This window comes from Hemitrygon akajei, chromosome 2 (assembly GCF_048418815.1).
Source record: "Hemitrygon akajei chromosome 2, sHemAka1.3, whole genome shotgun sequence".
In the NCBI taxonomy this organism is placed as follows: Eukaryota; Metazoa; Chordata; class Chondrichthyes; order Myliobatiformes; family Dasyatidae; genus Hemitrygon; species Hemitrygon akajei.
The window spans coordinates 73,771,414-73,843,502 of NC_133125.1; the positions used below are offsets into that span (position 1 = coordinate 73,771,414).

The following is a 72,089-nucleotide window of genomic DNA, read 5'->3' on the forward strand; positions in this document are numbered from 1 at the left end:
GACAACTATGTTTCATTGACTATACAAAAGCTTCTGATACTGTCAGAATCCAAGATCTCCTGGAAATGCTTCAAGATCTTGACATAGATGGGAAAGATATACGTTTCTTAAGAAACGTATACTGGGACCAGACAGCATCCATCAGAATAGAAGGAGAAGACAGTGTGTATGTGAATACCATGAGAGGCAAGGTTGTGACTTTTCAACTGACATTCAACCTGTATAGTGAAAATATCTTGAGAAGAATCAAAGACATCAAAGGACTCACAACTGGAGGTCATAATATAAATAACATCAGAAATGCTGATGACATTGTACTAATAGCTGACTCAGAAACAAAACTTCAAGAGCTACTCACTATAGTGGCAGCAGAAAGTAATCACAGAGGCCTCTCAATCAACACCAAGAAGACGGAAAGCATGGTCATCTCCAGAAAGACAAAAATCCCACAATGTGTGATCAAGATGGGAAATACAAATATCAAACAAATCAACAAATTCAGATGTCTTGGCAGCCAAATAACAAGTGATGGCAGGTATCAAGTACAGAGTAGCAATGGTGAAAGAAGTTTTTCTGAAAATAGTGACCATATTAACAGACAGAAAGATGAGCATGTACACTAAAAACAGAATTCTGCAGTGCTACATTTATTCTATCCTGACTTATGGAAGTGAATGCTGGACCATTTCCCTAGCAATGGAAGAGACTACAGGCAGCTGAATTATGGTTCTACAGGAGAGCCCAAGCAGTTAGATCACTCATACAAACAATAAGAGAAAGACAACTCATTTCTGAGGACACATTATGCAGAAAGATAAACTAGTAAAACTCATACTCTCTGGAAAGATCGAGGGGTGAAAACCGAGAGGAAGACCTCAGCTTATGTATATGAAAAATCTAGCCAGGTGGTACCTACACAGATAACTCACCTCTGTATATTCCATCTTTTCCTTAATTATTTTAGTTGCACCCTGTTGGTTTTTAAAAGCTTCCCAATCCTCTTACTTCCTAGTAATTTTTGCTCTATGCCCTCTCTTTGGTTTTTAAGCTGTCTTTGGTTTCTCTTATCAGCCACGGTTTTGTCACCTTACCGTTAGAATACTACTTCCTCTTCATATATATCTCGTGCCTTCCGAATTGCTTCCAGAAATTCCAGCCATTGCTGCTCTGTTTTCATCCCTGCCCGTGTTCCTTTCAAATCAATTTTGACCAATTTTTCTCTCATACCTCTCCAATTCTCTTTATTCCCCATCTGACTATAGCTTCTCCTTCTCAGGGTGAATTTGATCATATTAAAATCACTTGTCTCTAAGATTTCTTTGAACTTAAATGACCTAATTAATTCCAGTTCATTACAACACCCAATCCAGAATAGCTGATCCACAAGTGGGCTCAACCATGGGCTGCTCTGAAAAAGCATCTTGTTGGCATTCTAGAAATTCCTCCTCTTGAGACAAACAACATCCTAATGTTCCTAATCACCTGCATGACAATCCCCCATGACTATTATAACATTGCCCTTCTGGCACGCATTTTTATCTCCCATTGCAATTTTTGACATATACTTACTGTTTGGAGGTCTTTATACAATTCTCATTAGGGATTTTTTTTAAACATTTGCTATTCCTTAATTCTACCCACAGATTCTACACCTTCCAACCCTATGTCACCTCTTTCTAATGATTTTATTTAATATATTACCAACAGAGCCACACAACCCCACTACCAGCTTGTTCATTGAAGAAATGTAGAAGTATCTGAGAAACAAGAGGACCTGCAGATGCTAGAAATCTACAGAACTACACACAAAGTGCTGGAGGAGCTCAGTATGTCAGGCAGTGTCTGTGGATGTGAATCAACATTTTGGGCCCTTCATCGGGACTCCTGATACCCACGTATCTGGAATATCAACAAGCAAAGCAAATAGAAAGTAGTGCGAAATCGGGAAAACCTTTGACAAAATATAGTTCAATGCTTAAAAAACCTGCCAAACAGAGCTCAACAGTTAACAAAAACACAGGCAATAAATAAATAGTTAACAATAATACATAGGCAATAAACACTTTATCAATACCAACATTTACTTTTTTTTATAAAAATTTGTTGCTCCCATTTCAATCAGTAAAATTTACAAAGATAAATAAGAACTGAAATGACAACTTTAGAAAAGACTATTTACACTCAAACCCACTTAGATTAACACTACCTTGAATAGAAGGAGAAAGAGAATTAACACACATGAAAAAAAATCACACAACAGTCAGATAAAACTTATAAGTATATATTTTCATGAAAAATAAACAGGATTCAGCACTGCATGTGTGTATATGCAATCGTGATAAGAAATACAGACTGGAAAACAAATGAACGGCCAACTCTGAAAAATGAATCATCAATATGGAAGAAAACATTAATCAGTGGAATGAGTATGACCCTCCATGGGAGACATCCCAATGATCTGAGCAGATGAGATGGTGACAACGGAGCATCGAGCACCTGATTAAGAGTTGGAGGCCTCTTCACAGAAACAGAGGGGTTCCTTGCAGAAATACAGGACAAGGTGGTTAACAAAAGGAAAAACAAATCAAAAATACATGAAATACAAACAAACAAGGCAATAAATGCAGAAAATGCCAAGAGAAACCAGACACAATCCAACACATATCAGGATCCTGCAGCAGTTTAACTCAATGTGATTATTTACCAAGGTACAATCAAGTGGCAAATATCATTCACCAAAATCTTGCTTTAAAATACAAATGCAGGAATGCCCTCCATCACTTCATAAAGGCACCATAAATTCAAGCATGATCCAGTTTTAGAGTCAAAATCTTACAAATTATATGAGAATCAATACATTATTTCAGATAGGACAATCCATAATAACCATCTGGATACAATATTACAGGATTAACAAGCAGGAACAACTCCCTCAATAGATAAAAGCATTCCCGACACACACGTTCCTCAACCAGTGGAGCACCTCACCACAGGTATTGTTTGTGTCATCAGTCAGACAATCAAAATATTTTCTCTGTCAATCAGCTTCCAAGTGTTGCTACTCTGTCATTCATTGCCATGCCCCACTGCTGATTCCCTTCTCCTCATCATATGTTCTTACCCCGACCATCGTCCAGAGCCGCAGACTCTGCCCTGTGCGGACCCGCCTCTGTTTTCTGAACCTGCTTCGTTAAACATCCAACGATGGTTTCCCATTCTGCTTTCAGTCTTTAGAGGACAGTGGTGTTTCAACAACCCTTTAGAATCCGGGAAAATGGCCCATAATGTGGAAATGAGTCGTGATTAAGGAGGTAAAAATACCAATGTCATTCTTCCTCAGCCCACAGATTAGAGGGGTGAAGAACATTTCAGACAGAACTTCAGTCAGCTTGACTTCTTCACTAAACACTAGAAAACTACAGCACAGTACAGGCCTTTCAGCCCTCAATTTTGTGCCGACCCAAACTACTAAACCCATACTACCCTGTAACCCGCTATTTTTTTCATCCGTGTGCCTGTCCAAGAGACTCTTAAATACCCTGATGTTTTAGATTCCACCACCATCCTGCAAGTCATTCCAGGCACCCACAACCCTCTGTGTAAAAATATTACCCCTGATGTTTCCTCTAAACTTCCCACCCTTAACTTCATACATATGCCCTCTGGTGTTTTCTATTCATGCCCTGGTAAACAGGTACTGACTATCCACCCTATCTATGCCTCTCATAATCTTGTAGACCTCTGTCAAGTCCTCTCTCATCCTTCTACGCTCCAATGAGAAAAGTCCCAGCTCTGCTAACCTTGCCTCATAAGACTTGTTTTCCAATCCAGGAAACATTGTGGTAAATCTCCTCTGTACCCTCTCCATAGCTTCCACATCCTTCCTATAATGAGGTGACCAGAACTGAACACACTACTCTAAGTGTGGTCTCACCAGAGATTTGTAGAGTTGCCTAGCATCCCATAGGCCTTCTTAACTATCCTATCAACCTGTGCAGCAACCTTGAGGGATGTATGGATTTGAACCACAAGGTCCCTCTGTTCATCCACACTCTTAAGTAAAGATTAACCCTGTACTCAGCATTCTGGTTTGTCCTTCCAAAATGCATCACCTCATCCTTGTCCGGATTGAACTCCATCTGCCACTTTTCTGCCTGACTCTGCATACTGTCTATATCCTCTTGTAACCTTCGACAACCTACACCTCTATCCACAACTCCTCCAACCTTCGTGTCATCCGCAAACTTACTCACCCATCCTTCCGCCTCTTTATCCAGGTCATTTATAAAAATCACAAAGAGCAGGGGTCCCAAGACAGATCCCTGCGGCACTCCACTAGTCACCAACCTCTAGCCAGAGTACTTTCCTTCCACTACTACCCTCTGCTTTCTTCCTGTAAGCCAATTTTTTATCCAAACAGCCAAGGTTCCACTGATCCCATGCCTCATGACTTTCTGGATGAGTCTCTCGTGGGGGACCTTGTCAAATGCATTGCTAAAATCTATGTAGACCACATCTACCACCCTACCCTCATAAATTTCTTTTGTTACTTCTCAAACAACTCAATTAGGCTCAAGAGGCATGACCTTCCCTTCACAAAGCAATGTTGACTATCCTTGAGTAGACTGTTCCTTCTCCAAATGTTCGTAGATCCTATCCTTATAATCCTTTCCAATAGTTTGCAAACCACCGATGTAAGACTCTACTGGTCTGTAGTTCCCGGGATTCTCCCTATTAACTTTTTAAAACAAGGGAACTACATTTGCCATTCTCCAATCCTCCAGCACCTCCCCTGCAGCCAAAGAGGATTCAAAGATCATAGCTACTGCTCCAGCGATCTCTTCTCTCACTTCCCACAGCAACCTGGGGCATATCACATCCGGCCCTGGGGACTTATCAATCTTGATGTTTTTAAAAAGATCCAACACTTCTTCTGCCTTAAATCTCCACATTCTCCAGCACACAGGCCTGTTCTATTTCAACCTCACGCTGGTCAAGGTCCTTTTCACTTGTGAATGCTGAAGCAGTGTTCATTTAGGACCTCCCCAACCTCCTGGTACATGTTGCCTTCTTTATCCTTTAGCGGCCCCACCTTCATGCTTGTCATGCTTCTGTTCTTCACACACGCTTACAACACCTTGGGGTTCTCCTTAATCCTACATGCCAAGGCCTGCTCATGCCCCCTTCAAGCTCTCCTAAGTCCTTTCTTAAGCTCCTTCCTGGCTACCCTATATTTCTCATGAGCCCCTCCTGCTTCCTGCTTCTTATACCTAACATATGCTTCCTTCTTCCTCTTCAGTCTGCAGAAAATTCAAGGGAAACCTCTTCACCCACAGAGTGGAGACTGTTTGGAACCCATCACCACAGGGAGAGAGAGAGAGGAGTACAACAGGGGAGGATTTAAAAGGACTGTTGTGGAACAGAATCACTGGCAGTGTCCAGCCTGCCTGAGTTGACACTCCAGTGTACACTAGGTGTGTTATAAATTCACTAAATACTAGAGACAGGGTTTAAATTAGAACTGATTTATTTGTCTCAGATCCAGAATATTAAACTCCAGTCCCATTAAAGGTGAATGTGCAGCAGAAGAAACTCGCCCCATGGCCAGTGACCAGGGTGCAGAACTGGGTGTGGTGAGCAGCAGCAATAATTGCAGAGTTCAGCACCGACAGTCACTCTCGAAATTGCATTCAGCAATGGTGATGGACAAATATCCAGCATGCAGCTTATTAAAACTTTCTCCCCATTGTGAACCAGGTAGTTTGTCACAAGTGTAACATGCTGTAAGGTTTCACTGCTAATGTAATGGCCTCTCTACAATGTTTCACTGCTGAGGTAATGGTTTCTCTGTAGTAGCAATTTAGATTACAATTAGAGGTAACAGGGTCTTGGAGTGCGGGGCTACACAATGAGAGAAATTTCTTACTTGTGAGTCTGCAAGAGAGATTTTTGTGCTCTTTTGCTGGGAAGAAATGAGAAGACACAGACTGAGAGAATTGGCATTTTTTTATGTTTACTTCATTAACCCTACAGTGAAAGGTAGAATTATAAATTCAATTGTTTAACCACATATTGTGTACTGTTTGCTCTTTTGGGGTACTGATTTATAACAGTGGACACATCGCGCAGCATCCACCCATATGAAATTTCTTAAGTTTGGCCAAGCTGGGGGGCTATCACCCTCTATATTAAGCTGCTAGTCAAAGCGAGTTACATTAGGTTAGATGATTGAGTGAATCCTTTCCCACAGTCTGAGCAAGTGAACGGCCTCTCCCGAGTGTGAACTCGCTGATGTACCTTCAGATTAGATGACTTAATGAATCCCTTCCCACAGACTGAGCAGATGAATGGCCTCTCCCCTGTGTGAACTCGCTGATGTACCTTCAGTTGAGATGACAAAGCGAATCCCTTCCCACAGACTGAGCAGGTGAATGGCCACTCCCTGGTGTGAACTGACTGGTGTGTCAGTAGGTGAGATGAGCAAATGAATCCCTTCCCACAGTCTGAGCAGGTGAATGGCCTTTCTCCAGTGTGAACTGACTCGTGTCTCAATAGGTTATATGATGAAGTGAATCCCTTCCCACAGTCTGAGCAGGTGAACGGCCTTTCCCCGGTGTGAACTGACTTGTGTCTCAGTAGGTTATATGACGAAGTGAATCCCTTCCCACAGTCTGAGCAGGTGAATGGCCTCTCCCCGGTGTGAACTGACTTGTGTACCAGTAGGTCGGATGACTGAGTGAATCCCTTCCCACAGTCTGAGCAAGTGAATGGCCTCTCCCCAGTGTGAACTCGCTGATGTACCTTCAGCGTAGATGACCGAGTGAATCCTTTCCCACAGTCTGAGCAGGTGAACGGTCTCTCCCCGGTGTGAACTCGCTGATGTACCTTCAGTTTAGATGACTGAGTGAATCCTTTCCCACAGTCTGAGCAGGTGAATGGCCTCTCCCCGGTGTGAACTGACTGGTGCCTCAGTAGGTGAGATGATAAAGTGAATCCCTTCCCACAGTCCGAGCAAGTGAATGGCCTCTCTCCAATATGAACTCTCTGGTGAGCCATTAGGTCAGATGACCGAGTAAACCCTTCCCCCCAAGTTCAGCACATGACCAACCTCTGGCCAATTGATGAATCTTCATGAGATGAATTCCCACAGTCCAAAAAGGTGAATGGCCTCTCTCCTGTGTTACTGACAGGCATGCCAGTCATTCAGATAATCGAGTGAATCCTTCCCCACAGTCTGAGTAGGAAGGATGATTGAGTGAATCCCTTGCTCCAATTTTAATATACGTGGACAGAGACAGCAAAACTGGTGTGCTGTGTTCGAGATTCCCATAGATAGATTCCTTGTTGTTTTTAACCTGAAAAAAAATTATAAAAATCCATCAATGAGTGAAAGACAACATTTCAGATGAGATCACTTGAGTTGTCAAGGTGTGAACTGACATCACACTGTTACAGTGAGGTTCAACACAAGTTGGAGAGAGAAATCATCTAACTGGGCACAGTGCTGGTATCTGGAATGACCATCAGAATCTCTGATGCTCTTCCTGTCTCCATAAAATGGGCATTTCTGCCATTGCCAACCTGTGATCTGGCTCAGCTTGACTCTCTCCATTGATATTATTCCCTGTTCCCACTGAGCTGCATGGGTGCCTGGCCCCACAGTAACTGAAACACTCTCACACAAATAGCCTTTGTTAACGCGCAGAAAAGATATTCTTTTATCTTCTGTCAATGTAAAGTACCACAGTTTTAAAGCCATGTAAACATATCCTGCCCAGATGCATGGTTGGTCTGCACAGCTGTAAAAAGGAATTACATGAATATTAGTATTATTTCATGTTCTTGTCGCAGAGTCAAAGAAAAGTACAACATAGAAACTGGCCCTTTGGCCCATCTAGTTTGTGTTGAACTATTTAAACTGTCTACTACCGTACCCCTGCCATTGGGCTGTCTGCTCATTCCACACCTGGTTGACCGTCTCTGTGCAGAAGTTTCCCCTCATGTTCCCCTTAATGTTTCACCTTTCACACTTAATCCATGGCCTCTAGTTGTAGTTCCACCCAATCTCAGTGGAAAAACCCAGCTTGCATTTACCCCATCTATAACCCTCATAATTTTGGTATACCTCCATCAAATCTCCCATTAATCTTCTACATTCCAAGGAATAAAGCCCAGACCTGTTCAATGTCTGCTTATAACCCAAGACCTCCAGACCTGGCAACAACCTTGTGAATTTTCTCTGAACTCTTTCAACCTCTTTTACAACTTTCCTGTAGGTTGGTGACCAAAACTGCACACAATACTCCAAATTAGGCCTCACCAATGTCTTGTACAAAGTCAACATAACATCCATCTCCTGTACTCAGTACTTTGGTTTATGAAGAGCAATGTGCCAAAATCTTTCTTTCCGTCCCTACTGAACTGTGACACCACTTTCAGTGAAATATAGACCTGTATTCACATATCTCTTTCTTCTACAACACTCCTCAGTTCCCTACCAGTTACTGTGTAGGACCTACCTCCTACCAAAGGACAATACCTCACACTTATCTGCATTAAACTGCATTTCCCATTTCTCAACCCATTTTTTCCAGCTGGTCCAGATCACACTGCAAGCCATGATAGTCTTCCTCACTGTCCACTACATCACCAGTCTTGGTGTCAGCCACAAATTTGCTGATCCAGTTAACCACACTATCATCCAGATTACTGATATAGATGGTAAACAACAACAGATCCAGCACTGATCCCTATGGTGCACCACTAGTCATTGGCTTCCAGTCAGAAAAGCAACTATCTGGTACCACAAGTTTTAAGGGTATTGGGGGATGTAAGAAATGATTCTTGGACTCTTGTAAATAATGGGTTAAAACTAAGTGCAAACTTATGTGCACTCTGTTCCAGATAGTGTGCAGATTTCTGTTTTGTCCTTCACTGAGGAATCTGCTTGCTGCTTGTTTAGATTAATGACTCACAGATGTCTCTTGGGAATGTTATGTACAGTTAAGTTCTCATGAGAACTAAGTTCCCTCCTTTGACTAATGAAAGAGAATAACTGATCAGGATTAGACAGAACATTAATTTGTAATTAAAACCCTGACTTAGTGGACTCTCTTATCTGAGAAATTAAGTTTTGCTCCAACAGACTTGGTGGGAAGACCATTTGAACTGAAGTGATCTTTGTGTCGCTAGTTCTACAATAGTAACATTTTTGCATGTTAGACAGAGGTTTGTCATGAGCCACCAGAGGGAGAGGAATTCTGTCTCTCTGATGCTTGGCTCCGAGCTTCTCACCAGTTGAGTTCAAACAAATAAACTGGTTAAAAGGAAAGTAAAGAACTGTTTGTGGTGTGGTTATTTGTCCGGCGAATTTAAGTTTACACCATTAAAAAGTATCCCTTCCAGATACTTCACACCTTTGTATGGCTACTCTCTTCTTTTGACTTCAAGAAATAGCAGAGATTGTTGGACACAGCTCAGTACATCACAGAAATGAGCCTCCCCTCCATGGAATCACTCTATACTTCCTGCTGCCTCAGTAAATCAGGCGACATAATTAAAGCTTCCCAGGCCTTGGGATATTATCCATTCTGCTGCTATAAACAAACTGAATATTCCTCAGCATTTTAAGATGGACGCTTGACTTCATAATGTTACGGATTCAGCAACAATAAATATATGAGTGAGGCAGGGGTTTTTATAACAAATAGAACATTTATTAAACACTGAAAAACAAACCCCCAAAAGTAAACAAACCACTCACGTAACCAGAAATCAGCTGCTGTGCGGCAGCTTAAACAGTTCTTAAAGCAATGAAGCTTAAACAATTCTTAAAGCGATGTTGCAAAAACAGTTCTTCAAAGTAGTATTGCAAAAGTTCAAAATGCTTACAGCCCATTTAAGGGAGAGACTTTTTAAGACGATTTAAATTCTCTTTCACGTCGTGTTGCTTCGGTTCCCAAATCGAACTATTCCCACGAAGAATTTACGGAGATGGACCAATGAAACGGCTTAAAGGCACTGACCTTTCCTTTACAAAACTGTTCCCAATCCTTTCTGCTATTCACAGGGATTAACACGGGGACAGTCAACGAATTCCTTCCGAATGAGGATCAAACAAGGTTGAACCTGTTTCACCGTCAAAATTGATTTCCCTCGATCTTTTAACTCCCGAACTCCGATCTTCACTCTCCACTGATTCTCAACTAGCAGTATTATAAAGAAACTGCTGGCAATGACCTTTTAAACTTTAGGCATTAGATAAAACTTCATTTTTCAACTAAACTGTGTCATAACATTAAATCACACAGTGGCATGAAGTCAACATGGCAAATCCAGCCATGAACTGCCCCTCCTCACAGTAAAACCTGTTACATGACCTCTACTGGCGGGAAAATGACGTCACTCCACCATCACAAGACCATTACCTCAAGTCCAGTATAGCTTCAACACCTGTCACGTGACAAGTACACCACTGTCACGTGTCACGGGTACGTAACAATAATGTAACTCGATGTAACCTTGCACCATATGTCTACCTGCAGTGGATTTTCTCTGTAACCATAATGCTTTGTTACACTCTGTTAATGCTTTACCATAATCTACTGTTGTAATATGTTGATCTGAGAGGATGGTATGCAAGACAAGATTTTTATTAAACCTGGGTACGTGTCAATAATAAATGATTCCCCACTTTATTATGTGGAAATATTAGATATACTGAGCTTCTCCTCTGGAACTTCTGGAGGGAGATTTCACTGAAGTGTACAAATGTTTGAGAAGCCCAGAAAAATGGAAAGGGCTTCCTTCTTGCATTAATAGTGTTATATATATCTTGAAACATTGGCTGCATTTCGGCAATTTGTAACAGTGGAATGGAGTCCATGAAAAAAAATGCCCACCCACAATGAGAGGACATGTCAGATCTGGATCTCACTCCCTTGTCTGAATGGAAGAAAGATTAAACTGCACAACCATGAGAAACAAACCCGCAGACGTAAGGAACTGCAAACATGACGTCAGACCCTGGTGTAGCAAACCCATGCATGACATGAGGCATGTGGAGCGGGGAGGGGATAAGATTTTTGGTTCCATGGCTCTCTTCCAGGGAAGGTTGGACCTGTACAGAAGGGACCACAACAAGAGAGAAGATTCTTTGGAAACTGAAGATCTGTAGACAGATAAGTCCAGATGGTTTACACCCACAATTCTGAAAGAGGTGGCCAGAGAGATTGTGGAGGCATTAGTAATGATCCTTCAAGAATCACTAAATTCAGGAATGGTTCTGGAAGACTGGAAAATTACAAATGTCACTCCACTCTTCAAAAAGGGAGAGAGGCAGAAGAAAGGAAACTATAGGCCACTTAGTCTGACAGTGTTTGGGAAGATGTTGGAGTCGATTGTTAAGGATGTGAGTTCGGGTTACTTGGAGGCACAAGATAAAATAGGCTGGAGTCAGCATTGTTTCCTCAAGGGAAAATCTTTCCTGATAAATTTGTTGGAATGCTTTGAGAAATAATAAGCAGGGTAGACAAAGGAGACAAAGGTAGACAAAGGTTGATGTGGTGTACTTTGGTTTTCAGACCTTCGACAAGGTGCAACACATGAGGTTCCTTAATCAGTTCTGAGCCTAAGTTATTACAGCAAAAAGGTAGTGGCTGACTGGCAGGAGGAAACGAGTGGGAATAGACAGCCTTTTCTGGCTGGCTACCGGTTTCTACTGGAGTTCCACAGAGGTCTACGTTGGGAATGATTCTTTTCATGTTATATGCCACTGACTTGGATGATGAAATTGATGGCTTTGTTGCAAAGTTTTCAGGGATGTAAGGACTGGTGGAAGGGCAGGTTGTTTTGGGGAAGTAGGGTGGCTACAGAAAGATCAGGAAAATGGGCAAGGAAATGACAGTTAGAATACTGTGCTGGGAGGTGCATGATTATACACTTTACTAGAAGAAATGAAAGGGTTGACTATTCTGTAAATGGAGAAAATGTACAAAAAAATCTGAGGTGCAGATGGACTTGGGAGTCCTTTTGCAGGATTCCCTAAAGGTTAATTTGTGGGTTGAGTCTGTGGTGAGGAAGGCAAATATGATGTTCACATTCAGTTCAAGAAGACTGAAATATCAAACTGAGTGTGTAATGTTGAGACTTTATAAAGTTCCTGGATTGTTCTCAGCAGTTTTGAGCCTCAGAAAGGATGTGCTGACACTGGAGAGAGTTCAAACGAGGCTTACAAAAATGAGTACAGAATTGAATGGCCTGGATCTATATTCAGAGGAGTGAAGGATGATCTCACTGAATCCTATCGAATGGTGAATGGACTTGATCGAGTGAATGTTGAGAGGATATTTCCCGTACTAGGAGAGTCCAGGACCAAAGGACGCAGCCTCAGATTAAAGGGGATAGTGGGCGTCCTTTTAGAAAGGAGATGAGGGGAAATTTCTTTAGCCAGAGAGTGGTGAACCTGCGGAATCCTTTGCCATGAGCAGCTGTGAAGACAAGTATTTATGGATATCAAAGGCAGAGGTTGCTAGATTCTTGATTGATGACGGTTTACGGGGAGAAGGAAGGAGACTGAGACTGAGGAAAATTGGAAAAGGCATGATTAAATGGCAGAGCAGGTGCAATGGGCCAAATGGCCTAAATTTACTCCTACAGTATACCAGAATGACATCACATGTGGATGGGAGTTTGTATTCAAAAGCTGTTTAATGGATTTTTTAATGATTTCAGGTGGTGAACAAAGGAAACTTACCGGGTTTCATCAATGAATCCAACGTTGTGCGATTTAAAGTCCCTGCGAGATACCCTGCTCTGCCATGTCATCTGTAGAATGGGTGGTGTGGTGCTTGTCTTGAGCTGGGCCACAAAACCCCAATATTTCTGAGGAGGACTTTCCAGGGTGATCTGGTCTGGGTGGTTCAGTCAGTGCAGTGCCTCGTTGTTTAGTATTTTCAGAAAAAACAGTTTTACTAATATAATCCAGAACTGCCAGCAGGGTAAAGACAGGTTCGTATCAGTTATATATTCTGTCTATAGTTAACAGAAGACCTCTCGTCCCTGCAGTCCTTGTCTCCCAGCAATTTAAACACCCCGACAGTGTAGGTACCCCTTCCTCTAAAAGTGATTGGATCATTCAGATAGCTGATTGCTGAAAGGAATTATATTTGTTGGTCGTTAAAGTTCGTCCGGACTTGGCTGGATGGAGTTAATGCAGAGTCACAGTGAAAGAACTGAACAGCCAAATCCCCTACATTGTCCCTCTGATCTCCGGCCACTGGGTCCTCCTGCAAATCACAGCACAGTGCCGACCGCAGCTGTTGCCTGCGGTTCTCCTGGTTGGGGGTAAGGGGTAAGGGGCTGATCTCAGGTTTGTGTAAATCGAAGGTCATTTGCTGTGGGAAAGGGCCGGGACCAAGCCAGATGACTGGACAGTCTGGGCGGGAATGTAGGATCAGTTAGTTGTGGTTCCCCAAGCTGTGAGAGTGGATGTTGGTGACGTGGATCTGTTTGCGTATATGGGTGTGGGGTAAATGGTGGGAAAGTTGTGAAGTGGACAGAGGTTGGGGATGAGGGTTATCGGACACAGTGTGACCCAGGAGGATGGGTCCAAGGGCAGATTAAGTTGTAAGCAAGGGAGGATCTGGTCCATTGCATCAGACAGCTTTCAGGAAGCAACAAATGTCTCTTTATATTAATTACTGTCTAATCTTGCTGCTAACATTGTGCTTGTCACAGAGCCCAGAGTCTGGGAACAGCTAGATGGTAAGAAGCAGATGGTGATGATGGGAGGCTGTTTATTGGAGTCAAGGCCCGTGCCTCGTGCAGTTTCCCAGGATTACACACATTACTACTTGTCATGAATGCCAATAATCCGGTTGAAAATGTACAGGGTATGGGTAGTGAGTTTGCAGCAAGTAATTTCAAACAATTACTTCTTTTTGCAAGATAGTAAATATAAATATCCCTCTTTCCCTCTCCACACTCAGAATCGACCAAAAGCTACCTCAGAAGATGCAAGTCCTTCAAATATGCAAACACTGAGGGAATGTGTGTGAGTTTAAAGAGCTGTGCTGTTGACAGCATACTAGCAGATCTGGAATGATTGCAACTGGGTCTGACAGAGGCATAACTACTATTTCTGGTCACATTCAGCTCACTCCAACTATTTCCTACCTACCTTTGTACAGGTATGTAATGTCTAAATGACTAGTGTTTGAGTAAATGAGACTCACCAAACTTTCTCATGACTGAATCACTGGATTCTCCAAGTCAGATGGGTTCTCTCTAGTTGATGCTCTCAGTCCTCAGGTTGGTTCACTTGTTGCTGTTCCCTCGTCTTCAGTCGTGGTTTGCTTCCAGTTGTGGGTTTTTCTTCCAATTAAATCTCTGACGTCAGGTCTAACATTAACATGAAAGATAATGAAACACGTTTACAGTACAAAGGAGATCAAAATATTTCTGCTCACTGAAATCTAAAGACTGAAGACAAATATAATGATCTCAGTGAACAAATCTGTAATTGACCCTCACACGTCACAAAACCTGATATGGGATAGGAAGGAGTCATTGTTCAGTCATGGTACGATACAAGATGTAGGGACAGAATTAGGTGATTTGATCCATCTGGTCTGCCCCACCACTCAACCATGGCTGAGATTTATTCCAACACCATATTACTGCCTTCCTCCTGTAACCCTGAAGCTACTTAGCAATCATTAATATTTTAATCTCTGTCATAAATGTACCCAATTGGCAGCCTCAATCAACCTCTGCGGCAACAAATTCTACAGATCAGACAACTTTAGGCCAAAAATTTTTCTCATCTCAGTTTTAAAGGGAAGCATCTTTATTCTGAGACTGTGCTGTCAGATCACAGACTCTCCGTCTAATGGAAACATCCTCTTTATGTCCACTGTATCCAGGCTTTTCAGCATTCAGTAGGTTTACTTAACCATACATCACTCCACCACCCCACTGTCCCTCTGAACTCCATTTAGCACAGGTCCAGAACCATCAAATGCTCCTCATACATAAAGCCGATCATTCCTGAGGTTCTTCACATGAACCCTGTTAGCAACAACTGTACTGAACATATTTCTGGGAATAACAGACAATCAGGGAAGTAAAACCATTCCAGAGTGAATGTAATGAAAGGAAACTGGAATCACCAGAATCGCTCAATAGGTTCAGAATCTTTTGTCAGAATGGATTCATAATTTTCTAGTTTTAGTGCAGATCTCCAGCAATTTGAGTTTCTGTTTGACTTCCACTGTCTGACAGATATGTGACAGTGAGGAGGAATTTCCAAACACAGTTTGAACACTGAACCCCAAGGTCTATTTCTACCGGTACAAACACAGAATAGCCCAGTTAACCACAGCCTCTCCTTGTGCGGATGGAATGGGAACTCATTCTCTCCTCAGATTGACAGCCATTGCTTCCAAAGGAACCCCAGAAACAAACATTTGATCCCAGACCAGGAATATTCGCTGAACAACTCATAAACCTGGGCAGCTTGATCCCCAGGTCCATCTTTACCTGGATCTAAAACTGTGATAGACCAGAACCCAACCTCACAAGGTCACCAACCCTGAGCCCTTCACACATCGTCCCCACATCTCAAACTGGGTGGTGCAGTCAGGGATTTTCCCACAACCAATGTCCAGCTGCTCGAAAGTTCTGCTTCACTGCAGAAGGATGACAATCTGCCTCATCTGTAGAAGCACTAACCAAAGTCAAAACCGTAACACCGACAGGTACAAATGCCTGGAATGCAGATCACAGAATTATAGCCCAAGCTCCAACTCTCCCAGTACTCTCTGCTGTCAGTAAAATGTTGTAGTGTGCCAGCCAATCACAACTCATGAACTAGCATTTCCACACCAATGCACAACAGAACTGACACCTGATGACCCTCTGGCATTCCAGCTAACAAAAAACGATTCTGGAAATAACTCAGCGAGGCCAAAGGTGCAAAAGAACACTTCACAACGAAGACAAAGGTTAGAAGAAAGATTGCTGATATGTAACATTGAGGTGGTGGGAAACAGGGTGGACTGAGGTTGACCCAGATGGTTGATGTACATAACTGGTGGGGGTTAGGAGACTGGACAGAGGTTGAACAAGATGGGCAGGGAATGAGCAGATGAAACCAGGTGGGAGACGGGATCAAGGACAATCACTGATAGTCCTCCAGCAATACACAGATACTGAATGAATAGTTCATACTACTGTATAAAGGATTCTAAAATGACAAAGTTAGAACAAACAACAAGAACTGTGCCAGATATACTTTGATCCTCACCAAATTTTTATCAACACACCATCGAAAGTTTCCCATCCGGACACCTCACGCCTTTGCATGGTAACTGCTCTGCCCGTGACTGTGAGAAACTGCAGAGACCTTTGGATACAGATCAGCACATCACAGAAACCACTCTCCACCCTAGACTGCCCAGTCCCTTGCTAAAGCAGGCAGTGAAATCAAAGATCCCCACAACCTGGGACGTTCTCCTTTCTCACCCACCCCAATCCGGGAGAACAGACACAACAACCATAAAGCTCCAAGACAAATGCGAGGAGCCTCAGGAACAGAGGCGAGTTGGGGGAAGTTAACAGTCTCAGTGGCCAACATCAGACTCCGCAACGCAACATGGAGGCAGCATCACCACCCTCACTTCGGGGCTTACGGCCAACATCGGATCTCCCCGCTCGCCATCAGTCTCAATACTCACCGATGGGAAAGTGATACCTTCGGCCCGCAGGCAGTGACCCGACGCCGGCTGCCCGACCGAAGAGAGGAAAAGGTTTTCCCGATACCGCAAAAAATCCACTGAGCGGAAATGAAAACACTGCCGAACTGGAGACTGTGAGCATGCGTTAAATGATTGTTGCGTCAACCGGAGGGCGGGGCCTCGGAAACAGACGCGCAGATGCTACCCATCTGCGGTTAAATGGGAGGGACAAAAGGGATCACGTGACCGGCGGGGGCTCCAGCTACCCATTATTTTGTGGAAAGAAACTTGCCGCTTACATCTCCTCTCACATTAAATGTATTAGACATTTCAACCCCCAGGAAAATATATGTCGTCTGTCAACTCTATCTATTCCTCTCGTAATCTTATAAACGTCTATCCAGTCTCACCACTGCCTGCGCCGCTCTGGAGAAAACAACGCAATTTTGTCCAACCTCTCGTTATAGCTCATGCCCTCTAATCCTGGCAATATATCCTGGTAAACCTCTTCCGCACCCTCTCCAAAGCCCCGACATCCTTCCTAGAATGGGGCGACCAGAACTGTATGAAACACTCCAGATGTGGTCAGCCTGTGAATGACGTCATAGTCCCGCCTCCTCATGCCGGCGCTCTTACAGAAACAGTCACAGTACGACCGCAGGCTCGGAACAGCTGCAACACAACTTCCCGACGTTTGAACTCAACGCTTCAACGAATAAAGACAACCATGCCATTTGCCTTCTTAACCACCCGATCAATCTGTGCAGTCTCTTTCAGGCGGCGATGAACTTGGAGTCTAAGATCCCTCTGATCATTAACACTGTTCAGGGTTTTGCATTTAACAGTCTCATACATTCGACGTACCGATCTGCCAAGATGATCATCACTAATCAAATCTCACTGAGATTTCTCAGGTCTCGTTGAATTTGTTGCCAAGTGCACAAGTACGGGAAGGTACAGGTACAGAGGAACACTGACTTGTGGCAGCATCACAGGCAGGTACATTCAGATAACACACGGAACACAAATTATATGATTCTCTGTCAGTAACAATCTATAAGTATGTTTTCTGTCATTAACAATATATAAAATACATTATGTCATGATCAATATTAAAATGTGCAATAACAGACTTGGAAATGTTGAATTTTGTCTCTGTCTCCATTCCTCCTGTAATGCACAACCAGCTCCTTTGTTTTTGTCACAATAAGGATAGAGGTTGTTTTCTTGACACCACTGTGTCGGGGTGATGACTTCTCTGTAGGCTGCCTCGTTATTATTTGAGATTAGGCCGATCAATGCAGTGTCGTCGGCAAATTTAATTAGCAGATTGGAGCTGTGGATGGCAACACAAGTCATGGGTGCACAGAGAGTTAAGGCGGGCCAAGGAGACAACCCTGAGGAGTATGTCTGCTGAGGGTCAGAGAGACAGAGGTGAGCAAGCCCACTCTTACCACCTGCCGGCGATCTGACAGGAAGACTAGGATCCAGCTACACAAGGCAGAGTGAAGGCCGAGGTCTCTGAGCTTCTTGTCGATACTTACGCCTTCGTATGTCTACTGTTCTGCCCATGACTGCAGGGAACTGTACAGAACGTTGGAGAGCAGAGAACATCAGAGAAACAAGCCTCTCCTCCATGGACTCTTCCTACACTTCCCCTGCCTCGGAAGAGCAGGCCATGTACTCAAAGATCCTCACAACCTGGGGCATTCTTGCTGCAAACCCGGCCCCCATCGGGGAAGAGATAAAAAAAAAGGCTTAAAGCGCGTACCACCAGGCTTAAGGACTGCTTTCTGTCTGCGGTTATAAGCCAAACGAATGATAAAATGTACTCGACCTCATAATGTAACTCGACGTGACCCTGCACCATATGCCCATTTGCATTGCACTTTCTCTGCAGCCATAATTCTTTGTCACAGTTATTGTTTTGTCGTATATCAGCTCAAAGTACTGTTGTAATGTAGTGATCTGTGTGGATATTACATCAGGCAAGATTTTCACTGTAGCTCAGGACGTGATAAGAATAAACAAATTCCCCATTTTATTTGTGTGGAAATATTAGACAGATTGAGCTTCTGATCTGGAACCACAGAAGGAAACTCAACTGTTGTCATTTCTGAGGAATACAAATAAATAGAAAAGGCTTCCATCTCACATTACGATCTGCGGTAACTGGGATGAGGGGACCGGGGGTGGGTCTCCCATATCAATATCAGAATCAGGTTTAATAGCTCCGGCTTTTGTCATGAAATTCGTTGTCTCTGCGGCAGCAGTAGAACCTAATTCAGAACAACAGATTTTAACAACCATGAATTACAAAAATATACACATTAAATGGTTAGATTATATAAGCAAAAATAAAAATAAAACATGTAATAAACTATTTTAATTGTGTGGAAATTCTGGAGCAAAGCCTAACTAAACTGTACACATTTATGAGAAGCTCAGAAAAATAAAATGATGCTAAATTCTCATATGAATGGGTCATATACCCAGAAATATTGGCTGCACTTTGGCAGGTCGAAACAGTGGATTAGACCATAAGACCATAAAATATTGGAGCAGAAGTAGGCTATTCGGCCCATCGTGTCTGCTCTGCCATTCAATCATAGGCTGATCCAATTCTTCCAGTCATCAACACTCCCCTGCCTTCACCCCATACACTTTGATGCGCTGGGTAATCAATAGCCTATCTATCTCTGCCGTAAATACACCCAAAGGCTTGGCCTCCACAGCCACTCATGGCAACAAATTCCACAGATTTACCAGCCACTGACTAAAGTAATTTCTCCGCATCTCTGTTCTATATGGACGTCCTTCAGATCTGAAGTCATGTCCTCTTGTCCTAGAATCCCCTACCATGGGAAATTAACGTTGTCATATCTAATCTGTTCAGGCCTTTTAACATTCAAAATATTTCTATGAGATCGCCCCTCATTCTCCTGAACTCCAGGGAATACAGCCCAAGAGCTGTCAGACGTTCCTCACACGGTAACCCTTTCCTGGATTCCTGGAATCATTCTCGTGATTTTTCTCTGAACCTTCTCCAATGTCAGTATATCATTTCTAAAATAAGGATCCCAAAACTACACACACTAGTCTGTGTGATCTTACGAGTGTCTTATAGAGTCTCACCATCGCATCCCTGCTCTTATCTTCTATACCTCTAGAAATGAATACCAACATTACATTTGCCTTCTTCTCCACCGACCAAACCTGGAAGTTAACCTTTAGGGTATCCTGCACAAGCACTCCCAAGTTCATTTGCATCTCTGAATTTTGAATTCGCTCTCCATCTAAGTAATAGTCTGCCCGTTTATTTCTTCCGCCAAAGTGCATGACCACACACTTTCCAACTTTGTATTTCATTTGTCACTTCTCTGCCCATTTCCTTAAACTATCTAAGTCTCTCTGTAGGCTCTCTGTTTCCTCAACACTACCTGCTCTGCCACCTATCTTTGTATCATCGGCAAATTTAGCCACAAATCCATTTATACCATAGTCCAAATCATGGACATACATCGTAAAAAGTAACAGTCCCAACACTGATCCATGTGGAACTCCACTGGTAACCGGCAGCCAGATAGAATAGGATCCCTTTGTTCCCACTCTTTGTTTTCTGCAAACTAGCAATGCTCCACCCATGCTAACTTCCCTGTAATTCCATTGCCTATTATCCTGCTAAGCAGCTTCATGTGTGGCACCTTGTCAAAGAATCTCTGAAAATTCAAGTACACTATATCTACTGTCTCTCCTTTGTCTACCCAGCTGTAATTTCCTCGAAAAATTGCAGTAGGTTTCTCAGGCAGGATTTTCCTTTCAGGAATTCATGCTGGCTTTGGCCTATCTTGTCATATGTCTCAGGTACTCCATAATCTCATCTCTAACAATCGATTCTAACAACGTTCCAAACACTGATGCCAGGCTATAGTTTCCTTTCTTCTGCCTCCCTCCCTTCTTAAATTGCGGATAACATTTGCAATTTATCACTCATCTGGCACAATGCCAGAATCTGTCAATACTTGAAAGATGGTCGTTAATGCCTCTGCAAATTCATGAGCTACTTCCTTCAGATCCCAAGGGTGCATTCAATCAGGTCCAGGAGATTTATCCACACTCAGACCATTAAGCTTCCTGAGCACCTTCTTAGTCGTAAATTTCACTGCAAAAACTTTACTTCCCTGCCACACTTGAATGTCTGATATACTGCAGACGTCTTCCACTGTGAAGACTGATGCAAACTACTCCTTCAGTTCCACTGCCATCTCTGCATCTCTCATTACAATATCTCCAGCGTCAGTTGTATTGGTCCTATATCTACCCTTGACTCTCTTTTACACTTTATATACTTAAAAAAGCTTTTAGTAGCTTCCTTGATACAACATTAGACGCCTGCTTCCTCTCATAATTCATCTTTTCCTTCCGAATGACCTTCCTAGACTTCTTCTGCAAGTCTTCAAAAGCTCCCCAATCCTCTATCTTCCCACTAGCTCTGGCGTCCTTGTATGCCCTCGCTTTTACTGTTACTCCGGCTCTGACTTCACTTGTCAGCCACGCTAGTGTCCTCCTTCCCTTTGAAAATTTCTTCTTATTTGGAAAAAAATCTGTCTTGCACTGCCCTCATTTTTTCACTGAAACTCTAGCCACTGTTGCACTGTTGTCCTTCCTGCAAATGTCCTTTTCCAGTCAACTTTGGTCAGTTCCCCTTTCAGTCATTCAAATTTCCTTTATTGCACTGAAATACCAACACGTTGGATTTTATTTTCCCTCTCAAATTTCAATGTGAAGTCAGTCATATTGCGATCACTGTTCCCTATAGGTTCCTGAACCTTAAGCTCCCTTATAACCTCTGGATCGTTGCACAACACCCAAATCAGAACAGCCGATCTTCTAGTGGGCTTAACCACGAGCTGTTCGAAAATGCCACCCTTTAGACATTCTACAAATCCTCTCTTTTGAGGTCCAGTACTAACCTTGTTTTCCCAATTCACTTTCTTGTTAAAATCCACGACGATTATCATGACATTGCCTTTCTGACACACCTTTTCTATCTCTTGCTAAATTTGCAATCCACATCACAGCTGCTGTTTGTAGGTCCTAATACAACTGTCATTAGTATCCTTTTACCCTTGCCATTTCTTAATTCAACCCATAGAGACTATACACCTTCCAGTCCTGTCATCTCTTTCCAATGATTTAATATTGTTCCTTGTACAAAGGGCCACATCACTTCCTTTGCCTACTAGCCTATCTTTCTGATACACCATATATCCTTGTATGTTCAGCTCCCAATGGCAGCCATTCTTTAGCCAAGTTTCTGTCATGGTCTGGTCCGTGAAATCTGCGGTCCGGTTCATGGTCCGGTCCATGTTCCTTATTCCAGGTTTTCCGGTTTTCCCCAGTTTCTGTTGAGGCAGCTGATTCTCATTTGGGCTGGCTACATAAATAGTTTCAGGATTCAGACTCTGGCTGCTGGATTGTTCCTGTCCAAACTCTCTGTCTGTATCCCTTCCCTTCACCTTCCTCCTGGAGCTTTGCCTCACCTGGAGCTTTGCCTCACCTGGAGCTTCGCCTCACCTCGCCTCGCCTCGCCTCGAGCTTTGCCTCACCTTGCCTTGCCTGGAGCCTTGCCTCGCCTCACCTAGAGCCCTGCCTCACCTGGAGCCCTGCCTCGCCTGTAACCTTTGCCTTCACTGCTGTCAAGTTCAACCACCGGAGCAAGATTAGGAACTGTCTTTCGTTGTTTTGAACTGTGTCTGGATTCTCCATCTTTGCAGCATATGGAGTAGGTCGCGTTTCTAGCGGCTCTCTCTCTTTTAATATATTTTATATCCCACTAACAGATCCCTTTTAGTTCTAATGACTTACTACTTCTACTGAAGGATTTTATGACTTAATTACAAAGGCTGAAAAAAGTCGTTCTGGTATTGAATTAAGAAGCGGCAAGACTTTCCCCGAAATGGTGCAAACAGAACAAACCAAGAAAACGGAGGAGCCTGTTACACTAGCGGGAATATTTTCTTCAATACAAGGCATGAAGTCGGAATTCAGATCACTTAATATTAAAATTGATAAGCTGACCGGTTCAAACGGGAAGCTCGAAAAAGCTATTTCTACGATTCAAGACTTGCTGAAAAACTTGGATTCTCAACTTCAAACACTTCAGCAGACTACAACCCGAATCGAGAGCGAGCATGATTTTTTCAAGCAAACTATTACAGATCAAGGAATGAAGATATCCTTATTGGAAAAGAAAATCAATGAAATTACCTCGGAACTATCTAAAACAAAGAAAAGAATGGTTGATTTAGATAGTAGAGGGCGTGGGAGGAATCTGCGTATTCTGGGACTGCCTGAAAATACTGAAGCTGGTGATCTGTTAAAATTCTTTTCAGATATGCTGTATTCACTTTTCAATGGGACCCTCGAAGCTAGCCCCTTAATCGACAGAGCTCACAGAATTCCATTCTCTCGGCGTTCAGCCGAATTACATCCTTGAGCAGTTGTACTTTCTTTGCATTATTATACAACTAAAGAAGCTATTCTACGAGAAGCCAGAAAGAAACGGAAATTACTCTTTAATTCAACACACATTCATAAAGTTGGAGATTAACTCCCCCGAAATCTTTGCCGAAAGAAAGAAATATCGAGACGTTATGAGTGAAATGTATAAATTAGATTTAAATCCCTCCCACACAAAATGCTGGTGGAACACAGCAGGCCAGGCAACATCTATAGGGAGAAGCGCTGTCGACGTTTCGGGCGAGACCCTTCGTCAGGAAGTTTAAATCCCTCCCTTCGCTTTCCAGCAAAGCTGATAATTTTTCCTGAAAAATCTCAACCATTGAGAATCTACTCTCCTCAGGAGGGATGGGAGTATATTAAAAACTTCAAAGTTAAGCCTACTGAATAAAATATTAAAGTTATATCGATTATTCAATAGCCAATTTTGAAGTATCTGCTGTATAAGTTGTTTATGGAGCTTTTGAGTTAAGTACATGTTATACCTTTTCACTCTCTGGTATGGGACGTGGTCGATTTAATTTTTTTTACCTTATTAATAATTAATACATATATAACTGTTTTGTAGGGAACCTTTATAGTTTTGTACTATAGTGGTCCGTGTAGGACCTGTTGTGTATTAATCTTTTTATTTTTTTTATTTGTTTCAATACTTATAGTTTTAGGTCTGTTATATACATATATTCATTTATTTATTTTTCGAGAGAAAGAATATTCTTTGTAACATTATTTGCTCGGATTTATTCTTTCTTTTGAATATGTGTTTAAGCTACTTTAGCTGATTCTAAGATGGCCGTTGTTGATTATGTTTTTATTAATGTTAGACACAACATTATAGTAGTTGAATTCTGCTTGTGCCTTTTATTATGGCTATTTTCCGTGGGTTTTTGCTTTTTTTTATATATGGAGCTGCAAGTTGGCGAACAGGGTCAAAGGTGATTAGTTAGCATGGGACCAGCCTATTGGTTCCTTCCTTTCTATCTATTTGGCGGGGGAGGGGGAGGGGTCTATTAGAGTAGTTTTTTTTTCTTGATTGGGCAGTTCTTTTGATGGATTTCTCTTTCGTAAAGGCGACACTCCTGGTTGAACTCGCGCCTTTTGGTTTAATCGGTACTTGCGTAACATTTCTTTTATATAATATTAAACGCGATTTTAAATATGGATGTTAATAAAATTAATATAATATCTTGGAATTGGAACGGTGTCAATCATCCCATTAAGCGTAAAAAGATTTTTAAGAAATTAAAAACACTTAATGCTCATATTATTTTTGCGCAAGAAAATCATATACGAAAACAGGATGGGGATAGATTTTTTTCGCTTTCGGAAAGGCCCTCTTTTTCACTCACTGCCGGATAGTAAAACAAGAGGCGTTTCTATATTTCTTAGTCCCAAAACCCCTTTTGTACACCTTAATACTACTACTGATTTGATTGGAAGATATTTAATTGTTACTGGTTTATTATGCGAGCAAAATGTAGCTCTGGTGTGTGTATACGCACCTAATGTACATAATTCTGATTTTTTTTTAAGAAACTTTTTTCAGATTTACCGAATTTCAATGAATATAAGATGATCATGGGTGGTGACTTTAACTGTTGCTTAAATCCGGCGATTGACAAGTCATCAACCAATTCGTCGCTTCCTAATAAAGCGGCAGCTTGTATTAACTCTTTTTATTAGAATATGGCCTTGTCGATATTTGGAGATATAAACACACCAATGATAAAGATTTCTCCTTTTTTTCACACGTCCATTACAAATATTCCCGAATTGATTACTTTTTTTTAAAAAAAATACACGTCTGTTAAACTCCGTTGTTGAATGTACGTATGACATAATTGCGTTTTCAGATCACGCGCCTTTAAAGTTAACCTTTAAGCTCCCGGATAGATTTTTGAAAATCTCACAGTGGAGATTAAACCCCGTTTTGTTACAGGATCCAGCTTTTGTTAATTTTATTAAGGAGCAAATTTCTATATTTTTTGAATTTAATACAACTGTATTAAATTGTGACACAACTGTGTCAAATCTGGTTATATGGGACACCTTGAAATCTTTTCTTAGGGGAAAGATAATCTCATGTTCAGCAGCTTTGAGAAAGAAACTAAAGCGGAATTGTCAGTGCTTATTAATAAAATTAAACAGATAGATAAAGCGTATTCAGTTAAACCTACTGAAGACCTATATAAAGAAAGGGTCGAACTTCAATCACAGTATGATTTACTTCTGACTTTTCCCATTGAACAGCAAATTTTTAAATCTAAAAGTTTATTTTATATACATGGGGAAAAATCTGCTAAACTTTTAGCGGGTCAGTTAAAGGCTGGGATTGTCAGAAGACAGATTTTAAAAATTCGCCGACCAGATAGAACAGAAACTTTAGATCCTTATGAAATTAATAAGATATTTATGGACTTTTATTCTAATCTTTATAAATCTGAATTCTCTGATAGTAATATCACTATGAATAGATTTTTGCAAAGGTTAAACATACCTCAAATTTCGATTCACGATGTTGATATGTTAGATGCACCTATGAAACAAGAGGAGATAGCCAAGGCTATATCCTCTATGCAATTAGGTAAAGCTCCGGGACCTGATGGTTATACGGTAGAATTTCATAAGACCTTTCACGAAACGCTTATACCACATCTTCATCAAACGTTCACTGATTCTACATTTTCTGGGAACTTTCCTGAAACTTTTTATGAAGCACTAATTTCATTGATTCCAAAAAAAGGGAAAGACCCACTGGAATGTGTATCCTATAGCCCTATTTCTTTACTGAATGTAGATTTCAAAATCCTCTCTAAGATTCTAGCAAATAGGCTTGAGAGTATCTTGCCTAATATTATCTCAAACGATCAAACAGGATTTATTAAAAATAGGTACTCACATTTTAATATTCGAAGATTATTAAATATCATTTATTCCCCCTCAACCAAAGAATCTGAATGTATTGTATCTTTGGATGCAGAGAAAGCCTTTGATAGGGTGGAGTGGCTTTATCTATTTCAGGTTTAGAAGAGGTTCAATTTTGGTCCAGGATTTATTTCCTGGATTAAATTGATTTATCATGCCCCGGTAGCTGCGGTTCTCACTAATAACCAAAAGTCTCCTTACTTTAGATTATATAGAGGTACCCATCAGGGCTGTCCTCTTAGCCCTTTATTATTTAATTTGGCTTTAGAACCACTTGCTATTGCTCTTAGGGATTTTAATTCTATGCAGGGTATTAGGAGAGGGGATAAATTACATAAAGTTTCGTTATACGCCGATGATTTATTAGTTTACATTTCAAATCCTAGGAAATCTATTCCTTCTATGTTATCTATATTTATGGAATTTGGTACTTTTTCTCGATATAAACTTAATTTACATAAAAGTGAATTATTTCCTATTAATAATTATTTTGATTATTATCATCAAATACCTTTTAATATTGCCAGAAACCATTTTACTTACCTTGGTATCAAAATTACAAAAAATTTTAAAGACCTATATAGGTATAATTTCTTCCCTTTAGTTGAATATACTCAACAGGCGCTTTCCAAATGGTCACCTATATCGATGTCATTGATAGGTCGAATAAATGCTATAAAAATGGTTATTCTACCGTAATTTTTATATATATTTCAAGCAGTTCCCTCTTTTGTTCCAAAAACATTTTTTGATAAAATAGACTCTCTGATTTTGTCTTATGTTTGGAATAATAAAAGCTCTAGAGTGAATAAACTTTTATTGCAAAAATCAAAAAAAGATGGAGGACTGGCTTTACCAAACTTTAGATTTTATTATTGGGCAATTAATATTCGCTATATTACTTTTTGGATTTATGATATAGACGATTCAGATCGCCTTTCATGGTTACAGCTGGAGGAAAATTCAGTAGTGGGGTTTTCATTAGCTTCTTTATTAGGAGATCCTCTTCCTTTTTCGTTCTCCAGAATAGATAAACAAGCTCTTAAAGTTAAACATACTTTAAAAATTTGGTTTCAATTTCGTAGATTTTTTGAATTAAATGATTTTTTAATTTTTAGTAATATTTATTCTAATTTCTTTTTTAAACCATCAACTTTGGATAAGGCTTTTCTAACATGGAAAATTAAGGGAATAAAAACTTGTTGAGATTTGTTTTTACAAGACTGTTTAATGTCTTTTTCACAGTTAATGGATAAATATGATATCTCCAATACACATTTTTTCAGGTATTTACAGGTTAGGAATTTCTTACGTGATTTTTTACTAAATTACCCCCTGATCTGCTCTTCAAATTTGGCTTATGCTATTTTTCAGTTTAAACATGTTCAAAAAAGATTAATAGCTATCATTTATAAACAGTTAATGAATGCTCGCACATCGCCTAATGATAGGGTTCAAAGCTCCTGGGAAGTAGAACTTCAACATTCACTCTCAGATAAGCAATGGAGTAAAATTTATTATTTAGTTAATAATTCATCTGTGCACACCATATTTTCATTCAGTTTAAGATAGTACATATGTCCAAAGATAAATTGGTGCATATTTTTCCTAATATATGCCCTATTTGTGATAGATGTAATGCAGAAGTGGCTACTCTAACCCATATGTTTTGGTCATGTGTAAGTTTAAATAATTTTTGGAGGGATGTGTTTGGAATATTATCTAAAGTTATAGATATGGATGTTCAACCTAATCCACTTACAGCAATTTTTGGGATTTTCCCAGAGGAAGCAAGCAAAGTGTCTGCCTCCGCCCAACATGTGATAGCGTTTTCAACTTTACTGGCTAGGAGAGCTATTTTGCTACACTGGAAAGAATCTAACTCACCCACTGTTTTCTATTGGCTCTCCTCCATCATGTCATGTTTAAGCTTGGAGAAAATTAGAAGCTGGACATTTGATACATCTTTTCATTTTGAACAAGTCTGGTGACCATTTATTCAATATTTTCACATGATTTAATTTATCTTTATTTATTTATTTTTCTTTATTCTCTTTGGAGAATATCCTTGTCCATGAAGGTTCGGAGATGACTGGAAGGATGTGTTTTTTTTTCTCTCTCTTTTTTAAGTTTATCCTCATTTGGACTGCCCAATCTTTCTTTTTCTTTCTTTTTTTTTCTTTCTCTCTTTTTTGTTTTAGTTTAGTTAGTGGGGTTTTTCTTTCTCTATCAATAAAATTTCCAATCTTTTTTTTATGATTGTTATGAGGAGTTGTAATTTCTCTCTGACCATTGTATATATAACAGCATAATATATTACCTATTTAAGTTTGATATTGTATGCTTTTTGTCTTTAATATTGCTATTTATATGTCTTTTATATTATCTACTTGTTAAACTCCTCTTTCAATCTGTATTTGTACATTCTTTATTTGAAAATCAATAAAAAAAGATTGAAAAATGAAATGAAAATGAACTGTGTCTGTGCCCACGCCTTCACTTGGTAGATCCGGCCGTCTGTCGCTACCTAGTATTGGGAACCATCTTTGTGTCCTCACCTTCACTAGGTAGGTCCGGCCATTTGCTGCTACCTAGTGTTGGGAACTGTCTGTGTCCACGCCTTTGCTAGGTAGGTTTGGCCGTCTGCCATTACCTTGTGTTCAGAACCGTCTCGACGTATCCTGCATTCTATGTAATGAGTCCTGGCCCTACGACCTCTACACAAGGAGGGGTCCTGGCTCTGTGTTGCATGCTCCTATCTCTCCCTCGTCCTAGGCTCTGCACTCCTGTCTCTTCCTCGCTGAGTTTTGGAGTCCGAGCCCGATTCAAGACCCAGGTTCTGGGTCCTTGTCCAGTCTCTGGCTCGGAGTCCAAGCCCAGGCTTCTTGTTCCCAGTTCCATGTCCTGGTTCCGCTATCCTAGTCAAGTCCTAGCCCAGGCCCCAAATCCTTGTCTCGTCTAGGGCCTGTGTCATGTCCAGCGTCCTCCCTTCCCCACTTCCCTTGCTTCCTTCTCATGCCCAGTCCTGTTCCTGGTAGTTCAGTGTCTGTGTCTTGCTTTTGGGTCCGCTCCCAACGCCTCCACCTTATAACAGATTCACAGATGGCCACAACATCATATTTGCCAATATGCAGCTGAATTTCAAGATGGACCATTTTATTCCTTCTGCTGCATGCATTCAAATACAACACTCTCAGTCCAGTATTTGCTGCTTTCTGTTTTAATTGCACCATGGCTTTATTGCCCTGTAACTCATGCCACTGGCTTTAATTAAGCTCTATCTCCTGCCTGTTCTTTCTGTAATCTCTGTTGCACGCTATAATTGATTTGTTTCTGTTCTCCCCTTCCTCAGCCCAATCACTCTGGTTCCCATCCCCCAGCCAAATACGTTTAAACCCTCACTACCAGAATTATTAAATGTGCCTGCTGGCATATTGTACCCCTTTGGGTTCAGATGTAACCCATCCTTTTTGTATAGTCTTACCTCCCCCAGAAGAGTCCCCAGTGATCCAGGAATCTAAAACCCTGTCCCCTACACAAGTCTCTCAGCCACACTTTAATATGCCTGATCATGCTATTCTTTCATCGCTAGCACATGGTACAGGCAGCAATCCTAAGGTTACTACCCCAGAGGTCCACAGGGGTCTGTCTTGGCAATGTTTCTTTTTACATTCTATGTCAATGCATCGGATGACAGTATTGATGGTCCTGTGGCCAAATTATGAATGAAGTTGAATATTGAAAGGACTGGATAGAGAGGTCGTGGAGGGCTATTGTATCTGGTTATCACAATGTCATACATAGAACTGAAATATACAAACGATAGGCTTGCTCTACGGCTTGAGATTCTTAATTGGAAAATAGGTCTTTATTCACAAAATCCTCATTGCCCACAGTGACTGTGCACTGATCCCAGCAATGGAACCCGCCACCGCAGCCCCACAGTGCAAATATGTACTGATTTCAAAGCTATGAAATTGCATGCGAATAGCCTCCCCTCCCCCAACTCCACTCTTTCTGCGTCCCCAGCAGACTGAGACATCTCATATCTCGCTGCCAGGACATTAAACTGTGAACAACTGTGGTCAGGGACTGATCTCTGGGGTACTCTAAACGCTACCTCCTTCCATTCTGAAAACAACCCTCTCATCCAGCCACAAACTACCGGCAGTTCATCGATCTCCAACGAGAAAGTCTAATCACCTACTCCTGAGGTTCAATAGCATTGCTGATTCTGAGTTTACCACCGTCAGATGCCAGGAGGGACATAATAATCAGAAAGTCTCTAGTCACAGCTGTGTAAATACAACGTGATCTTAGTGGGTGTGTGGCGCATGCTCAGAATGTGAAGGAGACAGACAAACTGAGCCAAGTCACAGACTGATGAAGGGAAGGAATGATCCATTCTGATACAGAGAGGGAAGCTGAGAGTTTGATATTGTCCCTGATGCCAGAACTGTAGCCAGTTATAAGATGAAGTCTTGTTCCTCCAAATTGTTTTGACCTCTGACAGTGTTTTTATCAGAAGGCACCATGGAGAGTAAAATCATCTGAGTTGAATTGTTGTCTTTCACCCACTGATGTGCTTTTGTAAACTTTTAGCAGTGTAGAAAAGTCAAAGGATTTGTGTATGGGAATCACAAACACAACAGCACGTTAGTTCCGCTGTATCTGTCAGTTCACCAGCGCTTGAATGCCACTGATCCTTGAATGTGGAGGCGGAGATGCTGGAGAAGACAGCGCTGTTACTACAAGGAGAGCCCAAACACGTGTCCATGTCTGTGCTCTGATCGGATACATTGCCATGACATTGATAGCAGTGAGATGCCATTCACTGGCTCTCATTTTGGAAGTCGGCCATCACAGATACACCAACAGATTTGCACTGGGAAGCGGCTGTTCACCTGCTCTGTGTGCGCAAAGGGACTCATTCAGTTAACCCACCTTGTGATGCTCCGATGAGTTCACGGTAAATAGAGGCCACATTTCTGTCCAGAGTGAGCAAAGAGTTTTACTCAATCATCCCAGCTGCTGCAACACCAGCAAATTCATATCAGGAAGGAAGTTCAAATCAGCTCTGTGTTAAATGTTTACCCATCATGGTGACTGAAGGCAGCTTCATGAGGGACTGTTACTGTCAGATTCTGTAGTTCCTGTGGCTGCTCATTGTACTCAGGACTGAACCCTGGTCACTGAGCATTGGAGGAGTCTGTTCTGCTGATGTTAGTCTTGAATTAGACTGAAGTTTAATATTGTGGATCTGTGAAAGATAAATAATTTCTCTATCAAATCACGTGTCTCAGGTACTTAATGTCTCTACCGCACACAGAGTGTACACAAGAGAGGCCACTCGACCCATCTGGTCTCTGCCCATATTTCTGTTCCATGTCAGTGTATCAAAATCTAACCCTGCCGTTCACCTCTCACTCTCCCTGTGATGACAGGTTGCAACCCGTCACCACTCCGTGGGATAGGAGATTTTCCAGGAATTTCATAGAATCATAGAAATCTACAGCACATTACAGGCCCTTCAGCCCACAGTGTTGTTCTGACCATGTAACCTACTCTAGAAACTGCCTAGAATTCCCCTACCGCATGGCCCCCTGTTTTCCTTAGCTCCATGTACCTATCTAAGAGTCTCTTAAAAGACCCTATTGCATCCGCCTCTGCCAGCATCGCTGGCAGTGCATTCCACACACAAACCACTCTTTGTTTAATAAACTTAGCTCTGACATCTCCTCTGTACCTACTTCCAAACAGCTTAAAACCATGTCCCCTTTTGTTAGCCGTTTCAGCCCTTTGAAAAAGTCTATGGCTATCCACACGACCAATGCCTCCAATCATTCCATACACCTGCATGAATTTCCTGCATGATTTTCTCCAGGCTGAATAAGACCATGATCTCACTGTGGTTTTGATGTTCCCCAGGACTCAGGCCTAAGGTGGTTAAACCCCTTCTTCCCCGCTCTTTTCAACATTTTGGGTGATTTTCACTCATTTCAAAGGGCTGTGCCTCAGACAGCTGGGTTGTTGCAATGCACCTCTAAAGTCAGACCGCAGACTAGCGAGTGAATCTTTGATGGAGCAGATTCAGAAACCAAAGAGTTGCCAGCATGAGTCAGGGCTTTGGGGCTTCAGAAAGAGTTGGGATCTAAAGTTTACAAGGAGTAGGAGGAAGAGGAGTCAGACCAGTGAAATGTGGCTACAGGTAAAAAATCAGAAACATTTAGAAACTGTTTGATTGAGAAAAAAAGTGGTTAATTTCTGCAAAATAATGGAGGAAATCAACAGATCAGACAGCAAATGTGAAGAGGGATAAATAGACAACGTTTAGGCCGAGCACCTTCAGCATGCCTAGACTGTGTGCTCCTCTGCTTAGTTGCTGCCTGAACTGCAGAGTTCCTCCAGCATTTTGTGTGTATGTGTCTACATTTCCAGTAACTGCAGAATCTCTTGTGTTTCATATCTGCATTTGTAAGAGGATTGTACTTTGGCATTAGAAACACGTTGATATTGAGTATATTATTTATGGGAGCCGCTTTCTGCGTTAAAACAGCTGCTGAATTTTCTATGCATACAAAATAAACTGAGGTATGGACATGGGACCAGTGCTTGCAGACACTTTTAATGGCAACCTGATTACCCATAAATCCCTCCGTTAATAATTTCGCCGTCGCCGAAGCACCGATCAAATGCGCAGGCGTCAGGGTTGCGATGTTAACGAATATCACGCATGCGTGCAGTACACAAAAGGCCTCTGAAGATCAGCAGCAGGTAAGATTGATTCTCCGAGCCTTGAGATTTTCAACGCCGACTGAGGGACAATTGCTGTGAACTGTAGATACCATGACCTGCAATCCTTCTCTCTCAGCCCCACGATCTGTACACGGGCCCTGGGGAGCTTCCGGCTGATGAGGGAATCGAACCGATTGATCTCTCAGACAGAGCTGAGCTCCAGCTATCTAAATGCAAGGATCAGGAACTCTGTGAAAGGGCACAGAATCTTTTACATCAGCTGTTGAGAAAATCACCTTTGTTCTACCTCCCATCACAAACCAGATAAAAACTGTCGAGAGGGCACAGTTTTAAGGTGCTTGGAAGTGGGTAGGAAGGAGATGTCAGGGGTGTTGTGTTCTTTATACGTACCGTGGGTTACTAATAACAAGCCATATTCTGGAAAAATTGAACTTTCATTTAACAGCAACAAAACCACGTTTTATGTTGCCATGCTCCTCGGTCATTCTCTGATTTCTGCACATGTTCAGAACTCTCCATCAGGCTCTGACACGTGATATCACCACGAGGAGCGAGTTTCTTTACGCAGAGTGGTGAGTGCATGCAATGGGCTGCCGGCAACTGTGATGAAGGCGGATACAATAGGGTATTTTCGGAGGCTCTTGGATAGGTACATGGCGCGTAGAAAAATAGGCTATGGGGTACTCTAGGTAATTTCTAAAGTAATTAATGTTCGACACAGCGTTGTGGGCCAAAGGGCCTGTATTGTGCTGTTGGTTTTCTATGTTGTTTTTTGTATTGGAAATCCAAGAAACTCACACAAAATGCTGAAGGAACTCAACATTAATATTCTTTTCTGTGGATGGGGCCTGGCATGCTGAGTTCCTCCAGCATTTTGTGTGTGCTCCTTGTTCTACCTCCTCTTGTTTGGGACTTTTCTACCCATGAGAACAGCTTTAGACCCATTCTCTCTGGGTACACAATGATATCAAACATGGTTGCCCTGGGCAACAAGTAGCTTTCACATCACAAATGTGCCAGACTCCAGTGAGACAGACTACTGCCCTTCCCTTCATATTCATTGGCATTGCCATCAATGAGTTCACCACTGTCAGTCACTTGCGGGAGGGTTCAGGGGAAATATTTATGTACAATACAGAAACTGGTGTCACCTGTTTGTATTCTGGTGATACAAAAGTTGCTGAAGAATTTGCAAGTGGGAAGAACTGGAGTGATATTTGGAAATTTGGCATTTTAAAGTGTCAATTAGCAAGCAAATCACATATGGACAAAGTGCAAAAGCTCTGGCGAGAAAATCCTTCATTACCCACTACCGGCCTGCTACATAGGTTGTGTGATATTGTAGATGAACTCAATCAAACCCAGAGGAGATCAAAGTTCTTATTGACAGTGATTTGCTAGCTGTTAAAAAGAATAACTCCCTATATAAAATTCAGTGTGCACATGTTGTTGTCACTGGGTAAAAACTGCACAGCAGAAGACTTTTGTGCACAGTGGTCATTACAAATTAGAGGACATTGGTGTTAAGGTGGGGAGACCTCCAGTGTCCCTGATGCCCTCACCTACAAGATGTGCATCCAGCTGCAGCTTGTAACCCTGCAATTTAAGGAGCTGGAAATGGATGAATTCCGGATCACCCTGGAGTCAGAGGGGTGATAGATATGACATGAAGAGAGGTGAGTTACACCCAAGGTGCAGGATACAGGAATTTGGATGAGAGTCAGGAAGGGGAATGAGATTGAATACCCATTGCAGAGTACTCTTGTGGCCATCCCACACAACAACAGGTAGACCACTTTGTAAAGTGTTGGGGGTGGGGGTAATTACCTGACTGAGGAAAGTCAAGGGGGTGATAGGCGATTCACTAGTTTGGGAATTTAAACTAGCAACTAGCAGAGGTCCCAATATCATAGTGGTAACTCTTACTATTGCAAGTGTGTGGCGGGAGAGGGTGTGTAGTTAAACTTAAAGTTGTTGTGGGTGTTGGAGTTAGAATGTCAGAACAGATAGTGGAGAGGTTGAATTGAATTGACTTTATTACTTATATCCTTCATATACATGAGGACTAGAAATCTTTGCATTACATCTCCGTCTAAATGTGCAATATGCAATTCATAGTAACTTATAATAAATTGTACGTACAACAGGACAGTCAATATAACATACAAATTTATCTGTATCAGCTTGAATTAATCAATCTGATGGCCTGGTGGAAGATGCTGTCCTGGAGACTGTTGATCCTGGCTTTAATACTGAGGTACCGTTTCCCGGGTTATAGCAGCTGGAAAACTTTGTGGTTGGGGTAACTTCGGGCCCTCTGATCCCTTTAGCCACAAGGGGCATATCTAACTCCCTCTTAAATATAGCCAATGAACTAGCCTCAACTATTTCCTGTGGCAGAGAATTCCACAGATTCACCACTCTCTGTGTGAAGAAATTTTTCCTCATCTTGGTCCTAAAAGGCTTCCCCTTTATCCTTAAACTGTGACCCCTCGTTCTGGACTCCCCCAACATCAGAAACAATCTTCCTGCATCTAGCCTGTCCAATCCCTTTAGAATTTTATACGTTTCAATAAGATCCCCCCTCAATCTTCTAAATTCCAGCGAGTATAAGCCTAGTCGATCCAGTCTTTCTTCATATGGAAGTCCTGCCATCCCAGGAATCAATCTAGTGAACCTTCTTTGTACTCCCTCTGTGGCAAGAATGTCTTTCCTCAGATTAGGGGACCAATACTCCAGCTGAGGTCTCACCAAGGCCTTGTACAACTACAATAGAACCTCCCTGCTCCTGTACTCAAATCCTCTTGCTATGAATGCCAACATACCATTTGCCTTTTTCACCGCCTGCTGTACCTGCATGCCCTCTTTCAATGACTGGTGTACAATGACACCCAGGTCTCGTTGCACCTCCCCTTTTCCTAATCGGCCACCATTCAGATAATAATCTGTTTTCCTGTTCTTGCAACCAAAGTGGATAACCTCACATTTATCCACATTAAATTGCATCTGCCATGAATTTGCCCACTCACCTAACCTATCCAATTCACTCTGCATCCTCTTAGCATCCTCCTCGCAGCTAACACTGCTGCCTAGCTTTGTGTCATCCGCAAACTTGGAGATGCTGCATTTAATTCCCTCGTCTAAATCATTAATATACATTGTAAACAACTGAGGTCGCAGCACTGAGCCTTGCGGTACCCCATTAGTCACCGCCTGCCAATCTGAAATGGTCCCGTTTATTCCCGCTCTTTGCTTCCTGTTTGCCAACCAATTCTCTATCCACATCAATACCATACCCCCAATACCATGTGCTTTAAGTTTGCACACTAATCTCCTGTGTGGGACCTTGTCAAAAGCCTTTTGAAAGTCCAAATATACCACATCCACTGGTTCTCCCCTATCCACTCTACAAGCTACATCCTCAAAAAATTCTATAAGATTTGTCAGACATTATTTTCCTTTCACAAATCCATGCTGACTTTGTCCGATGATTTCACCTCTTTCCAAATGTGCTGTTATCTCATCTTTGATAACCGACTCTAGCATTTTCCCCACCACCGATGTCAGGCTAACCGGTCTATAATTCCCCAGTTTCTCTCTCCCTCCTTTTTTAAAAAGTGGGGTTACATTAGCCACCCTCCAATCCTCAGAAACTAATCCAGTATCAGAAAGGATCTGACAAGTGTGGTTTGAGACAGGCTGTTTTCCGGCAAAGGAGTACTTGGTAATTGGGAGGCCTTCAGAAGTGAAATTTTGAGGATGTAGAGTTTGTCTGTGCCTGTTCAAATAAAAGTTGAAAGGTAACTGGTGCAGGGAATCTTGTTTTTCAAGAGACATTGAGGCCCCTGATATTTTGATCCTCTCAATCCCTCAGGCTGTTGGCTGCTACCAAGACTCATTAATAACTACAATATCATCATTCCATGCCCTGAGCTCATCTGATATTTTTTTTAGATGTCATCTGTTGGTTATTAAGAGCTTACCAATAATTTTCGCTCTTTTGTTTGCCCTCTGTTTGGAGTTTATGTTGACTTTGGCTTCTCATTTCAGCCATGCCTTTCCAATGTTTCCACCTGCCTTTCTCCTGCCTTTCCAATGCTTCCACCTCTTTGGGATGTTTCAATGACTCAGCTCCCGAATTGCTCCCAGAAATTTCAGCCATTGCTACTCCATTGTCCCTCCTACTTTTTCCCTTAGAAACAAGTTCGTCCAGCTTCTCTGTCATGGAAACATGGAGAAGTTCAGTTCAGAAACAGGCTATTTGGCCCATCTTGTCAATGCTGAAAATATATTTAAGCTGTCTAATGCACCTACCTGCACCGGGACAATCGCCCTCCATACCCCTACCATCCAGGCTCCCATCCAAACTTCTTTTAAATGGTGAAATCAAGCTCATATTCACCACTTGTGCTGGCATCTCATTCCACACTCTCACAATCACTTCAGTGAAGAGGTTTTCCACATGTTCCCCATAAATGTTCACCTTCCCCACTTACACATGACCTCTGGTTGTCGTCCCACTTAACATCAGTTGAAAAAGCCTGCTTGGATTAACCCTTAGGATTATCCTTCATCTTTTCTGCGAGGACAACCTCATGCCTTCTTTTAGCCATCCTGATTTATTTCTTACGTGTTCTCTTGTCTTTCTTATACTCCATAAGAACCTGCCTGCCTATCCCTGTTATGCAACTCCATCTTGTGCTTCACCAGGGTCTCAATATCTCTTGAAATCCAAGGTTCCCTGCAGTTTCTATCTTTTTACCTTTTATTCTGAGAAGCATATACCCGCTTTGTACTTTAAAAATTTCGCTTTGAATGCCTCCCACTTACCAAGCACACCTTTGCCATAAAGCAGCCTGTCCCAGTCCACAGCTGCCAGATCCTAGTATCTTAATTCCAGGTTTTGATCCATGAACTGAACACATTCACCATTCCTACAATGTTCCTTGCATTGAAATATACAGGGCTCAGCATATTCACTGCACCATGCTCAAGATTTTCATTAGGGACTTTGTATCAGGTCTGAACAATATCTGCTCCACATCCTCTCCACTATCTGTTCTGTTATTCCAGCTCTCATTCCCCTGCAACTTTTGTTTCACAGAACCCACCCACCGTGCAGCACTAGCAAGCCTTGCCACTGGGATATCAGACATATTCTTGTTTCTGTATTCTTGTAGTCCTGACGAAGGGTCTTGGCCCAAAATGTCGACAGCACTTCTCCCTATAGATGCTGCCTGGTCTGCAGTGTTCCACCAGCAATTTGTGTGTGTTGTTGTTTGAATTTCCAGCATCTGCAGATTTCCTCGTGTATATTCTTGTTTTGTTCCCCAAACTCATGAATCCTCTATCACCCCTTTGGCTTTCCTCTTGTGGATCAAGAAACAAGGAGGTGCATCCCAGGTGCAGGCAGATAGGAACACATGGGGTACTTATTAATTATAAGAAATTCAAATGAACACTTATGAAAGAAGGCATGAGGTTGCCCGAGCAGACAAGGTGAAGGAAACTCCTCAGGGAATGTGCAGTTATGTTAAGAGAAAAAAGATTTCAAGGCAGGAGATGGTCACAGAGTCTATAGAAGTGAAGCAAAGCAGCATTAATTTCATGGACCCTGTACAGATTATGGAGGTGGAGGTGTTTGCTGTCTTAAGGCAAATTACCGTGGATAAATCCCCAGGGCCTGACAGGTTGTTCCCTGGGACTCTGCGGAAGACAAGTGCAGAAATTGTCGGGGCCCAAGCACAGATATTTACATCATCCTTAGTGACAGGTGAGTGACTGGAGGATTGGAGATTAGCCAATATTGTTTAGCTGTTCAAGAAAATAAACTAGGAAATTATACGTTGGTGACCTTGACATCAGTAGTGAGGAAGTTATTGGAACATATGTGCAGGAACTGGATATTTGGTTGGAAGTGGAGTGATTATGGAAAGGCAGCACGGCTTTGTGCATGATGAGTCATGTCTAACCAATCTTACAGAGTTTCTCGAGGAAGTTATAGGGAAAGAGGATGAAGGCAAGGCAGTGAATGTTGTCTACATGGACGTTAGCGAGGCACTTGACAAAGTCTCATACGAGAGGTTGGTCAATAAGGTACACACATTCAGCATTCAAGATGAGATAGTAAATTGGATGAGACACTATTTGGGAGAAGCCAGAGTGTTGTAGCTTTTGGTTGCCTCTCTGACTGGAGGCCTGTCTCTAATGGTGACACTGCCATAGGGATCAGTGCTGGATCTGTTGTTGTTTGTCATCTATATCAGTAATCTGGATGATAACATGGTTAGCTGAATCAGCAAATTTGTGGATGAAACTAAGACTGTGGGTTTAGCGGACTGCGAAAAGACTATTTTGGCTTGCAGTGCGATCTGGACCCACTGGGAAAATGGTTTGAGAAATGCAAAATGGAATTTAATGCAGACAAGTGTGAGGTGTTGCACTTTGGTAGGAACTACCAGGGTGGGTCTTACACAGTGACTGGTCGGGCACGGAGGAGTGTTGTTGAAGAAAGGGATCTGGGAATACAGGTCTATATTTCACTGAAAGTGATGTCACAGTTCGATAGGGACGGAAAGAAAGATTTTGGCACACTGGCCTTCATAAACCAAAGTACTGAGTACAGGAGATGGATGTTATGTTGACTTTGTACAAGACATTGGTGAGGCCTAATTTGGAGTATTGTGTGCAGTTTTGGTCACCAGCCTACAGGAAAGATGTAAAAGAGGTTGAAAGAGTTCAGAGAAAATTCGCAAGGATGTTGCCAGGTCTGGAGGACTTGGGTTATAAGGAGAGATTGAACTGGACTGGACTTCATTCCTTGGAATGTAGAAGAGTGACAGGAGATTTGATGGAGGTATACCAAAATTATGAGGCTTATAGATAGGGTAAATGCATGCTGGCTTTTTCCACTGAGATTTGGTGGGACTACAACCAGAGGCCATGGGTTAAGGGTGAAAGGTGAAATGTTGAGGGGAACATTAGGGGAAACGTCTTCATACAGACGGTCATCCTGGTGTAGAATGAACAGGTGGTCCAACTGTGAATGCGAGTTCATACGAGCACATCAACAAAGGCTATTTGTGTGAGAGTGTTTCAGTTACTGTGGGGCCAGGCACCCATGCAGCTCAGTGGGAACAGGGAATAATACCTATGGAGAGAGTCAAACCGAGCCAAGTCACAGATTGGAGATGACAGAAACATAGAAAAAAAGCCTACAGCACAGTGCAGGTTCTTTGGCACACAAAGCTGTGCTGCACATGTCCTTACCTGAGAAATTACCTAAGGTTACGCATTGCCCTCTAATTTTCTGAGCTCTATATACCTGTCCAGGGGTCTCTTAAAAGTCCCTATTGTATCCACCTCCACCACTGTCACAACAGCCCATTCCACGCACTCACCAATCTCTGCGTAACAAACTTACCCCTAACATCCCCTCTGTGCCTATTATTATAGAGACAGAAAAACGTCAGAGAATTTGATGGTCATTCCAGATACCATCACTGTGCCCAGTTAGAAGATGATTTCTCTCTCCAAGTTGGGTTGAACTTCACTGTGACAGTGTGATGCCAGATCACACCGTGGTAACTCAAGTGTTCTCATCTGAAATGTTGTCCTACATTTGATGGACAATCTTTAAAGTTGATGGATTTTGTAAATCTTTTTACAGGTTAAAAAATGACAAGGAATTTGTCTACAGGAATCTCGAACACAACATGCCAGTTTTGCTGTCACTGTCCAGATATTTAAGAAGTGGAGCAAGGGATTCACTTGATCATCCTTCCTGCTCAGACTGTAGGGCAGGATTCATTTAATCATCTCAACTGAAGATACATCAGCAAGTTTACACTGGGCAAGGCCATTCATCTGTTCTGTGGGTGAGAAGGGATTCAGTCGGTCATCCCACCTGTGGACACACCAGTCAGTTCACACTGGGAAGAGGCTGGTCATCTGCTGAATTTCTGGGGAAGGATTCTCTCAGCCATCTGAACTAATGGCTCACTAGCGACTTCACACTGGGGAGAGGCCATTCACTTGCTGGGACTGTGGGAAGGGATTCACTTGCTCATCTGTCCTACTGAGACATCAGTCAGAGACACTGCTGAGAGGGATTTCACCTGCTCAGATTGTGGGATGAGATTTCCTCACTCTTCCACCTTACAGAGACACCAATCAGTTCACACTGGAGAGAAGCCATTCACTTGCTCAGTCTGTGGGAAGACATTCACTCGGTCATCCACCCTATTGGCACACCAGTCAGTTCACACTGCAGAGTGGCCATTCACCTGCTCAGAACGTGGGAAGGGATTCACTCTGTCATCGGATCTACTGGCACACCAGCGAGTTCACACTGGGGAGAGGCTATTCACCTGCTGTGAATGTGGGCAGGGATTCACGTGATCAACTCATCTACTGAGACACCAGCGAGTTCATACTGGGTAGAGGTCGATCACCTGCTCAGACATTGGAAAGATATTCTCTTGTCCATCTCCACCAAATATGCATCATTGAGTTCACACTGGGGAGAGGCCATTCACCTGCTGTGAATGTGAGAGGGGATTCACTCAGTAATCTAATCTTGTGACACACTACCGGGTTCACACTGGGGAGAAAGTTTCTATAAGCTCCATGCTGGATATTTGTCCATCACCATTGCTGAATGCAATTTCGAGAGTGACTGTCGGTGCTGAACTCTGCAATTATTGCTGCTGCTCACCACACTCAGTTCTGCACCCTGGTCACTGGGCATGGGAGGAGTTTCTTCTGCTCCACATTCATATTTAATGGGACTGGAGTTTAATATTCTGGATCTGAGACAAATAAATCAGTTCTATTTTAAACTCTGTCTCTGGTACTTAGTAAATTTATAACACACCTAATGTACAGTACAGAGTCAACTCAGGCCAGCTGGACCCTGCCAGTGATTCAGTTCCATAACAGTCCATTTACATCCCCCCTGTTCATCTCTCGCTCTCCCTGTGGTGATGAGTTCCAAACAGTCACCACTCTGTGGGTGAAGAGGTTTCCCTTGAATTTTCTGCAGACTGAAGAAGTTGAGCTGACTGCAGTTCTGTCTAAGATGTTCTTCGCGCCCTCAAATCTCTGGGCTGAGGAAGAATGATGTTAGGAGTTAACCTTCTTATTCAGGGTACATTTCCACATTAATGGTCATTTTCCCTGCTTCTAAAGGGTTGTTGAAAACACCCCTGTCCTCTAAAGACTGAAAGCAGAATGGGAAACCATCAGTTGGATGTTCAACGGAGCAAGGTCAGAAACCAGAGGCAGGTCTGCCCAGGGCAGAGTTTGGGGCTCTGGACGATGGGCAGGGTAAGAACGTATGATGAGGAGAAGGGAATCAGCAGTTGGGCGTGGCAACAAATGACAGAGTAGCAACATTTGGAAGCTGATTGACAGAGAAAATATTTCGATTGTCTGACTGATGACACAAACAATACCTGTTGTGAGGTGCAGCACTGGTCGAGGAACATGTGTGTGTTGGGAATGGTTTTATCTATTGAGAGAGTTGTTCCTGCTTGTTTATCCAGTAATACTATATATGTATGGTTATGGATTGTCCTATCTCTAATACTCTATTGATTATCATATAATTTGTAGGATTTTGATTCTAAAACTTGATCAGTCTTGAATTTATGGTGCCTTTATGAAGTTATAGTGGTCATGAGTGTAAAGCAAGATGTTGGTGAAGGGTATTTGCCACTTGATTGTAACTTTGTAAGTAATCAGATTGAGTTAAACTGCTGCAGGATCCCAGAATGTGTTGGATTGTGTCTGGTTTCTCTCAGCATTTTCTACATTTATCACCTTGGTTGATAGTCTTTTATGTATTTTTGATAATTTTTATGTCAATCACCCTGTCCTGTATTTCCACAAGGGATCTCTTTTTCTGTGAAGGCATCTCCCACTTTGAGTCGGACATTTGATGCTTCATTGACAAACATCTCGTCTGCTCAGATCATTGGGATGTCTCCCATGGAGGGTCATACTCATTCCACTGGTTAACATTTTCATGAAGTGAGGATTCACTTTCCTGAGTTGGCCTCTCATTTAAGTTTTTTTGGTGTGTACTTCATACCACAATTGCATATGCTGACATGGAGTGCTGAATCCTGCTTAATTTTGAAGAAAATATACATTTAGGAGTTTTATCTGACTGTTGTGTCAGTTTTTATTGTATGTAATACCTCATCCTCCTGTCCTAGGTAATGTTGATCTAAGTGCGCTTTAGTATAAATACTGTTCTCTAAATTTGTCATTTCAGTTGTTTTTATTCTTTGTAAGTTTTCCAGATCAGAATGGGACCAAGGTATTTTTCCTAAAGAAAACATTAACATGGTTATAGTGAAAGTGTTTATTCCTGTTGTGTTTGTTATATTATTGAGCTCTGCTTGGCAGATTTTCTTAAAGCATGTAGTAAATTTTGTCAAAAGATTTCACTATTTGAAACTATTTTCAAATTTCTTGTTTGATGATATTCCAGATACCTGGGTATCAAGTGTCCTGATGACTGGTCTTGGCCTGAAACATTTATTCCCAACCAAGCCTGACTTGCTGAGCTCCTCCAGCACATTAAGTGTATTCCTTAAGATTTCCAGCATCTGCAGTATCTCTTGTGTCCCATATACTTGTATGTTTCTCAAAAGGATAGAGTTTGATAGATTCTTCATTGGTCAGGGCATGAAAGGATACAGGGAGAACAGAGGAGATTGGGGCTGAGAGGAAAATTAGATTGGCCATGGTGAAATGGTGGAGCAGACTCGATGGGCCAAATAACCGAATCCTGCTCCTAAATCTTATGTTCTTGTGTTTCATATTCATCTCCCTTCTTCCTCTGCTGCCCCCCCTACATTTCTTACTCTGACATCACCTTCCCCCCCAAAAAAAACATGCCAATAAGTGAAGAGTATTGGAAAAAGTGAGTATAGCTTGTATTACTAAGGAAATAATGTGCTTTGGAAGCTGAAAGGCCTGAAGGTAGGTAAGATTCCTGGACCAGCTGCAAGCGCCCCAGTGTTCAGAAAGGGGTGGTTGAAGAGGTTGTGAAGGCATTAGAGTCACAGAACACTCTGCAGCTTTATCCTTCCATACCCTTTGCATCCATGAACCCACCCAAACTTCTCTTAAATGTTGAAATCGACCCTGCCACTTGCTCTAGCATCTCAATCCATATTCTCTCTGCCTTTGTGTGAAGAATTCCTCCCCACCCCATGTTTCTCTTAAAGAATGGGTAATGAACTTTCAAGAATCAGTAGATTTGGGAATGGTTCTGGCAGACTAAAAATTTGTAAATGTCACTCCATTCTTCAAGCAGGGAAAGAGGCAGAAGAAAGGAAACGATAGGCCAGTTAGTCTCACCTCAGTGGTTGGAGTCCATTCAGGGTGATTTTTCGGGGTACATCGCGTTGCATGATAAAATAAGTCTTAGTCAGCATGGTTTCCTTCAGGGGAAATCCTGTTTGAGAAATCCATTGTAATTCTTTGATGAAATAACAGGATAGACAAAGGAGAGACAGTGGATGTTGTTTGCTTGGATTTTCAGGTGGCCTTTAACAAGATCTTGCATATGAAGCTGCTGAACAAGATCACACCTCATGTATTACAGGAAAGACACTACCATCGATCAAAGATTGGTTTACTGGCAGGAGACAAAGAGCCAGAACAATGCAAGCCTATTCTGTTTGCTCTACACGTACAAACAAGCTGGATGAACTCAGCAGGTCGGGCAGCATCCGTGGAAACGAGCAGTCAACGTTTCGGGCTGAGACCCTTCGTCAGGACGGAAGAAGGAGGGGGCAGGGTCCCTATAAAGAAGGTGGGGGGGGAGGGTGGAAGGTGCCAGGTGAAAACCAATCAGAGGAGAGATCAAGGGGTGGGGGAGGGGATAGGCAGGAGAGGTGAAGGAGGAATGTAAGTGGAAAGCACTATGGGTAGTAGAAGAAGGCAGAATCATGAGAGAAGTGATAGGCAGCTAGAAGAGGAGGCAGGGTGACAGTGGGATGGGGGAAGGGAGAGGGAGGGAATTACTGGAAGTTGGAGAATTTGATGTTCATACCAAGGGGCTGGAGACTACTCAGACGGTATATGAGGTGTTGCTCCTCCAACCGAAGTTTGGCCTCATCATGGCAGTAGAGGAGGCCATGTATGGACATATCCAAATGGGAATGTGAAGCAGAGTTGAAGTGGGTGGCAACCAGGAGATCCTGTCTGTTGTTGCGGACGGAGCGGAGGTGCTCGACGAAGCGGTCCCCCAATCTGCGTCGGGTCTCGCCGATGTAGAGGAGGCTGCACCGGGAGCACTGTATGCAATAGATGACCCCAACAGACTCACAAGTGAAGTGTTGCCTCACCTGGAAGGACTGTTTGGGGTCCTGAATGGTGGTAAGAGAGGAGGTGTAGGGACAGGTGTAGCACTTACGCTTGCAGGATAAGTACCAGGTGGGAAATCTGTGGGGAGGGATGTGTGGACCAGGCAGTCGCGGAGGGAATGATCCCTGCGAAAAGCAGAGGGGGGTAAAGAGGGAAAGATGTGCTTAGTATTGATTAGTTTTTCACCTGGCACCTTCCGCCCTGCCCCCACCTTCTTTATAGGGCCCCTGCCCCCTCCTTTTTCAGTCCTGACGAAGGGTCCCGGGCCGAAGCGTTGACTGCTCATTTCAACGGATGCTGCCCGACCTTCTGAGTTCATCCAGCTTGTTTGTACATGTTGATTTGACCACAGCATCTGCAGTGTACTTTGTGTTTGCTATTCTGTTTGCTGCCAGTATCTAACGGTGTCCCGCTGGCGTCAGTATTGAGAGCACTTCTTTTCATGGTAGATAGCGATGATTGGTTGAGAGAATTGATGGCCTGGTGACCAACTTTGCAATGAAGGCAGGTGTTGGGCAGGTAGCTTAGAGTAAAGGACTTGGACAGGTTTTGAGAACAGGCAGTGAAGTGGGGACTGTGGTCTACAGTCAGGGCCTCAGGTTCACTCAGTGTAATGTTGCACAAACACTATTAGTAAAGCATTCTGATACCATAAGGGTTTCATTTTGTTACAGACATTACTATGTTGATACTACAAGTAAATTACATTTCCACAGTGGTGGTGAAGTGCCACAACACCCCTCGTTATCTCTAAATCCCTTTCAAACCCCTACACCACTCCCCATTTCTGTAAAACCCTCCAACCCCTAGAGCACTCGCTATCTCTGCAAAACCCTCCACCGTCCGCCCTGGTGCATTCAGCCGACAGCTGACCCGAGAAATTCACTGCCGGTGGCAGATGGCAGGGCTCATCAAAACACCTTCACACTTTCTGTTTGTAAACTTACCGATCTGCATGGTGATCTTGACTAAACCTCTTCCCACATTGTCTCCTGTAAAAAAAAAGCTATTTCCTTTTCTCAGTTCCTTTGTTCCTACCATATCTGATCACCAGATATCATCTGATCTCCGGGACACCAGAGATGGTCTCCTCCTTCACAGAATAGGTTTCCCTTCCTCCGCCATTGATGCTGATCTCAGACCAATCGGTTCTATTTCCTGAAAATCCGCCCTCACTCCATCTTACAATCACCCAAACATTGACAGAGTTCCTCTTGTTCTCACCTGCACCCCCATGATCCTCTACATCCAAGGCATCATCCTCCACAACTTCTCTCAAATCCAACAACCAAACACACCTTTATCCCACACACCCCGCCCCCGCCAACACTGCTTTCTAGAGTTTTCTCTGTCCATTCGCCCCTCCCCACTAATCCCTTTCTTGGAACATATCGAGGAAAGTGCTACATCTTCCTATTTACTTCCTCCTTCAGCTCCATCCAGGATCACAAACAGCCCGTCCAGGTCAGGCAACACACTTCACCTGCGGGTCAGTCGGTTCATCTACTGCATCCGGCGCTCCCAGTGCGGCCTCCCATACATCAATGAGACCCGATGTAGATCGGGAGACTGCTTTATCAAGCACATTCATTCCCTCCGCAACGAACTGTATTTCCCGATGATCAACCATTTAAAATCCACTCTTCATCCCAATTTTGACATGCCGGTCCGTTGTTCTACTGACAAGATGACCTTCCCTTTCCCCTCTCCCATTCTGTCCTCCCTCCTCGCTTCTCCTCCACTGCCTCATATTTCTCTCTGGTGCCTGCTCTCCTGTCCTTTCTCCCATGCTGTCAGATTCCTACTTTTCAGCCCATTGCCTTTTCCAAGCAATTGGGAAAGGAGTGACAACACACACAAAATGCTGGTGGAACACAGCAGGCCAGGCAGCATCTATAGGAAGAAGCGCTGTTGACGTTTCGGGTAGAGACCCTTCGTCAGGACTAACCGAAAGGAAAGATAGTAAGAGATTTGAAAGTAGTGGGATGCCCCTCCTCCCCTTCTTACCCCATCCCTGACATATTTAGTTGTTTGCCTGTTCTCCATCTCCCTCTAGTGTCACCCCCCCTTTCTTTCTCCTGAGGCCTCCTGTCCCATGATCCTTTTCCTTCTCCAGCTCTGTATCACTTTCGCCAATCACCTTTCCAGCTCTTAGCTTCATCCCACCCCCTCCGGTCTTCTCCTATCATTTCGCATTTCCCCCTTCCCCCACTACTTTCGAATCTCTTACTATCTTTCTTTTCGGTTAGTCCTGACGAAGGGTCCCGGCCCGAAAAGTCGACAGCGCTTCACCCTATAGATGCTGCCTGGTCTGCTGTGTTCCACCAGCATTTTGTGTGTGTTGTTGTTTGAATTTCCAGCATCTGCAGATTGCCTTGTGTGAGAAAGGAGTGAGCTTGTCGGTGTCTATAACGGAACTTTTATCAGTTTTAGCTGAGATTAAATAAAAATAATAAAGATGATATTCTACTGGAGTGAATGTAGAGGACAGTCAACACGCAATTTGATCGGAAATCAGGAAGTGAGATGATATTATTTTCCTTGAAGCAGAGTGGGCACCGGAGGTTTCCGTTCAAAAATTTGTGCAATTAAGAATGAGTGTTGTGGTGTTAAACATTCCTCTGTAACATTTTAGTCTAAAGCGATGGACAAGTGCAAGCATTACTGTAAGTTCACCTTGACTTTCTTTTTTTCATTTAATTTTTATCCAAAAAACAAATGAGTGGCGTTTTTGCTGATTTGGTATTGAATGTCCCCAGAACCTGTCTAGTTTTCTCAGATCGAAAAGTATCTGGCGGTGACGAGGGCGGGAATATGGTGGAAAACTGAAAATAACAGGTAGGATGAGCTTAAGGATTGGCAGGAGTGGAGGTGGCGGGGTGCGGGTGTCCGAGAGTCAGGTCCTGTGCTGTGTTTCTCTCGGGCTCAAAACCAGATTTACTCTCCCCGCTGCCACGTTCTCTGATGATCATTGGTTCTGTAGAGTCAAGATCGAAAACATTGCGGCCGCCTCCGAGAAGAGCTTAGATGTGTTGTTTGTTAATTAGTTGAATGATTGACATGAGCGGATATTTCGCTGCGCGGATGAGCTGCTCTCTGAACTTGGACTGAGCTACCCCATAAATAAACGTGTTTGTGCAGCAACTTAATATCATCAACATGTATCCGGTGCGTTGAAAAATGTATACAGAATCGCTGAAATTATTCTGATCCATTCCGGCGATGGTATTATGAAGGAATTCGGCAACACTCACCGACCACAGGGTGATGAAGCTTCCAGAAATGGTGAGAAGTAAGATCACAGACCTCCTCCTGCTCTCCATCTCCGGGTCACTGCGATTCTCCGCCTTGCTCTGACCCTTCAGCCCCTTACGGATGCGACTGGTCACTAAAATGTGTCTGTCTGTCAGAGCGTTGAACATCAGTATTAATACGAACGGGAGTAACGGCGTTAGAAAGGTAGAAAGCCAGATATATCCCACCCACCCGGGATCCGTATAGTAGCCCGATTTTTCCAATGCAGTCCCAGGGTATATTGTCAATGACTTTCACAGACTATATATAAAGAAGACGAGCACATTATTAAAGCAGAGCAGAACGCCGGTTGTTGTCAGAACCAGAGGTGCAGTTTTCCCGGTGCGATATTTCATATTCCGCTTCTGGCAACAAATGGTGACAAACCGATCAAATGTAAAAGTGACAGTGAACCAGACAGAACTGTCAGTGGCTGCCTCTACCAGGGCAGAGATCACACTGTACTCGGGGCTGATGTCCAGGGAAGTCCCGGGGAAGGAATAATCACGGAGCCGCCACAATATCACCGCAAACACGATGGTCAGTAGAGCCACCGCTCCAGATTACTGCGGCGTTATCCTAAATGCTCCGGCGCTCATTGATCCTGAGCGGAGTGTCGCCTGTAACTTACCCCGTCTGACCTGTATCGGACCCCGCTGTGTCGACTCTGAACTCCCTCTTCAGATATCAGGGCGTGGAAGCAAAAACGCACGGACCCTTATTTAATTTTTCCAAACTCCCGAAACTCTCGGGATCTCATATACAGTTGGTGTCATTTTCAGGATATAAATGCACATTTTTTGTCAATAAAAGACTTGGGAATGTTGAATTTGGTCCCTCAGCCAGAGTTGACACAGTTTGGGAACAACATGGCCCCGAGCACCGGTTCCTACAACACCGACTGGGACATCCTGCAGGCCCGGGAATGGTCTGGTTATTCCTTGTATTTAAACACACAGACACTAGGAACAGGATCAGGCATCTCGGCCCCTCTAGCATGTCCTGTCATTCAATAAGACACGGGCCCTCAACACCACTCACATTCCCACTTTGCCCGGACTATTGGCCTCACTTGCAGCTCAACAGTCTGCCGGTGTTTTCCCCCAATGTGGTGAATCCTTCTGCTCGCCACCACCGTGGGCACAGAGGGAAATCGAAATAAATCAAGAAGTGGGACATTCACTTTGAGCTTGTTTCACTTTGACGGGGTGATCGGACCCGAGCGGGAGATGTCAGCGGGGTAACGCCCTCTCAGCTGGTCCGCCTCCGCTATTGGACGTAAACAGTGATTGACATCGCCTCGGGCCAATGACTATAGCGCAGCGGAGGTGGGGGTTGGAGGGGTCTCGTGGTCGGTAGCTCTGTTTCAGAGCGAGCATAGCAGCGCGTGTGTGACGTCAGGTATGCGCGAGGGGAAACCATGTGCGATGTCAGGCGTGTCGGGGTGCGCTTGTATTTCAAAATCACCTGAATGGGCGTGTTACGGATTCAGCAACAATAAATATATAAGTGAGGCAGGGTTTTGTATAACAAATAAGACATTTATGAAAAACAAACCCCCAAAAGTAAACAAACCACTAACGTAACCGGAAATCAGCTGCTGTGCGGCAGCTTAAACAGTTCTTAAAGGTATAAAGCGAAAACAGTTCTTAAAGCGATGTTGCAAAAACAGTTCTTCAAAGTAGTACTGCAAAAGTTCAAAATACTTACAGACCATTAAAGGAGAGAATTTTTAGACGATTTAAATTCTTTTTCACGTCGTGTTGTTGCGGTTCCCAGTCGAACTATACTTGTCCCGGAGAATTTACGAAGATGAAAATGAAACGGCTTAAAGGCACTGACCTTTCCTTTACAAAACTGTACCCAACCCTTTCTGCTATTATTCACAGGGGTTGCCACGTGGACAGCCAACGAATTCCTTCCAAATGAGGATCGAACAAGGTTGAACCTGTTTCACCGTCAAAATCGACTTTCCTCGATCTTTTAGCTCCCAAACTCCGATCTTAACTCTCCACTGATTTTTAACTGGCAGTATTATAAAGAAACTGCCTGCAATGACCTTTTAAACTTAAAGCATTAAATAAAACTCCACCTTTCAACCAAACTGCGTCATAATATTGGACCACGCAGTGGCATGGAATCAAAATGGCAAATCCAGCCACGAACTGCCCCTCCTCACAGGGAGGGGTCCTCCTTTTATACCCTGTAAAAAAAACCTGTCACATGACCTCTACTGGTGGGAAAATGACGTCACTCCACCATCACAAGACCATTACCTTATGTCCAGTATAGCTTCAACACCACTGTCACGTGACAAGTACAAGATACCCACGGGTACGTAACAGGGCTTTTCTTATGATTTCAGTGGGACAACAATATTAATCACGAGTTTCATCACTGAATCCAGTGCTGTGTGATGTAAAGTCCCCTGTTATGTGTTGTTGGTGGAGTGGGCAGCGTGGTGTTTGTCTAGATTCGGGTCACAACACCAGAATTGCCAGTGGGGTCCACACACAGTGTATTAGTCAACAGAAAACCTCTCGTCCCTGCAGTCTTTGTCTCCTGATAAACTCAACCCTCTGACAACGTGGACCATCGATACCCCTTCCTCTTTAAAGTCAGTTATTCATTCGGACAGCTGATTACAGAGCGGTATTATCTTTGCTGGTCATTAAAATTCACCCAGATTCGTTTGGATGGCTTTGATGCGGAGTTTGGGGGTATTACAGTGACAGGGCCGTGAGGCTGAACTCTCTCCCTTGTCCAAACAGTCTTTCCAGCTGAGGGAGCAATTCACCATTTACTTCCTCTGACCTTTCACTTCCTCTCGCCTGCTTTTCACTTCTCCCGGGGACCACTCCTCCATCCCTTTCTCCTGTTGTCTAATCTCATAGAAACATAGAAAACCTACAGCACAACACAGGCCCTTCGGCCCTCAAAGTTGTGCCGAACATGTTCCTACCTTAGAAATTACGAGGCTTACCCATAGCCCTCTATATTAGTAATCTCCATGTACCTATCTAAAAGTCTCTTAAAAGACCCTGGCATATCCTCCTCCACCACCTTTGCCAGCAGGCCATACCATGCACTCACCACTCTGAGTAAAAAAAACTTACCCCGCCATCTCCTCTGTACCTACTCCCCAGCACCTTAAACCTGTGCCCTCTTGTGGCAACCATTTCAGCCCTGGGAAAAAAACCTCTGACTCTCCACAGGATCAATGCCTCTCATCATCTTATACACCTCCATCAGGTCACCTCTCATCCTTCGTCACTCCAAGGAGAAAACGCCAAGTTCACTCAACCTATTCTCATAAGGCATGCTGCCCAATCCAGGCAACATCCTTGTAAATCTCCTCTGCACCCTTTCTATGGTTTCCACATCCTTCCCATAGTGAGGCGACCAGAAGTGAGTAGAGTCCTCCAAGTGGGGTCTGACCAGGGTCCTATATAGCTGCAACATTACCTCTCGGCTCCTAAATTCAATTCCACGATTGAAGAAGGCCAATACACCGTATGCCTTCTTAACCACAGTCAACCTGCACAGCTGCTTTGAGTGTCCTATGGACTCAGAACCCAAGATCCCTCTGACCCCCACACTGCTAAGAGTCTTAACATTAATTCTATATTCTGCCATCATCTCCTCTCCTATTCGATTTTTCTTCCTCCTGCTCTTGAGATTTCCCACCTATCTGGCTTCAACAATCATCTTCGAGCGAGCCTTTTCCTCACCACCCTGTTGTTTTTCAGATATTTTCCCCCTTCTTTCTCAGTCCCGAAGAAGGATCTCAACTGGAAACATCGACTCTTTTCGACAGATGCTACCTGACCTGCTGGGTTCCTTCAGCATTTTGTGAGTGTTGCTTTGGATTTCCAGCATCTGCAGACTTCCTCGGGTTTGTGATTTATTCTCCGTCGTCACTCCAGCCACTGGAGGCGCTGCAGAGACCTCCGACAACCGGTGGCGATGTGCAGACCTCCAGCCATCGGAGGCACTGCGGAGACATCCGAAACCGGTAGCGATGTGCAGGCCTCCGACCGATCGTAGCGCTGTGGCAACCTCCGAGCTTCCTGCTAGACGCAGGCGCAGTGCCAACGCCAGGTGTCGCCGTGATTCTCGGGTGAGAAAGGGGCTGATGTCGGGTCTGTGTAAATCGGGGGCCAGTTGCGGTGGGAAAGGTTCGGGCTGTGCCCTCTCCGGTATTGTAGCCATGATTTTTGCTTTCCACCCTAGCCCGGGCTGTGGGATAAATTAGTTGTGGCTCCCAAAGCGGGGAAGGGGTTTGGGGTTTGTGGATCTGTCTGTGTGTGTGGGTGCGGGGTGAGTGATTGGAAAGGTGTGGGACAGTAGACGATTGGAGGGGGGAGGGTAGGGTGGTGATGTAAGAAAGTGGGATGATCGGACGTTCCGTGGCCCAGGTCAAATGAAGTAGGAGACAAGGGAGGTTCTGGTCCATTGTATTGGACACTCGCGTGTCCTTTCAGGAAGCAATAACTCTTTCTTTCCAATAATCACTGACTGGTCTTGCTGTTAATGTTGAGTTTGTTACAAAGCCCCAGGGTTGGAAACAGTTGTCACTGTCATGGGCTGCGAGTGCAGATTAGGAAAAGGGTGGGGAGTGGGGTCTGGTCTGTGACTTCTGCGTCAAAGGAGGACACGGGTTTGTACACAAACATGAGGAAATCTGCAGATGCTGGAAGTTCAAGCACTGAACATTAAATGCTGGTGGAAAGCAGCATCTATAAGAAGAAGCACTGTCAATTTTCAGGCAGAGACCCTTTGTCAGGTTTGTGCAGCAGATTTGGATCTGTTGGAATATCTGCAGTTACAATGGGAAACAGTGAAAGGAAGGGGCTGAGAAGGGAGAAATTTAACCATGGTCAGAGGTGGAGGGGTACAGGAGCTGTCCGATAGATCGTTTTAATAGTTTTTGTTTTATATAATCTCACAGATGGTGACTGAGGAAGAGGCTTGTTGAAGGAGGATACCCAGAGGTGAGCAGGTCAGAGACGGTATCAGGAGAGTGACAGTGATGTGATTTCCTGTGTCACGGGTATAGACAGTCGTCTCATGTGAGCAGTTTGTGAAGGTGCAATTGACAGTTGTTTAGCAGAACTGTTTTGCTGTTTGTATTGTCCAGGTGATCTAAGGCCATGTGAAGAGCCATTGCAATCACATCTGCCATAGACCTATTATGGTGATGGGCAAATTGCAGTGGGTTGTCAGGCTGGGTCGGGTTACGGTAGGACTCAAGTGCAGACCAATGAATGTTCTTTTACCAGGATTTATTAGGGAGCACAAGGGCAACAGTCTTTCAAAAAGAGGAGGCAGGCACGAATTCAGAATGGCAGGCGGAGGTCTTACCTGGGAAGGGCAGACAATCCAGAACACACAGGCAAAAATCAGGTTCCAAAACAGGCAGAATCCAGAAACACAGAGTCCGGCAAAATCAGCTGGCAGCAGTCGCAATGGCAGGCTAGAACAACTCAGGTCAGAACTGGGACAAACTGGCAGAGAATGTGAGTCAAGGCAGGGTTTAAATGGACCGGGTAATGAATGAAAACAGAAACAGGTGGGTACTAGTGAGGAGATAAGTGGGTAATTGGTGAAAGTCCAATAAGGAAGGGGGCTGGCTCAAAACCCACATGGCCAGGTGAAAGAAGGCAGAAATTACGGGCTGTCGTTGTTCAGAGCTATCAACAGAGGCCCTTCGTCCCAGTGTTCAGGCCAGATCCTTAACATGGGTCCATGTCCTTCCTGAGGCAGGAGTTCATTCTCATCATGACCAACACCTCAACACCAGAGATGTGAGAGTCACTGGATTATAGACATGGGTGGTGATGCTTCCCCTTCTGCTTCAGTGATATACGTCAACCATCTGGGTCAACCTTGGTCCACCCTGTATCCCACCACCTCAATGTTATGTATCAGCAATCTTTCTTCTAACCCTTGTCTTCATTGTGAAGTGTTCTTTTGCACCTTCGGCCTTGCTGAGTTAATTCCAGAATCAATTTTTGTTAGCTGGAATGCCAGAGGGTCATCAGGTACCATTCTGTTGTGCATTGGTGATGACATTTTAAGGGACTGGGGAACATAAAAGTGATCCTCTGATTCTGGTAAATAGTGGGTTAAAATTAAGTGCCAGTCTGTTCTGTGAAAAGTTGCAGAGACTGTCCTTGAATGGAAAAATAACTGCCTTCAGTCTGTCAAATTAATAACTCACAGCTGTCCTTTGAGAATGACCCGTGGGCTGTACTCACATAGGTTGCATACTTCATGGCTTACGATGTCACATCACTGATCTATGTTCCCACCTTTGTCTATTCAAGTTTTACTGATAAGGCAAAAAGTTGTCTGTAATTAAAATCCATCATTAATTTTACTCTGTTGTCTAAGTAATTAAGTTTTGGTGTAACTGACCATAGAACCATAGGACATTACAGCACAGAAACAGGTTCTTTGGCCCTTCTTGGCTGTGCCAAATCATTTTTCTGCCTAGTACCACTGACCTGCACCTGGACCATATCCCTCCAAACCCCTCTCATCCATGTACCTGTCCAAGTTTTTGTTTAATGTTAAAAGTGAGCCCACATTTACAACTTCATCTGGCAGCTCATTCCACACTCCCACCACTCTCTGTGTGGAAAAAGCACCCCCCCCCCCCATGTTCCCTTTAAACATTTTCCCCTTCACCCTTAACCCATGTCCTCTAGTTTTTTTTCTCCCCTAGCCTCAGAAGAAAAACTTGGCGGGAATCTCTATCTAAGTGTTCTTTGTTTCACCAGTTCTAAAATTGTCATGTTTCTGAGTGTTATTCAGAAGCTCATTAGAACTGCCAGAGAAAGAGAGAGAGAGAGTTTCTACCTTTAATGTTTAGCCTCAGAGTTTCTCGCCAGCTGAGCTCAAACAAATAATCTGGTGAAAAAGATAAAGTAAAGATTTCTGTGGTGTGATTATTTGGTCCAGCAAATTTAAGTTTACATTGGTGTGGAGGTGCTAGCATTTGAACAATGACTGGCTGACACACTGCAGCATTTTACTGTCAGCAAAGAGTACTGGGAGAGTTGGTGCTTGGGCTATAATCCTGTGATCATCATTCCAGGCATATGGAACTGTTGGTGTTTTGGCTTTGACTTTGGTTAGTGCTTCTACAGATGGGGCTGGATGTTCGTCCTTCTGCAATGAAGCAGAAATTTCGAGCAGCTGGACATGGGTTGTGGGGAAATCCTGGATTTCACTACCCAGTGTGAGATGCGGGGAAGATGTGTGAGACTCTCAGGGCGGTGAGTGCAGATTCAGCTGTGTGACTCTGTGAGGTTGGGTCCTGGGATATCACAGTTTTTTATCCAGGTAAAATGGACTCGGCAGTTGAGCTACTTGGGCTTATGAGGTGTTGAGCGAGTATTTCTGGTCTGGGATCAGATGTTTGTTTCTGGAGTTCCTTTGGAAGCAATGACTGCTAATCTGAGGAGAGGATGAGTTCCCATTCCATCCTCACATGGAGAGGCTATGAGTAAATGAGCTGTTCCATGTTTACAACAGTAGAAATAGACCCATGAGTTTGGTGTTCAAACTCTGTTTGGAAATTCCCCCCCACCTCACTGTCACCTGTCACTCGGTGGAAATCAAGCAGAATCTCAAGTTGCTGGAGATCTGCACTAAAAACTGAAAATGTTTGAAGTAATTCTGACAAAACGTTATTAACCTGAATTGTAAAGTTTGTTCCTCTCCCCACAGCTGTTCCTTACCTGCTGAGCATTTCTGGTAATTCCAGTTTCTTTTTATTACATTCCCTTTGAATGGTTTATATTTCCTGAAATGGACCTGTTTTAACCTGGAAATGGAAATGGCTCGTTCTCTGATAGTAGAACAGTAAAGAAACCACAATGTTTCCCTGTAAATTATCCTGGTACTAATTTGTCTGTTATTCCTGGAAATGTGTTCAGTACGGTTGTTGCTAACAAGGTTTACAAGAATAATCTCAGGAATGATCGACTTTATGTATGAGGAGCATTTGATGGTTCTGGACCTGTACTAAATGGAGTTCAGAGGGACGGTGGGGTGGTGGAGTGATGTATGGTTAAGTAAACCTACTGAATGCTGAAAAGCCTGGATACAGTGCACATGGGGAGAATGTTTCCATTAGACGGAGAGTCTGTGATCTGACAGCACAGTCACAGAATAAAGATGCTTCCCTTTAAAACTGAGATGAGAAAAAAATTTTGGCCAAAAGATGTCTGATCTGTGGAATTTGTTGCCGCAGAGGTTGGTTGAGGCTGCCATTTGGGTATATTTATGACAAAGATTAAAATATTAATGATTGCTAAGTAGCTTCAGGGTTATAGGAGGAAGGTAGGAATATGGTGTTGGAATAAAAATCGGCCGTGGTTGAATGGTGGGGCAGACCAAATGGATCGAATCACCTAATTATGTTCCTGTGTCTTATGTCTTACAGTGACTGAATGATGGCTCCTTCTTATCCCATTTCATTTTGTCACGTGTCAGGAACAATAAAAGATTCTTCAGTCATTATATTTGCCTTCAATGTTTAAATGTCAGTGAGTTTTGTTGTTAGTAACATTAAGCAGAAATGTTTTGTTCTCCTTTTTACTGTTAACTTGCTTCATTATCTTTCATGTTAAAGTTAGACCTAAGGTCAGAGATTTATTGGAGGAAAAGCCACAACTGGAAGCAAACCACGACTGAAGATGAGGGAACAGCAACAAGTGAACCAGCCTGAGGACAGAGCATCAACTGGAGAGGACCTCTGACACGGAGAATCCAGTGATTCAGTCAGGAGAAAGTTTGGTGAGTCTCATTTACTCAAACACTGGCCATTTAGACATTACATACCTGTATAAAGGAAGGTAGGAAATTGTTGGAGTGAGACTGAATGTGCCCAGAAGTACCAGTTATTCCTCTGTCAGACCCAGTTGCAATCACTCCAGGACAGCCCAACCCTTTAAAACCACTCCCATTCCCTTAGTGTTTACTCAGTTCAAGATCTTGCATCTTCTGAAGTAGCTTTTGGTCAGTTCTGAGTGAGAAGTGGGAAAGAGAGGGCAGTGTTTATACTCCTTGTCTTTAAAAAAAATTGTCTGAACTTGCTGCAAACCCTCTCCCCATACCCTTTAGTTTCTCAACCGAATTATTGATATAGATGACAAGTAGCAATGGGCGTAACCCCAGGAAGCGTCACTAAGCATGGGATTCGAGTACAAGTAACAGGCTCTCACATAACCCTCTGCTTCCTACCAATCATCTGCAGACTGTGAGGCTCTGTAACAAACTCAATGTTAACAGGAAGATTAGTCAGTAATGAAGATGAAGGGAGAATTGTGGGCTTCTGAAAGGACACGTGAGCTGAGCTGTCTGATCCAGTGGACCAGATCCTCCCTTGTTGACAACATAATTTACCCCATGCCCACCCACCCAGGTTGTGTTACATCCGATAACCCACAGTACCCTAACCACCCTCCGTCCCACCAGTGGCCCCTCACCCTTCTGTCCATTCACCCCACACCGACACATAGACAGGTCCACATCCATCCTCCCAGCTTGGGGAACCACAACAAACTGATCCTGCAATCCCAACTCAGGCACAAAACTAAAACCAGCTGTCCGGCTCAGTCCTGGCCTTTTCCCAATGCAACTGGCCCTTGATTTACACAAACCCAAGATCAGCCCCTTCCTCACCGCCACCTGAACTGGAGTAACACCAGCATCAGCTGGGGTTGATATTATACGGCGATTTGCAGTAGGTCCCCGTATACGATAAAACTCCCCACTGTCGGATATGGAGACCAGAATCTGACGAGGTAAAACTCCCGGCGTGGAACTGTAATCCTATGGTGGATTTGTTCAGTGACTTGTGAGCATACATGATTAAAGACTGTCAACTTGGAACTGAAAAAATAATTAGTCTAACAATTCTAATCCCTCTTCATCATAGGGCCTTCTACTCCAGCCCTCCCTTGCTCCCTCTCTCACTCACCGTCTCGCCTCTCCCTCACCACTTCCTTTTCATCGCCCCCTCAATCATCCTTGCTTCCTACCACCTCTCTCCCTCCCCCTTCCCTCTTAGTTACACCCCTACTCGGCCAGTCTCCCACTTTCTTTCAACCCTTTCCTCACTCTCTTCTTCTCTTTCACCCCTCTGTCTATTACTTATCAACAAATCGTACTCCTCTCTCCTGTCTCTCTTCATCTCCTCACTCTCTCATGCGTCTCTCTTCATTTCTCTCAGACTCTCTCTCCCCTCTGTTTCTCTTACTCTTCCATTCTCTCTGCCATCCCACAATCCCTGTTCCTACCCCTATCACCTGCCATCTCACTGTCAATCTCAGTCACCCTCTGTTTTCCCCCTCCCTCTCTCCCTCTCTCGGGCACCCTCTCTCCTCCCTCTACCTCTTCTCTCCCACTCCATCATCTCCGCCTCTCTGTAACCTCCATCTCCAACTCTCTCCCTCACTATCTCTCGCCCTATGTCCCACCCTCTTCTCCTCGCTCTCCCAAACACTCTTCCTGCTAGCTCTCATATCCTACACTGTCTTCCCCTCTAAATACACTGCTCACACCATGTATTCTCCCTCTTTGCTCTGTTTCACTCTCTCTCAACCCCCTCCCCTCTCCCGTCATACCCCGCGCTCTCCACATCATCCCATACAGTGGCATGCAAAAGTTTGGGCACCCCTGGTTAAAATTTCTGTTACTGTGAATAGTTAAGGGAGTAGGAGATGAACTGATCTCCAAAAGTCATAAAGTTAAATATGAAACATTCTTTTCAACATTTTAAGCAAGATTCGTGTATTGTACTTCTTTCGTACAATTTTAGAGTGGAAAAAAAGGAAAGGAGCACTATGCAAAAGTTTGGGCACCCCAAGTGATTTGAGCTCTCAGATAACTTTTACCAAGGTCACAGGCTTTAATTAGCTTGTTAGGGCTATGGCTTGTTCACAGTCATCGCTAGGAAAGGCCAGGTGATGCAAATTTCAAAGCTTTATAAATACCCTGACTCCTCAAACCTTGTCCCAACAATCAGCAGCCATGGGCTCCTTTAAGCAGATGCCAAGCACTCTGAAAATTAAAATAGCTGATGCTTAGGAGAAGGCGATAAGAAGATAGCAGAGCATTTTCAGGTAGCCGTTTCCTCAGTTCATAATGTAATTAAGAAATGGCAGTTCTGAAAGACCAAGAAAACTTTCCAAGAGAACTGCTTGTAGGATTGCTAGAAAGGCAAATCAAAACACCCGTTTGACTGCAAAAGACCTTCCAGAAGATTTAGCAGACTCTGGAGTGGTGGTGCACTGTTCTACTATGCAGCGACACCTGCACAAGTATGATCTTCATGGAAGAGTCATCAGAAGAAAATCTTTCCTGCATCCTCACCACAAAATTCAGCATCAGAAGTTTGCAAAGGAACAGCTAAACAAGCCTGATGCATTGTGGAAAGTAGTCCTGTGGACAATGAAGTTAAAATAGAACTTTTTGGCCGCAATGAGGAAAGGTATGTTTGGAGAAAAAAGGGTGCAGAATTTCATGAAAAGAACACCTTTCCAACTGTTAAGCATGAGGGTGGATAGATCATGCTAGATTCATGATAGATCATGATAGGTTTGGGCTCTTGTGGCAGCCAGTGGCACGGGGAACATTTCACTGGTAGAGGGAAGAATGAATTCCATTAAATACCAGCAAATTCTGGAGGTAAACATCACACCGTCTGTAAAAAAAAAAGCTGAAGATGAAAAGAGGATGGCTTGTACAACTGGATAATGATCCGAAACACACCTCAAAATCCACAATGGACTACCTCAAGAGGCACAAGCTGAAGGTTTTGCCATGGCCCTCACTGTCCCCCAACCTAAACATCATCGAAAATCTGTGGATAGACCTCAGAAGAGCAGTGCATGCAAGAGGGCCCAAGAATCTCACAGAACTAAAAGCCTTTTGCAAGGAATAATGTGCACATATTCCCCAAACAAGAATTGGAAGACTCTTAACTGATTACAGAAACCGTTTAGAAGCTGTGATACTTGCCAAAGAGTGTGTTACTAAGTACTGCCATGCAGGGTGCCCAAACTTTTGTTTCAGGCCCTTTTCCTTTTTTGTTATTTTGAAACTGTAAAAGATGGAAATAAAAAAGTAATCTTGCCTAAAATATTAAAGAAATGTGTCATCTTTAACTTCATGCCTTTTGGAAATCTGGTCATCTTTTACTCGCTTAGCTATTCACAGTAACAGAAATTGACCGGGGTGCCCAAACTTTTGCATGTCACTGTACATACATCAACAATATTTAAATGCCAAGTGGCATTTGTAACTAGGATCGTTGTTGGTTCCATATCCTCCGTAATGGTCTTTATATATGAGGATCAGAGGGTTCTTGAGGTCTGAGTCCATAGAACACTCAAAGCTGCTATGCAGTTTGGCTGTGTGGTTAAGGAGTCATACGGTGAATTGGCCTTCATTAATTATGGGATTGAGTTTAAGAGCCAAGCGGTAATGTTGCAGCTATATAGGACCCAGGTCGGACCCCACTTGGAGCATTGTTTTCAATTCTAGTTGCATCACTACAGGAAGGACGTGGAAACCATAGAAATGGTGCAGAGGAGATTGACAAGGATGTTGCCTGGATTGGGGAGCAAGCCTTCTGAGAATAGGTTGAGTGAACTCGGCCTTTTCTCCTTGGAGCGACCAAGGATGAGAGGTGACCTGATAGAGGGGTACAAGGTAATGAGAGGCATGGATCACGTGGGTAGTCAGAGGCTTTTCCCCAGGGCTGAAATGGTTAGCATAAGAGGGCATAGTTTTAAGTGCTTCGAAGTAGGTACAAAGGAGATGTCAGGGTTAAGTTTTTTTACGCAGAGTGGTGTGTGTAGAATGGGCTGCCGGCGGCGGTGGTGGAGGCGGAAATGATAGGGTCTTTAAAGAGGTGGCTCCTGTATGGCTACATAGAGCTTAGAAAAATAGAGGGCTATGAGTAAAGCCTATGTAGTTCTAAGGTAGGGACATGTTCAGCACAGCTTTGTGGGCTGAAGGGTCTGCATTGTTCTCTAAGTTTTCTATGTTTCTTTGTTTCTATATTAAGGAATGCCACAGTTGGGAATGACATTGAGTCATTTATTTAAATGAATTGGGAAAATTTTTTTTAAAACAACTGCAGAAAATTGTAATCTGAGTTAAAAATGAAAAGGAAAATTTGGATAGATATAGATTCTATTGCTCTTTCCTGCTGCAGAAAGGGTTAAATACAATATTAAAGCAACTTTGCACTCACCTGGATGAGAGAGTTTTGCAGAACCGGTTTGATTTGATTTCAGCCCAAAGGATGCTCCCTGTGGTGAGGAATGTGCGCGGGCAGGCAGCTGCTTACGCACAGACCCTGGCCTCGGAGTTTCAACTTCCAAGCACCTTAAAACCATGCCATTTCTGTCCTGGGAAAAAGCCAGTGACTATCCACATGATCAATGACACTCATCACCCTATCCACCTGCATGATTTTCTCCAGACTGAATTATACGATGAGCTCACTGTGGTTTTGACGTTCCCCATGGCTCCAGACTAAGGTGGTTAAACTCTTTCTTCCCTGCTCTTTTGAACGTTTTGGGTGATTTTCACTAATTTCAAAGGACTGTACCTCAGACAGTTGGGTTGTTGCAATGTGTCTCTAAAGTCTGACAGCAGAGTAGTGAGTGAATCTTGGATGGAACAAAGTCAGAAAACAAAGAGTTGCCAGCCTGAGTCAGGGCTTTGGGGCTCCAGAAAGAGATGGAGCCTAGAGTTTATAAGGAGGAGAAAGAAGAGGAATCAGACTAGCAGGATGTGGATGAAAGATCAGAAACATTTTGAAACAATTTGATTGAAAACAAAAGGTGGTTAATTTCTACAAAATACTGGAGGAAATCAGCAGATCAGGCAGCAAAATGTGGAGATGAATAAACAGACAACATTTAGGCTGAGCCCCTTCAGCACGCCTAGACTGTGTACTCCTCTGCTTAGTTGCTGCCTGAACTGCACAGTTCCTCCAGCATTTTGTGTGTGTGTGTGTCTCTGTATTTCCAGCGACTGCAGAAACTTTTGTGTTTTACAAACACAAAATACTGTGCAGATGCTGAGATCAAAGCAACACGCACAAAATACTGGTGGAACTCAGCAGGTCGGGCACATCCATGGAATCAAACAGTCAACGTTTCGGGCTGTGACCCTTCAACAGGACGTTTTTTTTGAAGGGGTCATCAGTAGAGGGAGGGGAATCCTTGCCAAAGAAGTAGGCTCGGAGACATAGGTGATGGAAGAATAGTTCAGCGTCATGGCGGGCACGGAATTCACTGAGGTGTGGACGGAGGGGGACAATAGTGAGGCCCTTGCTCAGGGCAGAACGTTCTGCCTCAGAGAGGGGAGGGTCAGAGGGGATAGTGAAGACATGGCAAGGGTTGGGGCTGGGTTCAGAGGAGGGTAAAAAGAGTGGGAGGTCTCAGGAGGGAGGGGGATTTGGGATATTCAGGGAGAGCAGAGTTAGGGTAGGGTGAGGGATCAGAAGAATGGATTGGGTGAGGGGTAGAGGGAAGGTTGGGAGTTGCGGGGAGGATAGAGGGTATTGGAGGAATAAGATGATAGGTAGAAACCAGCAGAAGTAAGAGCCATCCTGGTCTGGAGAGAGTCAGGACCTCGGTCTTAGCTGGATCTGGAGCTGGCAGTGGCAGAGCCTGTGGCCTGCAGGGTGCCAGAATTGAGGTCTGAGTCGGAAGCAACGAAGGGTCTCGGCACGAAACGTTGACTGTTCATTTCCATGGATGCTGCCCGACATGCTGAGTTCCTCCAGCGTTTTGTGAGTGTTCTCTTGTGTTTTATATCTACATTTGTAAAAGGATTGTACATTGGCATTAGATACACATTGATATTGAGTATATTCTTTATGGGAGTCACTTTCTGCATTAAAACAGCTGCTGAATTTTCTATACACACAATAAAAACTGAGGTATGGACATGGGACCGATGCTTGCAGACACTTTTAATGGCAACCTGATTACCCATAAATCCCTCTGTTAACAATTTTGCTGTCGCCGAAGTACCGATCAAATGAGCAGGCGTCAGGGTTGTGGCGTTGCCGAATATCATACATACGCGCAGTACACAAAAGGCCTCACAACCTTCGACTGTAGGTAAGAGTGGATCTCCGGGACTAGAAAGTAGGATACGAGAGGGAATGAATTTCAACACCGACTGAGGGACAATTGCTGTGAAATCCTGAGTCAGGGCTTTGGGGCTCCAGATAGAGATGGGGCCAAGTGAATCAGACCAGCATGATGTGGCTACAAATGAAAGATCAGAAACATTTGGAAACTGTTTGATCAAAAAAAAGGTGGTTAATTTCTGCAAAATACTGGTGGTAATCAACAGATCAGGCAACAAATGTGGAGAGGAATAAATAGACAACGTTTAGGACGAGCCTCTTCAGCATTTGTGTACTGTGTACTGTGTACTCCTATGCTTAGTTGCTGCCTGAACTGCAGAGTTCCTCCAGCATTTTGTGTGCATGTGTCTACATTTCCAGCAACAGCAGAAACTCTTGTGTTTTATATCTGCACTTGTAAGAAGGTTCTACTTCGGCATTAGACATGCGGAAAGTTTGCTGATATCAATTGTATTGTTTATGGGAGCTGCTAAGTTTTCTAGACAAAAAAAGAAAAATGAGGTATGGGCATGGAACCGGTACTTGCAGAAACTTTTAATGGCACCTTGGTTACCCAGAAAGCCCTGCATAACAATTTTTGCTGTCGATGAAGCACCGAAAGAATGCACAGGTGTCAGTGATGTGGCTATTCCCGAATATTGCACATGCGCGCAGTACACAAAAGGCCTCAGGAGAATGCAGCATTCCTTAACATAGAAAGAAAGAAACATAGAAAGATGCTTCTTTGTTACATAGAGTTAAGAGAGGGTTTGCGGGTGGGGGTTTTCAACACTGACTGAGGGACAATTGTTGTGAACTACGGACACCATCACCTGCAATCCCGGGACAGTCTTGCACTCTTCCCTCTCTCTCAGCCCCACGATCTGTAGACGGGCCCGGGGGAGCTTCCGGCTGATGAGGAAATGGGAACCGATGGATCTCTCAGACAGAGCTGAGTTCCAGTTAAATGGAAGGATTAAGAACTTGGAGAATGGGAACAAAATCTTTTACATCACCAGTTGAAAAAATCACCTTTGTTCTACCTCCAATCACAAACAAGAGAAAAACTGCAGATGCTGGAAATCCAAGCACCACACACAAATTGCTGGAGGAACTCAGCATTAGTACTCTTTTCCATAGATGCTACCCTGGCCTGCTGAGTTCCTTCAGCATTTTGTGTGTGTTGCTTGTTCTACCTCCTCTTGTTTTGGACTTTTCTACTGTGAAGACAAGTTTTGGCCCATTCTCTCTGGGTACACAATGATATCAAACACCTTTGCCCCGGGCAACAAGCGGCTTTCACATCACAAATGTGCCAGACTCCAATGAGACAGACTACTGCCCTTCCCTTCATATTCATTAGCATTGCCATCAATGAGTTCACCACCGTCAATCACATGGGGGAGGGTCCAGGGGAAATATTAATGTACAATACAGAAACTGGTGTTACCTGTGTGTATTGTCATGATGCAAAAGTTGCTGGAGAATTTACAAGTGGGAAGAAGTGGAGTGATATTTGGAAATCTGACTTTTTAAACAGTAATTTAGCAAGCAAATCACATATGGACAATGTGCAAAAGCTCTGGTGAGAAAATCTTTCATCACCCACTACAGGCCTGTGACAGAGGTTGTGTGAGAGTGCAGATGAACTCGATCAAATCCAGAGGAGATCAAAGTTATTATTAAAAGTGATTTGCTAGCTGTTAAAATTAATACCTCTCTATTTAAAATTCAGTGTGCACAGATTGTTGTCACTGGGAAAAAATTGCACAGCACAAGATTTTTCGGCACACTGGTCATTACAAATTAGAGGATACATTGGTGTGAAGGTGGGGAGACCTCCAGTGTCCCTGATGCCCTCACTTACAAGATGTGCATCCAGCTGCAGCTTGTAATCCTGCAATTTAAGGAGTTGGAATTTGAAATGGATGAATTCTGGATCATCTAGGAGTTGGAGGGGGTGATAGATATGACATGAAGAGAGGTGAGTTACACCCAAGGTGCAGGACACAGGAAATTGGATGAGAATCAGGAAGGGGAATGAGGTTAAATAGCCTTTGCAGAGTACTCTTTGGCCATCCCACACAACAAGTGGACCACTTTAGAAACTGTTGTGGGGGATTACCTGGCAGAGGTAATTCAAAGGGTTGATAGAGGATTCGTTAGTTAGGGGACCAGAACAAGAAGGGACTAATATCCTGGTGGTAAGTCTTGCTAGAGCTAGTGTGGGGGAGGGGGTGGGGTTGATATAAGTTGTAAGGGGAATGGGAGCCAGAAGACAGAACAGATAGTGGAGAGGGTGAATTAAATTGAATTGAATTGACTTTATAACATAAATCCTTCATACACATGAGGAGTAGAAATCTTTGTTATGCCTCTGTCTAAATGTGTAATGTGTAATTTATAATAAATAGTTTGTACTTAGGACAGTCAATATAACATAGAAAACAATTAATCAGTCTGATGGTCTGGTAGAAGATGATGTCCCGGAGTCTGTTGGTCCTTTTGCTGTGGTACCATTTCCTGGATGGTAGCAGCAGGAACTGTTCGTGGTTGTGGTGAATTGGGTCCCCAATATCCTTTGGGCCCTTTTTACACACCTGTCTCTGTAAATGTCCTGAATAGTGGGAAGTTCACATCTACAGATGTGCTGGGCTATCTGCACCACTTTCTGCAGTTTCCTGCGATTGAGGGAAGGACAGTTCCCATACCAGACAGTGATGCAGCCTGTCAGGATGCTCTAAATTGTGTTCCTGTAGAAAGCTCTTAGGATTTGGGACCCCATCCCATACTTCCTCAGCCATCTGAAGTGAAAAAGGTGCTCCTGTGCTCTTTTCACAACACAGCCCTTATATACAGACCATGTGAGATCCTTAGTGATGTTTATGCAAAGGAACTTAAAGCTGTTCACCCTCTCAATCCCAGATCCATTGATGTCAAAAGGAGTTAGCCTGTCTCCATTCCTGCTGTAGTCCACAATAAGCTCCTTTGTTTTTGTGACAATGAGGGAGAGTTTGTTTTCTTGACACCAGTCAGATGTTCAGACCTCAGATTGAGTCAGCAATCAAATGGTTGAGCATTGTGCGATGAATGTGCTGAGCTGTGTATATCACAATGTAAGAAGCATCGTAGGAAAGCCAGATGAGCTCAGGACAGGGAATTATGATATTGTAGCCATTATTGGGACTTGGTTGCACCCAACAGTCTGCGGTATTTAGAGGAACAAATCTGTAGAAAGATCACAGACCTGCCAAGAAATAAAGGTTGATTTAGTGCGTTATTTTAACTTTCCAGATATTGTCTGGGACTCCCATACTGTAAAAGGACTAGATGGGGTAGAGTTTGTCAAATGTGCCCTTAATCAGTATATAGAATTTCCGACGTAGAAGTGTGCAATAAGCTGTTAGGAAATGATCAGGGCCGGTGACAGAAATTAGTGATCATAATGCCACGAGATTCAAAGAAAATATGGAAAAAGAGAGGTCTGGACCACGGGATGAGATTCTCAATTGGAGGAAGGTCAATTTTGATGGCATCAGAAAGAATCTAACAAGTGTGGTTTGGGACAGGCTGTTTTCTGGCAAAGGAGTACTTGTAAGTGGGAGGCCTTCAGAAGTGAAATTTTGAGGGTCTAGAGTTTATCTGTGCCTGCCAAAATAAAAACTGAAAGGTAACTGGTGCAGGGAACCTTGGTTTTCAAGAGATATTGAGGCCCCGGATATTTTGTTCCTCTAATTGCCTCAGACTGTTGGGTGCTACCATGACTCATTAATGATGACAATATCATAATCCCATGCCCTGAGCTCATCTGACCTTTTTCTAGTCGTCTTCTTTTGGTTTCTGAAAGCTTCCCAATCGTTTTTGCTCTTTTGTTTGCCCTCTCTTTGGCTTCTTATTTCAGCCACGGTTGTATCCTCCTGCCTTTCCGATGCTTCTACTTCTTTGGGATGTATCGATCACTCAGCTCCAGAATTGCTCCCCAAAACTCCAGCCATTGCTGCTCCGTTGTCACTCCTACTTTCTCCCTTACAAACAAGTTTGGTCAGCTTCTTTGTCATGGAATCATGGAGAAGTTCAGTACAGAAACAGGCTACTTGGCCCATCTAGTCAATGCTGAAAAATCACTTAAGCTGTCTAATGCAACAACCTGCACTACAACCTTCGCCCTCCATACACATACCATCCAGGCTCCTATCCAAACTTCTTTTAAATGGTAAAAACCGAACTCATATTCACCACTTGTGCTGGCATCTCGATCTGCTCTCTCACAGCATTTCAGTAAAGAGCTTTTCTAAACGTTCCCATAAAATTTACATCTTCTCCACTTGCGCCTGACCTCTGGTTGTCATCACACCCAACCTCAGTGGAAAAAGCTGCTTGCATTTACCCTATCTGTACTCTCATAATTTTGTAGAGTTCTGTATACACACACTTTTGTATAGAAACACGTGTGTGTTGGGAATAGTTTTATCTATTGAGGGAGTTGTTCCTGCCTGTTTATGCTGTAATATTATATCTGGATTGTTATTATGGATTGTCCTATCTGAAATAATGTATTGATTCTCATATAATTTGTAAGATTTTGACTGTAAAATTAATTCAGTCTTGAATTTTTTGTGCCTTTATGAAGTGATGGAGGACATTCATGAGTTTGTATTTTAAAGCAAGATTTTGGTGAATGATATCTGCCACTCGATTGTACCTTGCTAAATAATCACATTGAGTTAAACTTCTGCAGGATCCTCGAATGTGTTGGATTGTGTCTGGTTTCTCTTGGCATTTTCTGCATTTACTGCCTTGTTAGTTTGTATTTCAAATATTTTCAATATTTTTTTCTCCTTTTGTTAACCACCTTGTCCTGTATTCCTGCAAGAAACCCCACTGTTTCTAGTGTTACGTACCCCGTAACTGGGTTAACAGACCAGCAGGAAAGGACAGACACGTTGGAGTCTGGTGGTACTGTAACTAAAGGTGTTTATTAGTAAACTAAACAATACAGTATCAAAAATGCAAATATACATATAAAACAGATTAGCAATGATATATATATATATATATATATATATATATATATATATATATATATATATATATATATTTATACAGAAGTGTAGAAATAAGAATCAAAACCAAGCTCTATCAAAGTCTAGGGGTAAGTGAATTGTCATAAGAGAATATAGAGTTCAGTTCAGTTCATGCTGAGGTAGTTGTTGTGTTGCAATGTTGGGGAGAGAGAGAGTTGTGCAGCTGCAGCAGGCAAACCTTCCATTGTCTTCTTGTTCCGTTGTACCGTTGGGGTCAACGATTATGACCCTTCCGTTCCACGCTAGACTGTTCTTCAGTGATGGACTCGTCACCCAGGCAAGGGCAGACACACACACAAGTCCCCACTGGTCTGCCTTCATCCACCATGCTCCAGACCGATTCTCCTGAACCGATCCTCCAAGCCCCCACCTTCCTGTGGGTGCACAACACTCTTTCAGTGTCCACTGGTGTGTCTGAGGGTGTCTTCCCAGACCCGTATTTTATCCCCACTGACGGGGTATCAGCCATCCATCAACTCAATATATCCATGTCCATCAAACTAGTCCACTCCCTGCTGTCTCAGCAAGAATGTTAATGAGCAAAGAAGTGTCCTTGTAGCAAAAGTCAGTGAAGAAGCCATAATACATAAATCCGTCATCTCTCTCTCTCTCTTATCTGTAGCAGATGCCTTTACCTCTGTTCTTCATCTCTCTCTCTCATTAGCAGCATAGTTCCCGGGGGTGGGGGGGGGTAGCTCTGGACTCCATTTCCATCTGGTTTGTTCAGCACACATAACACTGGAAAGGGGTCTCCAACTGTCAGTCAGGTGCTCGATGCTTCCTTGTCACCATCTCATCTGCTTAGATCGTTGGGATGTCTCCCATGGAGGATCATACTCATCCCACTGGTTAATGTTTTCTTCCATAGTGAGGATTAATCTTTCTGAGTTGGCTTTCACTGAAGTATTCTGGTCTGTATTTCTTATCACGATTCCATATGCATACATGGAGTGCTGAATCCTGTTCATTTTTGTTGAAAATATATACTAAATCTAAAAGGGTCTGAGTGTAAATTTATCCTTTCTAAAGCTTTCTAAAGTTCTTATTTATCTTTGTAAATTTTACTGATTGAAATGGGACCAAGATATTTTTATATTAAAAAAATCATTGTCGGTACTGATGAAAGTGTTTATTGCCTTTCTTGTATTCCCTCTAAAAATGTAAATGGGGACTATAATAAATTGAAAGAGCTGATTTTAATGGAGGAATTTAAAAGGAGCATCCCTGTTTAAGTAAAGACATACTTAAATGAGAGAGACACTGCTACATTGCAGGAGTGTACTAAATTAGCTGATGAGTATGCTTTAATCCACAATAATGAATTTCCTCAGGGCAGAACTTTTAAAAGGAAAAATAACACAGAGAATCAAGGTAAATCAGAAATTAAATCAGAAGTTAGTGAGAAAGGTAAGGAGGAAGGAAAACCTATGAAGGAAAGACAGTTTGGTCCCATTTGTATTTATTGTAAGAAACCTGGTCACGTAATAGCTAACTGTTTCTGATTGAAAAAGAAAGAGAAGGAGGCAGTCCCAGATGCTTGTGTGCAACATACTGAAACACCTGTAAATTCACAGGGTTTGATAAACACAAATGAAGCTTTGTTAGAGTCTGACCAAGTTAAGAAGGGGTATGATCATTTTATAACTGAAGGATTTGTATCCTTGAAATAGGGATCCCCTCCGCTGCAAATAAAAATCCTTAGGGATACTTGAGCTTCTCAATCACTGATGTTAGACAGTGTGTTAAAGTTTAATGATGAGTCTGACACTGGTGAGGTAAATTATATACGAGGTGTTGGGAGTGCCGTTATGCCTGTACATCAGCATAGAGTAAATTTAAATTCAGGGTTAGTTACAGGACTTGTTAAAGTAGGACTACATACTAGCTTACCCGTGAATGATATTTCTTTATTGTTAGGCAATGACTTGGCAGGTGGACAAGTTTTTCCTGAGATGCATTTGACAATAAAGTCATAGGAACCACGGATGGATTCAAACATAGATTCCTCCTGTGGTGTAACTCGAGCTATGGCTAAAAAGATTGATGTGCAGAATGTGGTTGTTACCCATGACTGTTCAACTCAGGATTCAAGTTTTGAAGATGTGTCAGAAACTTTCTTACCTTCATTGTTTGAACAAGATTCCTGGAGTAAGTCTGACCATGAAGATTTGTCTCTGTCTCGGAAGGAGATGATAGCAGAGTAGAGACCCTAAGATTATCAAATTAAAAGAACAAGCTCTTCCAGACAGTGAAATTGATAAGGAGCCAGTAAGATATTATTTTGAGAAAGGAGTATTGATGAGGAAGTGGAGATCACCTACAATTCCTGCAAGTGATGAATGGAATATTGTTCACCAGGTTGTAGTTCCTAAAGTTTATCGAAATGAGATTTTAACTTTAGCCCATAGTGTGCTCTTGGGTGGACACAAGGGGTAAGGAAAACTGTGGACAAGATTCTTAAACATTTTTACTGGCCTGGTTTGAGGAGAGATGTGGTGACGTTTTGCAGAACGTGTCATACTTGCCAAATTGTGGGTAACTCTAATCGAGTTACTCCAGTGGCCCCACTACAACCTATTCCAGCATTCGGTGAACCGTTTTCCAAAATTATTATAGATTGTGTAGGACCATTACCAAAAACAAAAACTGGTTATCAGTACTTGCTGACTATCATGTGCACAGTCTCTAGGTTTCCAGAGACAGTACCACCTAGGAATATAACAACTAAAATGGTAATAAAGGTTCTTATAAAATTCTTTACTTATTTTGGGTTGCCTAAGGAAATACAATCTGATCAAGGCAGTAATTTTATGTCTGGATTGTTTCAACAGATAGTTTATAAATTGGGAGCTAAGCAGATTACCTCCTCTGCATATCATCCAGAATCTCGTGTCTTGGAGAGGTATCATTCTACCCTCAAGACTATGATTAGAACGTATTGTGTGGACAATGGAAATGATTGGGATGAGGGTATACACTTACTTATACTTGCAGTAATGGAGTCGGTACAGGATTCATTAGGTTTCAGTCCATTTGAACTTGTATTTGGGTATAGAGTCAAAGGACTTTTGCCTTTATTAAAAGAATAATGGATTAATAAAGAGATACATACTGATTTGTTGGACTATGTTTTAAAATTTAAAGACAAATTACATAAAGCTTGTAGCTTAGCCAGGGAAAATTTAAAATTGGCTCAGGAGAAAATGAAAACCTGGT

General features: G+C 43.0%; 2 protein-coding genes across 7 annotated transcripts; one reads left to right on the forward strand and one right to left on the reverse strand.

Moving 5' to 3' along the window:
- Nucleotides 1-2,267: 2,267 nt before the first annotated feature.
- LOC140714128 (uncharacterized) lies at nucleotides 2,268-17,322 on the reverse strand. Of its 6 annotated transcripts, none has more exons than XM_073024948.1 (4): nucleotides 17,147-17,322; nucleotides 16,307-16,395; nucleotides 14,235-14,400; nucleotides 2,268-7,355 (listed from the first exon to the last, which is right to left on the reverse strand). In XM_073024948.1, exon 4 carries the CDS (start codon nucleotides 7,054-7,056, stop codon nucleotides 6,211-6,213), a length of 846 nt encoding a protein of 281 aa, XP_072881049.1. In that variant the 5' UTR covers nucleotides 7,057-7,355; nucleotides 14,235-14,400; nucleotides 16,307-16,395; nucleotides 17,147-17,322; the 3' UTR covers nucleotides 2,268-6,210. The 6 variants fall into 6 exon arrangements, with proteins under 6 accessions (XP_072881049.1, XP_072881059.1, XP_072881068.1 ...); XM_073024958.1 differs by having other exon boundaries at nucleotides 16,307-16,405; XM_073024967.1 differs by lacking the exons at nucleotides 16,307-16,395; nucleotides 17,147-17,322 and adding exons at nucleotides 12,755-13,150; nucleotides 16,737-17,131.
- Nucleotides 17,323-32,924: 15,602 nt separating this feature from the next.
- LOC140714149 (uncharacterized) lies at nucleotides 32,925-43,299 on the forward strand. The gene is made up of 2 exons (XM_073024987.1): nucleotides 32,925-32,957; nucleotides 40,609-43,299. Exon 2 carries the CDS (start codon nucleotides 41,073-41,075, stop codon nucleotides 41,337-41,339), a length of 267 nt encoding a protein of 88 aa, XP_072881088.1. The 5' UTR covers nucleotides 32,925-32,957; nucleotides 40,609-41,072; the 3' UTR covers nucleotides 41,340-43,299.
- Nucleotides 43,300-72,089: the final 28,790 nt, after the last annotated feature.

Bases quoted from the DNA above. Each gene is read 5' to 3' on its own strand.
- LOC140714128 (XM_073024974.1), bottom strand. From the start codon at position 7,056: ATGGCTCACCAGAGAGTTCATATTGGAGAGAGGCCATTCACTTGCTCG.
- LOC140714149 (XM_073024987.1), top strand. From the start codon at position 41,073: ATGAGATTTCCTCACTCTTCCACCTTACAGAGACACCAATCAGTTCAC.